The sequence below is a fragment of the Camellia sinensis genome, chromosome 4, assembly GCF_055761805.1.
Source record: "Camellia sinensis isolate YWXY chromosome 4, ASM5576180v1, whole genome shotgun sequence".
NCBI lineage: Eukaryota > Viridiplantae > Streptophyta > Magnoliopsida > Ericales > Theaceae > Camellia > Camellia sinensis.
Window position 1 is genome coordinate 165241491 of NC_138964.1, and position 72089 is coordinate 165313579.

The following is a 72089-nucleotide window of genomic DNA, read 5'->3' on the forward strand; positions in this document are numbered from 1 at the left end:
TGTAAGCCCATAGGGCATTTGCTTTTGTTGTTAACATGTAATATTGTTGTAAGAACTACTCTGATGAATAGAAATGGTTGGTTTCTTTTATATCAATGCATGTCTAAAGTGATGGGTTTTATGTATTATTTTGAGGGCGTTACAATTACTCAATAAAAATAGAATACAAATCACTTATTATCACAAACTCAAAAAATGAAAAACAATTCAATGATCAAACAAGAGTTTGTAATGCTATTTTTCAGAATTTTCAAGTTGTAGCACATAACATAATATTCATAAGAAAATGGTGTTATGCTCTTTGTTTTATTAAAAAAATGATGCAACAATCTCATTTAATCACATAACATTATCAAGAGACATTTTCATGAATTCAATCCACATACTAAAGTGTGATAAAACATTTTACTTAATGTGGAACACAACATGAATGTTATAAACAATTAATTCAACAATTTATCAATCAAAAGCATTTCATGAGATGTATGCCAATATAATCCATATTCAAAAGATATTCAATAGCATAGATGCAATGTCTCTACAAACGTATGATACTTCTTTTCATTTAGACATTGTTGATAGATTATAATCAACGAATTTCATAACTCATTCAAATATTCCAATGTAAAGCATATAAGCATGAAATTTTCATATTGAGTATATTCTTGAGATCATAAATGCACAATTCAAAATATAGATAGTATACATCTCAAAAACATGCTATGACATCAAAATTGATTCTACAAAGATATGACTCAAAATGAATTAACATATTAGTAATAAGAAAGCCTTTTTCATTTTGAATTCTACGACAGAGTTTTGTGAAAGAAGAAAAGGTTTCATGTTTGTGTGCTAAAAACATAACCCATGTAAATCTTGAATAATCATCAACAATAACAAGACAATAACGTTTACTACTTAGACTAGATGTCCTTGAAGGACCAAACAAATCCATTTGTAATAGTTGTAAAGGTCTAATTATGGAAATATGAGATTTTGATTTAAATGATGTTTTAGTTTGTTTTCCTTATTGACAAGCACTACAAAGATGATCTTTTTCAAATTTAATTTTTGGAAGTCCAATGATCAAATCCTTTCTCAAAAGTTTAGCAATTAAATCCATATGAACATGACCAAGTCTTCTATGCCATAACCTACTATTTTTATTATTAACATATAAACATTTAACATCACTAGCATAGAGATCATTAAGATAAAAAACATAAACATTATCATGACGATTACCAACGAATAAAGCTTTATGATCATTTGTGTTTTCAATTGTGCAATGTGATTTATCAAAAATAAATTAATTACCTTTATCACATAATTGACTAATACTAAGTAGGTTATGCTTAAGTCCATCAACAAGTAAAATATTTTCAATAGAAGGGTTAGGAGAAATACCGATGCTACCAAGACTGATAATTTTTTCTTTCTTGTTGTCTGCAAAAATAACAAGGCCTCCATCTTTGGATGACATTGTAATAAAGAAGGAATTATCTTCGGTCATGTGTCTGGAACATCCACTATCAAGGTACCACTTCCCTTCTGTAGCTTTGGACTTAAGGCAAACCTACAAGATGACAATCAAGTGTTGATTTTTGGTACCTATAGTTTCTTGAGTCCTTCTTGGTTAGTTTTGTTAGATCCCTTAATAATCCAAATATTTTTAATTCCCATGTTCATATTCTTTTTGAATGGACAATAAGATATATAATGGCATTTCTTTCTATAATAATGACAAGTAATATGAGGGTGTGTCATGAGAGGTGCCTTTTCAAAAATTGTATTAAGATTCTTTTGTTTCTTAATAGGGTCATATCCAATGCCCGCTTTATCGAAAACACATCTTGATTTCCAAGAAGCATGTTGAGATTATTTCTACCTTTTACAAAATTTTCAAGTGTTTTTGTTAAATCATCAACATTGTTTTTTAAAGTAATTTTCTCATTAGAGATGGCGTCAAAATCATTTTTAAAAACAATTTTTTCTTTCTTTAATTCTTCTACATTACTAGATAAAGATGCAACAGATTTTTTTAACACATTATTTTTGGCACAAACATTTCTAAATTCATCTTTAAGTTTATGGAATGCACTTTCAAGTTTTTCATAAAGAGTAGTTACCTCATCTTGAGTAGAGTCTTCATCTTCAAGAGCCATGAGACACAAGTTGGTTACTTCATTTTCAATTTCATAACTGTGAACAAGCATACCAATACGAGATTCCTTCACTTGATTTGTACCTTCATACGTTACCTCAAGTTTGTCCCAAATTTCTTTTGCTGAATCATAACTTAAAATTCTATTATACTCCTTAGAGTCTAATCTACAAACAATGGTGAGTTTGGCTTTAGTATTAGCTTGCAATACTTTATGATCTCTCTCATCACATTCATCTTTAGTTTTAGGTACACTAATATTGTCTACTAATTTGGTAGGAATTTTTGGACCTTTGGTGACAATAATCCACATAGCATAATCAGTGGCTTATAGGTATAGGGTCATCTTATCTTTCCAATGACTATAGTTGTTTCGGTTAAATAATGGTGGCCTATTGATGGCTTGTCCTTCAGTAGTGCTAGTGCTAGCTAAGGTTGCCATGGATCGAAACTCTTAGATGATTAAATCTAAAGCAAGAGTCTAGGCTCTGATACCAATTGTTACCCAAAAGACAACTTAAGAGGGGGGTGAATTAGGTTTTTACAATTAAAATTAATAATACCTTAATAAAAATTATGACTAGCACAATAGATAAATATAATTAATGAAATAAAAATAATTAAAACATGTATCTTAACAACTATGTTAGTTAATGATTTTATCACAGTAAAAATGTGAAATATAGCTATGGAAATTTAAAATAAAATAAAGAGATAAGGGAGAGGCAAACAAATTTATAGTGGTTCGGTTTCAACTCGGCCTACGTCCACTCCTCAAGCTTTACTTGAGATTTTCCACTATCTTCTAGCTTCACAAGGGTGCTAGTAACCTCTTTATAAATGGAGTAATCCTCCACGGATTTTACACAGACTTCACCAGTCCAAATCCTTGCAAATCTTAGGTGATTCACAATCACTCTTAAGATTTCAAGAACACAGTGTTTGCAACACTTTTACAAGATGAAATGATATTTTTGCTTTCAAAGAAAGTTTACAATAAGTATCTCTCAAAGATAGATATATAAAATGAAGCTTTGATTTTTCTGTAAATCTCACACAGGAAAGATGGGCTTAAAGCTATAAGGCTCAGTGTATAATTTCTGAGAATAGATGTGAGTGATCATAGATCAAAGAATATTTTCAGGTTTTTTGTAACTTATTTACATTAGAGGCTTTGGTATATATAATGAAAATTATAACTGTTTATAGCCGTTGTATTCATTTGAATTCATAGCCGTTTATAGTCGTTGTAGTCATTTGAATTTATAGTCGTTTGTAGCCGTTTATAGTCGTTGTAGTCATTTGAATTTATAGCCGTTGTACTTCCATCATTACCAATTTGAATATCTTCCACTCCATCATTACAAATTTGAATATCTTCCACTTGAACCTTTTGAATCTTTTGGCCTGCTGTTGTGCTAGGCTGTTTGAACCTTTGTTTTGTGCTGTTTGAACTCCTTATTTAATCAAATATTAAATACATTCTAACAACATTTAGGATAAAGGTTTTGGTGAGAAATAATGGAACAAAATAAATTTTGATTCTGTTTTTCTCTTTCAAATAAATCATCAAAATAAATTTTGATTAAAATATAATTAAATAAATCATCAAAATAAATTTTGGATTCTATTTCTCTCTTTCAAATAAATTAAAACATAATTAAATAAATCATCAAAATAAATAAGTCTAACAATCTACACCACCTGTCAAGATTTACCACCGTATTTACCCCAAAACCAATTCATGGAAACTTGTTTCTCAACATTCTTTTCTCAATACAAGTTTTCAAATCAACTTTCAAAGTTTAATATAATCAAATGAATTGATATGCCAATAACACAAGATGAATATAAATACTTTTATTTCAATTCATCATCCAAGGAATAACACAATTCCCTCTTCTCAAGTATTCTCAACAATTAGTTATTTCAAGACTATTTCAACGTTTTGAACAATAATTTTCAAAATGAACAACAATTCTTATATTCCCTGAAATTCATCATTTATATAAATATAAATAAGAAATTTTCTAAACATCCATTTATTTTGATACACAAAATAAATATGACAATATCATTCATGGATTTTCAATCTCTTTAAAAAAAATCCCCAAATTCTAGGTTTTCTTACAAAAATTATACAACTCAAATCTTTTGAATTTTTTTTTCCCAAAATCATCTTTTCTTCAATCAACGAAGATTAAAACTCATAAGATCATTTTAAAAGAACAAGAGACAAACCTACTTTCAAAATCGCTCAACTTCTTGAATTCACAATCAATTTTCAAAGCTATTAAAGGATGATTTCGAAAATCATCTAGATTTTGCAAAATATATATATAACTCTAAGAAAATCCCTACCTCAAGTTTTGAAGAAGAAATGAGATGAAACTCCCAAAATCAACGGTGTCCAAACTCGATCTTCACCGCACACAACGAAGCCCTCGAGGAGCTAACCAACTTTGATGAAGAACTTAGGTCCAAATCCCAAAGGATTTGAAGAAATAAAAGATCTTGTGAGGTTGTTGGTAGGAAATGTAGAGAGAAGGGAGAGGAAATGTCTTTAGAGAGAGAAAGATATACGAAAGTGATTCAACTTCAGCCCATAGAGAGAAGAAAAGGGAAAAAAATTCGGATCTCACCAACCCACCGCACCTCACTCCCGCACCTGCCTTTTTAGCAGTGTGCAAGCTGCTTTCCCCTGAAATCCGCACGTGCGGCTTACTTTCCCGCTCGAGCGGACAAGTAACGTCGAATGCATCTTGCATTTTTGTTTTGGGGTCCCCGGCCAAGGCGTTGCCCCCTGGACCCCCGCAAGCTGATCGGGCAACTCGACCTCCACCAGGGCATTGCCCTTAAACCCGCCAAGGGGCGCTGCCCCCTGGACCCCCGCGAGCTGACTGGGCAGCTCAATCCCCGACATACTCAGCGAAGTGGCAAAACTGGGATCGCCATAACAAAAGTTTATAACCAATTATTCATTAAAAAAAAAAGGCTATTAAATTTCAAACAAAAAACAAGTTAACCAATACAAAATAAGTAGCATGAGGATTTTGCCCTTGAAATTAAGAATTTTTTGTTTGCAAAGAAAAAGACATATTTGATTGTCTGTATTTAGTACGAGATTTAAAATTTGGAATCAAATATATTACAATTGAAAGATTAAATATGAAAGTGACACAAGTTTCAAAGTATAAGCATTGCTAATTTAATTTGTCATTTTTAAAATTTTATTTTTACACTCACTACATATATATAATAAATGTTCTTATGAAAAACTCTTATCCTTCAAAGTAAGTTGCATAATTACGGGTTTTATTTGGAAGCACTCAAGGCGTAGAAAAGCCTTTAAACGCGTTCATTAATTTTTTTTTGTACACTCCTATAAGTATTGTAAAACTTATTTTAAAAAAAATGTTACCAACTATGAAATGGTACTTTGAAAATTTCTCTCAAGGTGGAGTGTACAGTGTAAATTTAAAATTAGTGGAATATAAACTTTACCCACAATGAATGCTATTTTTATTTACTTTTCTGAGTAGCTTTATGAATAATTTTTCTGAATTTGTAATATTGTTAAAACTTATATCTTATGTAAAAATTCTTGTACCTTGAACAAAATGTAGAATAGAGAGAAAGGAGTAGATTTATACCCAAAGAAAGATATCGAAAAAATTGTCCAAAAACTAAAATATATACAACAATATTCATTCTAAGTGTGATCACCACTACACGAGATTTGAATTTGAATGTATTTTTTGAATGCTTTTTTAAGTACATAATTATTTTTATTATACATACGTTGAATTTAATTAGAAATTTTATGATTTAGAAATTCTCACGATTAGTTTAGCGAAGATTATAATTTGGATAAAATTGACATTCATATTATCATATATATATATATATATACATATACATATATAAGGTTTGATCTTTTTCAAAGAATAAAGCTTAAGACCCCCAGTGGGGGTGCTGGGGGCCTGTTTTCATTGGTCCAAAATTATTTTTTTTTTTTTTTTTCTTTTTCTTCTCCATTGGCAGCCCCCACGTGGAGGTGCTTCCGTACTCGGGTCCAAATCACGGCTCTTTTTCAAATTATCATCTTAGCCTAAAAAAGTGTTTTGACTTGATAGGCCGTAACTGCATGAAAAGTACACAACATTCAACTAGTGACATTTCTTCTTGCCTTTTAAAAAGTTAACATTAAAGTGATGTATTCACTCTTAAAACTCTTTAAACCAATAAAAATCAAATTTTATCTTGCATCATGAACACTATGTACGTATGTTTGCACATCGAGCACTAGGTAAAGCTTAATGATCGAAAATTAGAAAACAACCAAATAGATAACCAGGCAGCTTTTTTGAAGTTAAACCGTATTCATATAAATTTAAAGGTTGGTTAATGAAAAAATAGCAAGGTAAAACCACAATATAAGCCGGCAGCTTTTTCGAAGTTAAAAACAAGAAGATAGAAATGACAAAAACTAGGAAAATTATTGTTTGCTCCGGAGGCAAGCTGATCTGGTGCTCTAACTGGAATCTTATTAGTTGAATTAGTGAGACTAACCACTTTTCTGTCTCTTTTTAGGAGACAATAAGATACTTGTCCCTCAATGAATGGTGTGAAACAATACTTCAAGCCCAACCAATAACTTCTCCAAAAACTGAGGTCAAAATTTTCACCATCAATCAAATCAAGGCCATAATAGATAAATGAAATAAAAAGAAAAAGAAAAAGAAAAAAACTATGCATAATGGAGCTAGGCCACAGAACAAATTGAGAAGTCCAAGAACTGTATCTTTTTATTTATTGTTGACGCGAAAAAATTTATCTTTCCAAACTAAACGAGTATGCCTCAATACCTTACAAGAAAATTTCGAAAACAAGGAACTATTTGATGCCATGAAGGAGAGCCCACTAATCATACAAGTCGTTCATAGAATCATAGATGATAGCTGGTACATATAACAAGACTTCCGAGATTTTTAAAAGAGTTGTACGGAAAACATGTCTAGCAGCAACCATAAAAGGAGTTGATTGGTATGGGATGGAATGTCCAGTGTGGTTATAATAAATAGGCAAATAGAAAATGGCCATATCTAATATGGAAGAAGACCAAACTTCAAAACCAAATCTCAAACATTAAACATACATGTCGAAAGATGAAGGGAGAAATGAGAGAACCTCCCCTTGCGAGAAAGAAGTCAAATATATATATATATATATATATACATGTTAGTATGAGCGATCACCATGATATTACGTATGTATGTCGGAGGAAAATTTTATGACAAACAAGCAAATAATTTAATATCTTTAAAGACACAACCTTCATTGTTGGGGGTAACTAGATAAACTTCGAGAACAAATAACATTCATAGAAGGAAGTCACAGCTCGTGTTTGTTTCCATTAGTGACTCTTGCAAACTCTATCCAAAGCATCAAAAACACTCTGTAAAGTTATCTCCTCCACAATTACAACTTTGTCCCTTGATTTAGAACCATGACCTATAGAAACCTGCCTCCTTTTCACCCCAATAACCTGTTTATGAAGGAAATGAAAATTGTCAAGTGTCTTCATATGGAAACATTGCTATATGCCACAGAGAAAAAGATTCAATGAAGAACAAATAAATACGCAAAAAATTATCAAGTGGAGCATTGTTCAAATTTTTTCATACCACATGTTAACAATGTGAAAGTAGTATTAATTTCCTACAGAATAAAAATGGAAAAGGCCATAAAAAAATAAAAGAACATAAAGAAAAACAAATAATGTGGTTCCACACAAAATTAGCACTACATTGGTGCACAAAGACATCAAAGAAAATGGAAAAATTTTAGAAATCACACTTGCATGATTTCTCCAAAATCTATGAAAAAATAACTGATCAAGAACCTAAAAAAGAATTCCAGTCAAATTCCTGAAACCCCATAATCAGAAGCTTTACCAATCTCTCCTCATAAACTTTGCTCCTCAAGAACAAAAACTATATACTAGACCCCCAACTTACAAAGCATGATGCTCTAAGCACAGGCATGGACACGACATGTGACATGACAATAAACACAACACAGACATGATGACAAGGAAGCTTTGAAAAAATATAGAACACAACAGGTGAAGGTCACGTCAAGGACACATGCCATATAGTTTCATGTATTCATTATATGACATACATAACAATAAGCAATTATCATATGCCACATATGAATATTTAATTCAAAGATTATGACTGTGTTTGGTAGAGTTTTCTAAAATTTCCACTCTTACATTCTAATGCTATGTTTGGTTTGAGTTTTCAAATCATGATTCCAAATCAATTTCAAAATACATTTTAAAAACATGTTTAGTAAAGCAGATAATTTTTGAATTTTTTGCCTACTCGGTCATCTGCCCAGACATCTTCCCGGATATCCGGTCGGTTGATTGGAACAGTACTCTTTTTTCTTCGCCACCTGTTATTTTAAAAAAAAAAATTATATTTGTTTTTGATATTTTTAAATATAGAAATTATTTTTTTAGACCAAAATGACAAATTATTTTTTCAAATTGAATTTTAAAAAGAGTTCGGTTATGAGTTTTGAATAAAATTTTTAATAGAATTTTGAATTGTGTGTTTGGTTATGAGTTATACATTTTTCAATTAAATTTTGAAAACTCTTTTCAAAATTTATAACCAAACAACTTTTCTCATTTCACATGTCACATCAAAAATTCAAAACTCATAACCAAACAAATTTTCTTTTTTCAAATCATAATTCCAAAACTCACAAACTCAAAATACAACTCTATTCTCAAATTATAATTCTAAAACTCTACCAAACACTACCTATAATTTTTAAGTTTGAAGGACAATAACAAATATAAAATTTACATATATTTTTTCTAATCATTTGATTTTCAAGTTATTTTATTCAAACTTGTATTGTCTTTCATATTTGTCTAACAAATAGACGTGTTCCCAAGTCTCTAAAACATGTCCAATAGTGGAAATTTTTTAAAAACAAGACACGTTTGGACATGTGTCCAATAGGTGTTAAAAAGTGTTTGATGAGTGTCAATATTCAACACGTCCAACACTACAAGCCACCTTCTTAGAAGTGTATGTGCTTCTTAGATGACGCCATATTGCTGAATTAGCGAGTTAAATTTTCCAAAAAAGGCACCAAACATTACATTGTGCCCATAGATCTGCACTTTCACATGAATATACATACACATAACTAGCTCAAGTAAGTTTACTCCTAACATGTTCTAGAACCATACTTTCATTTTCTTCAATCTTACCAAAGCGGACTAGTACGGTCCCATCCAAGGTTTTAAATAACCATAGCATAACGGTGGCGGCAACCGGAACCGTGAAATTTTTAATTCTTCGCACATCTTTAGGAAAACATACCGATACGCATATTTTTATTTCATAATCACATTTGGTGAGGTTCAAAATGATTTTTAGTATTTTTGTTTAGTTTTAAACATGTTCCATTGTATATATACTAATTTTTATATTAGTTTTAAGTCACTATTTTCCTATTGTTAGATTTATTTAATTTTCTTTGCTTTACTAATTAGACTATGGATAACTTCTAATTTGTTAAGAAAAAAAAAAATGAAGTATGTTTAATATTAAAAATAATAGTCTCATAAACATAAGTTCAAAATAAAAAAAGACTTAGAAAATATGAGGAAGAAGAACTCCGAAAATATGAGGAAGAAGGAATATATTTCTGTTATATTCAAAACTTCTTATTTTACAAGACCAAATGGCACTCCTTATATAGGAGATATTACAAACATCATTATAACTCATTATATGCCACTTACATATTATATATTACCACTATCTACCACTAAGAACTCCGAAAATATGAGGAAGAAGGAATATATTTCTGTTATATTCAAAACTTCTTATTTTACAAGACCACATGACACTCCTTATATAGGAAATATTACAAACATCATTATAACCCATTATATGCCACTTACATATTATATATTACCACTATCTACCACTATCATATTATATACATGCCACTATCTACCACCAACACCACTATCATATTCTATACATGCCACTATCTACCACCAACACCACTATCATATTCTATACATGCCACTATCTACCACCAACACCACTATCATATGTCACTATCTTATTATATGCATTAACACAAATTTCCAGCACTCCCCCTCAAGCTGGTTTGAAGATATCTTCCATAGCCAGCTTGCTAGTCAGCTTATCAAATTGCTTCTTGTGTAGTCCCTTCGTAAGCACATCAGCTAATTGTTCACCTGTTGGAAGGTAGGTCATACAGATTATGCCAGCATTGATTTTCTCCTTGATGAAATGTTTATCCACTTCTATATGCTTTGTGCGATCATGTAGAACTGGATTATGAGCTATAGATATAGCTGCTTTGTTGTCACAATAGACCTTCATAGGTGTCGGGTGAGAAAGCTTTAATTCTTCAAGAATTCTTTTAATCCACATTACTTCACAGATTCCATGGGCAACAGCTCTGAACTCTGCTTCTGCACTACTTCTAGCTACCACATTCTATTTTTTACTCCGCCATGTAACTAGGTTCCCACCTACAAAGGAGCAGTATCCGGATGTTGATCTCCTATCTGTAACACTTCCTGCCCAGTCTGCATCTGTATATACTTCAACTTGAAGATGTCCATGTTTCTTGAACAGTAAGCCTCTCCCCGGAGTTCCTTTCAAATATCTTAAGATCTTATAAACGGCCTCAAAGTGCTCTGCCCCTGGTGAGTGCATGAACTGACTTACCATGTTGACTGCAAAGGCAATATCAGGCCGCGTATGAGACAAGTAAATCAATTTCCCGACAAGTCGCTGATATTGTTCCCTCTCTTTGACTTCTTCAGCCTTAGCAGCTTGTAACTTCAAGTTAGGCTCGATCGGAGTCTCTACCATCTTACAACCAAGCATACCTGTTTCTCCAAGGAGATCAAGAACATATTTTCTCTGATTAACGAATATACCTTCCTTGGATCTTGCAAATTCCATCCCGAGGAAATACTTGAGGGCTCCCAGATCCTTAATGTGAAATTCTTTTGCGAGTTTCTCTTTGAGGGCTGCTAACTCTGCTTCATCATTACCAGTTAAAATGATGTCATCAACATAAATAATCAAAATTGCAATTTTACTGTTTTTTGAATGTTTATAAAATATTGTGTGATCTGCTTGACTCTGCGAGAAGCCACAACTGATAGCTGCCTTCCCAAAGCGTTCAAACCACGCTCTTGGTGATTGTTTGAGTCCGTATAATGACTTGTTCAATCTGCATACTCTGTCGCTTCCAAGTATCTGTTCAAATCCCGGCGGTAGGCTCATGAACACCTCCTCTTCAAGATCACCATTGAGAAATGCATTTTTAATGTCAAGTTGATGTAGAGGCCAATCTGAATTTACTGCAAGAGATAACAGTACTCTGATGGAATTTATTTTAGCAACAGGAGCAAACGTCTCCTGATAGTCGATCCCATAAGTTTGAGTGAAGCCTTTAGCCACCAGTCTCGCCTTGTATCTCTCAACGTTTCCATCTGCGTTACATTTTATCGTAAACACCCATTTACACCCAACTGTTTTCTTATCTTTGGGTAGATCAACTATCTCCCAAGTACCACTTCTCCTTAAAGCATTCATCTCCTCCATGACTGCTAATTTCCAATTCGGATCATCCAATGCTTCCTGTATATTCCTTGGAACAAACAAGTGTGAAATCCTAGATGTGAAAGCTCTATGGTTTTTAGACAGTCTTTGATAGGAGAGGTAATTTGCAATAGGATGTTTAATGCAATTTCGGACACCTTTTCTTATTGCTATAGGAACATCAAGGTCGGAAATAGAAGGAATAGGATTACCTAAAATTTCGATGCCAGAACTCGGGTGGACATTCGGGTCATTAGGATGGACATTCGGGTCATTATTCCTCAGATGAAATCGCTTCCTAGTATAAACCTGAAGCTCAGGATTTAGATCATTTTGTAGTACTTCTCCCCCTAAACAAGAATCTTCTTGACTAGGCACCATAGAACTTGGTTCTCCTAAGTGATCATTATCAGACAGATGTGGTTTTTGTGTAGGATAAATGACATTGGGGAGCGGGATAGAAATATCCCAAAAACGGTCTTCTACTCCACTTGTCTCCCCCTGAAGAGAAGTGTTGGGGAAATAGGATTTTGTTTCCACAAATGACACATCCATACTCACATGAAATTTCTTGGTTTGAGGATCGAAACACTTATACCCCTTTTTGTTTGAGGAATAACCCAAAAAAACACATTTTATAGCACGGGGGTCAAGTTTTGAACGAAATTGACTAGGAACATGAACATAGGCAGTACATCCAAAAACTTTGGCGGGTAAATCAGAAAACAACCTCGTGTCAGGAAAAAAGTTTTGAGACAATCGAAAGGTGTTTTGTATGTTAACACCTTTGTAGGCATCCTGTTTATCAAATAAGAGGCTGTTAAAATTGCTTCACCCCATAAATATTTAGGAACATGCATGTAAAATATTATAGCACGTGCTACTTCAAGTAGATGTTTATTTTTTCGTTCTGCAATGCCATTTTGTTGAGGGGTATCCCGACATGTAGATTGATGAAAAATCCCCTTTTTTTCCAAAAACTCACCCAACTGCTCATTGAAATATTTTGTTCCATTATCAGAATGTAAAATACCAATTTTGGTTTGAAATTGGTTTTCAATCATATTGTAAAAATTTGTGAATAAATTTTTCACGTCAGATTTTTTATTCATCAAATAAATCCAACATAAGCGGGTATGGTCATCAATAAATGTTACAAACCATCTTTTACCAGAAAGAGTAGTGATTTTAGAAGGGCCCCAAACATCACTATGAATCAAATAAAAAGGTTTGGAAGCCTGGTAAGGTTTTGGCAAATAAGTAGAGCGATGAAATTTTGCAAAAATGCAACTTTCACAATGAAAAGAAGAACAATCAATCCCTTTAAATAATTCTGGAAATAAATGTTTCAGATAAAGAAAACTAGGATGTCCTAGCCTATAGTGCCATAGCATTATTTTTTCTCGAACAGAGATTGAACTAGTACTATTAAAGCTCTGAGCTTTTTTATTACTAACAGGTACTTCATCAAAGTAGTAAAGACCTTCAAGCATCCTAGCACGCCCAATCATCATCCCCGAGTTCTGGTCCTGAAATTCACAATGGGATTCAAAAAATGTAACACGACAATTAGAATCCTTAGATAGTTTACTGACGGACAAAAGGTTACAGGCTAAGTTGGGGACGTGAAGAACAGCATTGAGATTAATTTTCTCAGTTAGTTTAATAAATCATTTTCCTGCAATAGGTGAAAAACTACCATCGGCTATTCTGATTTTGTCATGACCAGAACAAGGGAAATAGGTATTAAATAAATGGGAAAAACTAGTCATGTGATCGGAGGCACCGGAATCTATGATCAACGGAGAGAAGTTTAGGCAAGAGAAGGCTTTAGGATTTCTACCTGTTTGTGCCAACAAAACACTAGGAGTACCGGATGAGGAGTTGGATTTTATCAGCTTTAAGAGTTGATCAATCTGCTCTTTGTTGAAGGGACCTGAATCGGCTTCATTAGCGGTAGGAAAGCCACGATTCTTCTCTCCTTGTTTGCTGCTTTTCCAGTTGACAGGTTTGCCATGGATCTTCCAACACGTTTCGCGTGTATGGCGAGGCTTGTTGCAAAAATCACACCAGACCCGTGGCTTATCATCAAACCTGCGCTGGTAATTTGCAGCCTTGTTGGCCGCAGCATCGCTAATTAAAGCAGAAATTTCAATTGATTCACCAGTACCTTTTTTCTTAAGCATGACGCTCATTCGGCTCTCTTCCCTTCTGACTTCGGCAAATACTTCGCCAATGGATGGGAGAGGAGGTCTGCCAATAATTCTTCCTCGCACTTCATCGAACTCAATGTTGAGGCCGGCAAGAAACTTGTAAATACGGCTGTCTTCCACAGTTTTCTTGTGGTGGTTGCAGTCGTCAACCGATTTCCATTCGTATGTGTTGAAGATGTCAAGATCCTGCCACAACCTTTTCAACGAATTGAAATATTTGGTGACGGAATCATCTCCTTGACGAATCTCTCCCAACTTCAAAGTTAATTCAAAAACTTGAGATTGATTTCCTAGGTCAGAATACATCTGACTAACATTATCCCACAATTCTTGTGCAGTAGGATAGCACATGTAATTAGAGCTTATATCCTCCTCCATGGAATTGACCAACCATGTCATAACCATGGAGTTTTCAGCGTCCCAACTGTCGAACAGCGGATCATTAACAGCAGGAGTCTTCTTGTCACCAGTGATGTAACCGATCTTTCCTTGCCCACGGATATACATCCGGACAGATTGTGACCAGCGGAGAAAATTATCACCATTTAGGCGGATGGTGGTAATTTGGACAGAGTGAGAGTTGGACGTTTTCACCGGAATGGTAGCGGCAAGGGTTGAAGTGGTTTCGGACGTGACTTCCGACATGGCTATGACGGTTTTAGGGCTGCTGTGTTTTTTTGTAGCTCTGATACCAACTTAGAAAATATGAGGAAGAAGAACTCCAAAAATATGAGGAAGAAGGAATATATTTCTGTTATATTCAAAACTTCTTATTTTACAAGACCAAATGACACTCCTTATATAGGAGATATTACAAACATCATTATAACCCATTATATGCCACTTACATATTATATATTACCACTATCTACCACTATCATATTATATACATGCCACTATCTACCACCAACACCACTATCATATTCTATACATGTCACTATCTACCACCAACACCACTATCATATTCTATACATGCCACTATCTACCACCAACACCACTATCATATGCCACTATCTTATTATATGCATTAACATAAATTTCCAGCAAAAAGGCCAGTTACACAACGGTCCTTGTAGTTTGAGGGTTGTGTCACTTTAGTCCCTAACCTTTCAATTGTGATATATTTGACCCTGAATTCTGAATTTTGTTTCAAATAAGGGCAGACAAAATTGTCAATTTGATAAAATATAAACTAATTTAACAAAAATAAATGTGAATTTTATTTTTGAATTTTTAAAAATTATTTCTACCCACCAAGGATAAAATTATAAATCTTTTACATTTTTATTTTTTTACCAAATTAAGTATGTTTTTGAATGATGATCATGTAATGATTGGTTGCTTTTGTTGATTTTTTTAATGATTATCATGTAATAAATGACTAACAAATTTTTTTTTTATGGTTATCATGTAATGAAGTGTTATTAGGCTTTTATGTATAATCGATATGTTTAATATATGAAATGTTTTTAATTTTGAATTTTTTGATTTAATGGATTTGTTTAATAATGATATTAAAATTGTCGCCATGTTTGATTTTTGAAAAAACAGAAACTAATTAAACGAAAATAAATATAAAAAATTGTATTCCTACCCTCCCAAAAGATAAAATTATATAAAAATAATTTGTTTTTAATTTTTTTTCAAAAGTCAAACATGGTGACAGTTTTAATGTGATTATTAAACCAATCCATTAAATCAAAAAATCTAAAATTAAAAACATTTTATATTAAACATATCGATTACATATTAAAAGACTAATAATCGTTCATTACATGATAACCATTCAAAAATATCTGTTAACAAAAAATACAACCATCTATTCATGATAACCATAAAAAAAATATTAATAAAAATAACCAACCATTACATGATCATCATCCAAACACACTAAAAATTAATTTGGTAAAAAAATAAAAATGTAAAAGATTTATCCATTTTATATAATTTTATCTTTGGTGGGTAGAAATAATTTTTAAAAGTTGAAAAATAATTTTCACATTTATTTTTGTCAAACTAGTTTATATTTTATTAAATTGACAACTTTGCCCTTGAAATAGAGCAACAATGTCTCCAATTGTTCTTATTTGGAACAAGATTCAAAATTTAATGTCAAATACATCACAATTGAAAGATCAGGAATCAAAGTGACACAAGTCCTAAACTACAGAGACCGTTAGTGTAATTCATCCAATAAAAAATGTCAACATAAAAATGTAAAATTACATAACATGAAATCTTAAGTTTGTTCAATAAATTTAACGCAACAGAAATAAATATAAGTATATTCAAATATAATTAAGTGAAAAAATAATGAAATCTTGCAAAAACATGTATAAATAAGAGCTTTACTTAAGTTTTATGTAACTAGAAAATAAAAAGAGAAAATAACATTATATACAAAATTTATTAAAAAATATAAATAAAAGCATAATTGTCGTAACGTCCATAACGGTGTTGCAGCGACAATGTAATGAACATTACGACCTTTTCATTCACCATTACAGTTGTGAATTTATGTCACTGTTATAGCAACTGTAATACGTGGTGATAACCACCACAACTATTATGTAATGGTGTTGCAAAACGAATGCTGCTACTTTTTAAAACCTTGGTCCCATCTATGTGGCACCATACCTAGGAAAACCCCGACGGTTAACCAAATAACTGAAAATCACTAAAAACTCATGAAACCTAAATAACGATCACCTATGGGTCAACTCACTACCTCAATCAATTCTAGTTCAAGGAACCCTAACATACCTCTGGTAAGACTTTGCAACTACTCTAATCTCCCCCCAAATCATAAACACTTAGGTAGCATTTGTTTCATGGGATTGGACTACATGTCCAATAGATTTACTAGTCCACCATTTGGTTAGCAAAGTGAAGGTCGGACTAATAATCAAATAAACATCATTTTCAGTCAAATAGTCTAGGGACTATTTATTCTAGCCTCTAGGACTAACAATCCATTATATTGCAATCCCCCTTATCCAATCCGTCCAAACAAACATGCCTACTCTCCTAGTATGCCTAATTATACTTATTTGAAAACAACAAACCACACATGATACCACCAGTTAATTGAACAATAAAATAATTCTAAAATTCCAACAAATCACCTTTCCTCCACAAATCCTAACTCTATCATGACTTGGGGTAAAATGCCACCTCCAACAATCATTCTTCAAATATGTCCATTCAAGTTCCCCAACTACATTACCAACTCCAATGGATTCCTTCCCACTAATAGAGATTATTAGCTAAAGATCACGTAATTGAAACCTCCTATATTGGTTCAATATCTCCAAAATTGTCTTTTCCTCCAAGCATTAAGTTTCATAGCTCCACTTCTAATTTAAACAATTTTCCAGTTCTCAAATCACCTCAAATCTCCCACTGAGTCCCATTCAGACTCTAGAGTTTCAAAAATTCTTAAATGTCCTCGCAATCCCTTAATTATCCATGTAGCATGCCGCTTGTGAAACAAGACATCACCAAAATAGCCCTTCATGCATGTCATCAAAAGGTGCCAAGTACCATGCTTCTTAAACAAAGTGGGTTCAGGTATTAACTCAACATGAAGTGAACTAACTTGCACACTATGAAGCACGAGTACCCCAAAAATGGTGTCGTACGGGTACCGGGTGCGGGTGCCGGTATGCGTACCGGTACAACGGTACACATACCGGGTATGCCCTTTTACCCATAAGTCATGGTTTGCTCTATTTTGTATCCTGTTTTAGACAATCAAAAAAAAAAAGAAAAAATTATATAACTTTTTAGACAAGTTCTTTTTTCAGTTTTGATATTGAAACTTTGATTTGTATATTAGATTTTGTTAGAATTTCACTATCACCTACTTCACCCACTTAAACCTACTCCACTAAACCTAACCCACTACACCACTACCACCTCACCTACTCCACTAAACCTAACCCACTACACCACTACCACCTCCACTTCACCTACTCTTCACCTACTACACACTCACCCTCTTCTATATATAGGAATCATGAATCATTGTAATAGATATCAAAACATCAATCAATAATACATACATTTTAACATGGTATCAGAGCAAGGTTGAGAATTTAGTGATTCCGCTTCACCGGCGGACAGCAGCCTCGCCTTGGCCGTCCGCCGGACAAACCCACAATTTCTAATTCTCTCTCTCCTTCCTCAACAAACTGATTCGTCACCCAACCCGTGAAGCAACGGTCCAGATTCATCCAAAACCCATCTCAGTCTACGTTTCAAGCCTCATCTGAAAGCCTCTGCGTCTGCACTATACTATAGCATTTGCATTTGCTCTCTCAGTCACTTCTTTCAATACAATGTCAGATCTTGAGGCCCCACTACGCCCCAAGAGGAAGAAGATTTGGGTGGACTATTTTGTCCAGTTCCGATGGATTTTGGTTATCTTTGTTGTCCTCCCTATCTCCTTCACATTGTACTTCATGACATATCTTGGGGACGCCAGATCTGAGTGCAAGTCCTTCAAGCAGCGTCAGAAGGAACATGATGAAAATGTCAAGAAAGTAGTGAAACGCCTCAAACAGAGGAATCCATCCAAGGACGGCCTTGTCTGCACAGCTCGGAAACCCTGGATTGCTGTTGGAATGCGCAATGTGGACTACAAGCGCGCTCGGCATTTTGAGGTTGATCTCTCTGCATTCCGAAATATCCTCGAAATCGATAGAGAGAGAATGATTGCCCGAGTTGAGCCTCTGGTCAACATGGGGCAGATAACCAGGGTTACTGTCCCGATGAATCTTGCCCTTGCAGTTGTTGCTGAACTTGATGATCTGACTGTTGGTGGCCTCATCAATGGCTACGGTATTGAAGGAAGTTCCCATATCTATGGCCTGTTTGCTGATACGGTTGTGGCCTATGAGATTGTTTTAGCTGATGGGCAGGTTGTTAGAGCTACAAAGGACAATGAATATTGTGATCTTTTCTATGCTATCCCGTGGTCTCAGGGAACACTGGGGCTTCTTGTTTCTGCTGAGATCAAGCTTATTCCAATTCAGAAAGAATTTGCAAGAAGGCCTAAAGCTGAAATTCCTGATGTGAATCTTCACGAGTGGTGGGCTTTCACAAGAACATGCTTTTTTCTCTCTCCCACTTTTCTTTTTCCACCACCCACACCACACCATCCCTTTCTTTTCTTTTCTTTATTCTCCACTCACAAAACATTATCATCACCTTTTGCACCTCACCCGTTGCTCCACTTTCTTTCTTTTCTTTTATTTTCTTTATTTATTTATTTATTTTATTATTAAAAAAAAAAAAAAAAAAAAAAAAAAAACACGGAGGAAGAAGACGAACTGCAAACTCATTTTATTCATATCGGGCCTCACCCCGATCACCATTTTACACAAAAAAAAAAAAAAAAAAAAAAAAATACAAACAAAACAACCACACCCACAGTGGGATTTTTCTTTTCCTTCTCTATTCTACTGCAGGTCTCTTCTTCTTACTTTTATCTTGGGCGTCCCGTGCCAGTCCGGTCTCCGTGTTTCCTTGTCCACCGAGCACGTTCATGCCCCCATACTCCTCCACTGCAGCATATGGAGGACCTCCAAATCGGAACATAACGGTGGCCTTCCGCTTCAGCTCCTTGTTTTCTGCCCTTAGCACGCTTATCTCTGCTCGCGCATCCTTATACATGCGTTGGAGCAGAGCCAGCTGGGAGTTTAACTGCTGCACCTCATTTGCCCTACTCTGCAGCCGGTTCGACAAGTTTGTGACCGCCGTCATGCTTTCCACACATGCCTTCAACGTATACTGATTGGCCTCCACATCCGACAGCACTGCCATTCTTTGCTCCACAGATCGCATCGGAAAGTTCAACGGAGCAAACTCCGGGGCACTTGGTTGAGGTTCCAGTGCCACCGCTCCAGTAATCTCTCTTGTTGACTCGTTGAGGTCGGGAAAGAGGGTGAGCAGACCGCGGGAAGACGAAGCCATTTTCTGGGCAACCAAGTGTTACAGACTATTTTCTGGGCAACAGAGTATTACAGACTATCTCTCCCCGCAAACGGAACTATCTTTCTCAGCAACACGAAGGATTTTTCAGAGGTTTCTCTCAGTTTTTCTCTGCCTCAGCCTCTGCCTTCGTCTTGGTTAAATAGCCGAGGCAGCCACGCGCATCGCGCGCCTCTTGACGCCCGACAAACTGGCACGCCTTTTCATGGCACATCCTTTGATAAAGTGGGCGCGCCTTTTGAGGGCGCGACTTTTGAGGGCTCACTATATATATCCATATATATCTATATTTGGGCAGCCTATATACACCATCATACAGTGTATTTTTTATGGGTCCGACAAGACTCTGTAAACTGTCCCGACATTGATTCCGCTGTAAACTGTCCCGACATTGATTCCGGTTAGCTCCTTTATGGGTCCGACAAGACTCTGTAAACTGTCCCGACATTGATTCCGGTTAGCTCCTTTATGGGTCCGGCAAGACTCTGTAAACTGTCCCGACATAGATTCCGGTTAGTTTCTACAAGGGTCCGACAAGACTCCGTAAACTGTCTTCTACAACGGTCCGACATGACCCCATAAACTGTCTTCTACAACGGTCCGACATGACCCCATAAACTGTCTTCTACAACGGTCCGACATGACCCCATAAACTGTCTTCTACAACGGTCCGACATGACCCCATAAACTGTCTTCTACAACGGTCCGACACCACCATCCAGTGTCCTCTACACCGTTATGACACCCCCATACAGTGTCCTCTACAACGTTATGACACCACCATCCAGTGTCTTCACCAATGGTCTGACACGACCATACAGTGTCTCCTATCCTTTATTATTTTTATGTATTTTCCTGTTTTGTTCCTCTCTCCAAACTCAAGTTGGTTAGTTTCTATCCTCCTTGAGTTTGCGGGGGGCTGTTAGAATTTCACTATCACCTACTTCACCCACTTAAACCTACTCCACTAAACCTAACCCACTACACCACTACCACCTCACCTACTCCACTAAACCTAACCCACTACACCACTACCACCTCCACTTCACCTACTCTTCACCTACTACACACTCACCCTCTTCTATATATAGGAATCATGAATCATTGTAATAGATATCAAAACATCAATCAATAATACATACATTTTAACAGATTTTTAGCTATAAATTTAATAAAAAAAAATATTCGACGTACCCCAACCGTACCCGTATTTTATTTTTTTAAGAATTTGCGAATTTGCCGTATCGGCATACACGTATTGTACCCGCACCCGCACCCCGTGCTTCAAAGCCTGCACCAAAGGTAGGACGAAAGATGCTTCTCGAACGCAAAGATCATTCCACACCCATGGAACCTCAACTTCATGAATCTCCTTCATAACTACCTTTGGAGTCTAGAAAAGAGATTAACGGTTGGGTTGCAACCACTTCTTCCATGGAAAGCAATGTAAGAGTAAAGCCAATATCACCCCCACCATCTACAAGAAAAGCACCATCATTGTCATGTACTTCATCTCCAATATCCTCTCCCCCCATCCACAAGATGTTGATTGTCATCATCATAAGAATAAAAGATTGAAACATCATCAAACCTATGAACGCCAACTCAACAAATTGGTTCCTCTTCATACCCATAATCAACTTCTTCATCAAATCGAATTCGATAATCCTTAGAACCATTTCTACCTTCAAAAAGAAGTTGCAACCATTGCACTCTCCCAATTAAGGTAGAAACTTGGTTACTCAACTCTTCAATCTCATTCATTCGATTTTGGTTTATCATTGGTTTTTCCAATTGAGGCCTCGTTTGGCAAGAGGCTATTTTAGCCAATTAGCCAAAAAGTTACTAAATTAGCCAAAAAGCCAACAACCCATACCAAAAAGTCAAAGATTCTCTTTTCTCTCTACTTTTTGCACATCTTTTCGTAATTAGCCAAAAAGTCATCCCAAGCATACAAGTTTTTTTTACCTACCTTTTTAGCCAAATAGCCAAAAAGTTACTAAATTAGCCTGTTCCCAAACGAGGCCTGAGGATTCATTTTTTTTTTTTTTTTTGACAAATAAGCGAACTTTATTAGAAAAGCATAAGGCAATGCAACGAATACAAAAAAGAAACAACCCACAAAAGGGCCAACAAAACTAACTAAGCAAATCCTCCACAAAATCTACAAAAACCAAAATATCGGGATCAACTGAACCCACAACCCAATTATGCAATACCAACAAAAGCCTACTCTCTAACCAAGGAACTAACTGACGTGCGTTGTGGAAAACACGCCTATTGCACTAAATCAACCAAATCAAACAATGGGAAGCAAGAGACCAAGCCTTTCGATGCCTCTTCCCAGCCTTGGCCCCACCCCAATTCTGAAGAATGCCCAACACATACCCTAGTTGCACCCAAACGATACCAAACAAAGCAACAATCAAGCTCCACAACCGATATGCAACCGGACAATGAACAAGCAAGCGATCAACCGTCTCCGCATCCCCACAACACAAACAACACCAATTTACCAAAATATGCCAATTGAGGATTCATATCCGCATTCTCTCCTGAATTCATAGAAAATGCTCTACCACAGCTACCTCTTCGATCTCATCCCCAATTGCCCGTAGTGCAAGAAACTAAAGCAGTAGAGGACACACATGGAATAAGGACAATAAGGAACTTGTGATGTACAGTATTTAGATCACAGCCAATTGGGACAATTGAACCAGCGGACATGATTGTGACACTATTGAAACAACGAAACCGAAGCTAACAGCATTCTACTGGACTCAAACCAGAAATCAAAGTCAGAATTCAAGAACTGAGAAGCCACTTGAAGATTGCAAAGTCGATTCAAAAGTTGTAACCAAGTTGCAAAATCAGTTCACCATTTTGTTTTCCAAACTTTGAACAAGTTATACTTACAGTTAGGGTTCGCATTGTTTTCTGACAATCATAGAATCAGATTTGAAAGCAAAATAATCGAAGCGATAGAATTGCACAACCGAATATGAAATCAGAGGTCAAATCTAGAATCAGAGACATGCGACATTGAGATCAATTCGCAATAGGCTGCGAACTATAACTTGAACTCAGATTCGCAAAGTCAGATCAACAGTCAAAAAACTCGTTGGAAGTAGAATCCAAGTTGTGGAGGAGAAGCACAAATCGCAATCGAGTCTGAAAACAGCTCGAAGTCGAATTCAGGTGTCTCAAATTGTACACTTCACATAGTGCTTTGACACATGAAAAATGAAACTTGGAGGTTCGATCCTCACTCACGTGTCACGACCCTATCTCGCTTGAAAGGCTCGTCATTTTAAGTCGATTGCTATTAGGGTGTCACATGGTTACAAAATTCCATTAGTGATGCATCCCTTGAGCCTATGGTTTCAGTGGACAACGAACATTTCGAGCCTAAGGTTGAAACATCGCTGGAGAAACAACCTATTGCAATGGTAACTATGCAAGATGATGCTCTAGTCACTGATTCTATTGTGGATGAGATTACTGGTGAGTATGAAATATCCTCTATTCCCAAGCCAGTTGATCTTGTTTCTTTGTCTTATGTGGAGACCCCCTTGATGCTAATGTTGATCATTTTGCTTCATAGTTAGTTGACTCTTTGTCTTCGCCTGATAATGAGAGTTCAACAGACATTATTGTTAATCATACATCTTTTGAGTTTGTTAATCCTATGCCTTCACTTGATTTTAACAGTTCTCTTAAGAATGTTCTAGCTTCTTTTTGTGATCATAGCATTATTGTCATTCCTGTGCATCACGATTCTTCTTCCTCCAAATAATTCACATTAACATTTAATGGAGATATTTATGCAATTCTTGAATATGGACCTAGTGCATGTTTTACTGATTTACCATTAAATTTAAATATTGGTCCAAATTTTTATGTGGAAGATATGATAATTGATCAAGGCATCCTGAAACCGCCAATCGTGCCTGTTGATTTGTTAACAGGAGCCAATTCTTTCCTACTACTAGCTTGTAGTCGCAACATTGCCCTCTTCCATGGAGCTTTTTCACTATCACCTTGTGGTGGTTGCACTTCATCAATCACATGCAATATTGGTTGAAGAACTGTTTTGCCAGCACAAGCTTCATCTCATGGAGTACCTTTATCTTCACAACTCTCCGGAGGAGAGTTTCTTATAATCGGGGAAATGATGGGGATCGAAAAGGCATTAGATGACAATAATTTGAAGAATTATTGAATTTTATCATTAACAAGAATTTTGATTTAATAAGATTTTATGGCTTTATTTCCATATTAGTTTTTGAAGCTATTTACCTATATATATGGGATTGTGTGAAGGAACTTTTACCTTTGAATGAATAATAATTGATTGAAAGAATTTTAAAACAACATTAATAATTGATTGCACCGTTTGTGTTTTTGGTTCTACACCAATGAGAGAGCTTAATCACAAATATTAGCTCCTTTAACTATATATTAATTTTACAAAGACATAAATACCCTTAACAGAATCCTTTGCAAGGTTAATATGTCAACGATTGTTAAACATATTGCATAAAATAAGTGGTTTCCAAGTTTAATTTAAAGAAGACTTTATGCTAAGGTGGACTGGAAGTTCTCTGAAGATTTGCTGGGAAGGAAAGAGTTTGGAAGTTCTTTGACCATATGTTCTTCTTTAACCGATAATATCCCATACTAAAAACTACTTGGCAGCTTATATCCTTTTTTCAAATGACCAATTACTTTCAAACGGTTTTGCCCTTGAATTTAAGGTTCAGCAATGCAAGTGGCGCAAAGCTATGAGTGGCATTTATTTTGAAACTTTAAAATATCATAAGTTTAGATCTACACATCCATGTTGAATTAAAATATTTAATAATTTTGGAACCTATTTGTAGATCTATCAAATAAGATCCATATTTAAAATGAAATTATTATGTAAAAAAAAAAATAGTAATAATAATAATAATAATAATAATAATAATAATTGAGAAATTTTCTCAATTTCGAAATTATGAAATTTCTAAGTTGAAAACAGAAAAAATTTCTCACAACGGTGATGGTCCTTGAGCCCACGCTGTAGTGCGCAATGCGCATGGGTCAGCTTTAATACCAAAGTAATAACTACAGGAACTCACCCAAAAGGGCTAGCCAAGGGATGTCATTTAAGTTCATTGTTCCTAGTTAAATACCCAAGCTCACCACTGCAAACTCCTGATGTGGGACGGGGTCATTACAAAAACTGCAAAGTTTCTCAGTTTCAAAGACGATTCAAAAAAATTCTCAATTTCAAAAAAAAGAAAAAGAAAAAAAACCTCAAAACTAGTAATTTCTTCCACTTTGTAACAGCCAAGGATGAAGAGAGAACCTGATGTGCTTAAATTTTGTATAAATTTTCTCTATAACCTATTTATGTAGTCACACTTAGGATCAACCACCATGTTGTGCTGAAACCGTCTATTTGAAAATTCCTTTTCTTCTGATTATTGCTCATCTTCTCTCTTTCTCCCCTCTATTTGAGGTGGTTCGTGAGGTTATAATTACAGAAGCCACCATGCATCATGTCAAATCGAAGATGCACGCTTGGCATGTTGGTGCTTTGGCAACAATGAGAGCTTTCTGAGGAGGAGATAACAATCCAAGAAGATAACTTTCTATAATAGATGCCCAAGACCATGGTAGTGTTTGGTTTTTCTATCCACAAAAAAATAAATAAATAATTTTTCTTGGAGGCTGTACCGTTCAGATTTGGTATATATTGTTTTTGTGTGTTTATGTATTGGGGTTGCTACAGCAGACTTTGGAAGGTGATTTTTTTTTTTTTGATAAATAATGATTTATTAAGAAAGCATCAAGGAGATGCCGAACAAATACAAAAAACGAACCCTCAAATAGGGACCTAACCAACTAAATCATTCACAAAGTCTAAAACAGCAAATAAATTAGGATCTACCCATCCCGACACTCAACTGTACAAAATACCACAAAAACGAGACTATAGCTGAACAATCGACTGAGCCCTTCCTTGGAAAACCCGACGATTCCACTCTAACCAAAGCAGCCACATCAAACACAAAGGAGCTAACGCCCAGGCTCTCCTCTGGTGCTTCCCAACTCGACTACCCCCCCAACACCGAAGCACATCCAGAACTTGCTTTGGTTGCACCCACACCATGCCAAATAAAGAAAAAACAAGCGCCCACAGACAAGAAGCAAGCGGACAGTGAATAATTAAATGATCCATTGTCTCTGCATCCGCACAATACATGCAACACCAATTCACCAAAATGTGATGCTGACGAATCAGATTATCAATAGTCAATAACCTACCAAATGCTACCGTCCACACAAACAAAGCCACTTTCGACGGAACACTAGAAACCCACACATGACGCGAAGGGAAAGACCTCCCACCATCGCCACACAAAGTCCCATAAAATGACGAGACGGAAAAAACACCTTTCGCACAAGGAGCTCGTCGAACCAAAACATCCTCCTCACGGCCAAGCCGAACCCCATACAAAAATGCCAACAAATCCACCAACTGTCCAAGCTCCCAATCCTGAGTCTGCGGACGAAGCACTACATCCCAAACCAACGCCTCACCTCCACCACCCAAATATGAAGCCACCATCACATTAGGATCCATAGCCCCACCCACCCACCTTATGGGACTTTGTGTGGCGAATATCCTCAGCCCCACCCACCTTAGGAATCAAAACAATAAAAGTCGCATTGAAACTCTCCTCAAAGTAGCCTGTCTGATAAAATTGCCCCATAACCGCCATGGCATCCCCCTTAACAACTTCCCAACAATGCTGGAAAAAGGCCATAATGAAACCATCTGGCCCCGGAACCTTATCTCCACTCATCCCCTTCAAAGCACCCACTACCTCCTCAAGCATGGTTGCTCCAACCCCTCAAGATTTGAGAGCCCACTAAACACCACTCCATCAACCCCCGGGCGCTATCCCTCTACTAGACGCCTAAACAAAAGCTCATAAAAACCAACAATCCCCTCCCGAACCTCCTCATCCGTTAGCTCCACCCCATCCACCTTAATCTTCCCAATCTGATTCACTCTCTGATGGGCATTTGCCATCCGATGAAAAAACTTGTATTGCGATCCCCTGCCTTCAACCACAAATACCTCGATTTCTGTCTAAAACTAACCTCCTCCATCTGAGCAATCCGAACATAATCAGCCCGCATGAGCTCCTTATGAACCACCTCCTCATCAGACAAACCCACATCAGTTTCCACATAATCCAATACCTACAATTGAGCCAACGCCTCCTCCTTCTGCCCATCCAAATGACCAAAAACCTCCTTATTCCATTGTTTCAAATCCGCCTTCAGCATTTTTAACTTCAGAGCCAGCCTATGGCTTGGAGATCCAAACACAACATAACTTGCCCACCATTGCCTTACCTTATTTGCAAACCCATCAAAACGAAGCCACATATTCTCAAGACGAAACGGCAAAGGGCCTCTCCAAATACCCCTACCATCCAACAGAATAGGCCAATGGTCAGGCACCAGCCTAGACAGACGCCGCTGAACTGCCCCTGAAAATCAATCCGAGAAAAAACGCGACCCCGAGACCACGTGTAATCCCCCCCTATAAAGGAAAATCCAACAAACGCAGCTCATCAATCAAATCCGAAAAAACTCGCATGATACCCGTCAAACGACCCCCTCCCGACCTTTCCGTCGGCCACCGCACCATATTGAAGTCGCCGCCCACACACCATGACAACGCCTAGCGAAAAGAAACACTCTCTAACTCCTCTAGAAACAGCCGCCGCTCCACAAATTGAGCAAGTCCATACACCCCTGTGAACACCCATTAAAAACCATCCTCCACACATCTAATTTTCTAGGGGAAGCCATACAAGTTTTTCTCTGGAAGCTAATTTTTGGAAGAGGAAATATTGTTGGTCTAGAAAATTGGAGCTCTTGATCATCCAAAGAGCTGAGGCCATTACAAATGAATAGTGCATAAATGTTGTCGAATGATTACTTATATTTGGTGATGGCAAGTAGCTGTCTTTGGCTTGGGGAAGTCCAAAGGGTTTTTTTTAGTCTTTCTCATGTCTACATTTATGAGGTGTGTTGTAGCTTTGGGAGAGCAAAAAGCAATGCATGGTGTATCTATACAAGGGATGTGATGTGGTTTAGTGTGTAAGATAGTGAAGTGATATACAGAGAGTGATATACATGGGTTAAAGGGAATACACAGAGTGGGCTTTGTACGGGAGGTAAAAAATAGTGTGTATTGTGTGATAAGAGTGGGTATCCTTTGTAACCCCAAGGAGTTGGCCTGGTGCCAAGGCCTTAGGTCTTGGGGGTGTGCTCCCTCCAAGATTCAGGGTTTGAAACTTCTTGGATGCTAACAATTCCTTGAGGCCATCAGACTAGGGGACAACCCTTGAATTAACCGTGGTGCACTTGCAAGAAACTCCTTGTCGAGGGCCTGTGTACCCCTGGGGATTAGTCAGGCTTTGATCTGGACACCCGAGTGCCAATCAAAAAAAAAAAAAACAGTGGGTATCCTTTGTGGGAGTGAGGCTGAGAGCAATAACAGTGAGGGAGGTGTGGGAAAAAACCAAGGTGTCTCACCATTGTAATTTTCTACTATTAGTGGATTGCTTTTCACTCACCGTGAACATAGGCATTTTGTCGAACCATGTAAAATCTATGTTCTTATTTTCTTGTGACTATTTTATTTGCTTCCATTGCTTGGGTGAAATTTATTCCTAAGAACTTATATCAAGGCGAGGTTATGAGGGAAAATATGATGGAGAAGTGGCAAGCGAAAAAGGGCCAATAGAACCAACTAATTATATTTGAGGAATAACACACGTAGGGAGGTTATCACCAAAAGTGATCCGGCGGAGCTTTGGCCGAAGTTGAAGAGTAGGTACCAGTCAAAGTCACTTACAAATCGGTTATTCTTGAAAAAAACAACTGTACGCCCTTCAAATGAGGGAAGGTGCGAATTTTATAAAGCATCTTGATGAGTTCAACTAAACTTTGACAAAGTTGGATATTATCAGTGCAAAAATCCAAGAAGAGGATTAGGCAATTCTCTGGTTGGTATCTTTCCATCATCAAATGAGCATTTGAGCACCACGTTGATGTACAGGAAGGACAATCTTGAGCTTGATGAGGTGGTCATGGCTCTCATATCCCATGAGACTGATGAAGAGAGAAAGCGAGAAAAGTTCAAGTGAAAGGGTTTTGGTGTCATCAGATGATGGTCCGGCTAGAGGGAGAACAATGGAAAAGCATGGTGGAGCCAAGCAGTCATGGAGACGTTCACAATCAAGGGGCCGCTCACAATCAAGGGGTTACATGAAAAGTACTATTATTGTGACAAGGAGGGTCATGTGGTCAAGTTTCTTGGAAACTCAAGGAGGAAAAGGAGAAGGAAAAGTCTTTGAACTCTACCGCAGTGGTGGATTCCAACCAAAATGAAGATGAGTTGTATGCGGTTTTCCCAAATTCAAGTACGAAAAATTCAGATTGGATACTTGATTCTGGATGTCCTTTTCATGTGTGCAACCCAAAAGTTTTTACTTCTTATCAAGCATGCAATGCTAACACTACTAGGATGGCTAACAATACATTGAACAAGGTTGTTATTGGCACGGTTCAATTTCGCTTGCTTGATGTAAGAGTTGTGACCTTAACCGAGGTTAGGCATGTGCCCGGTTTAAGAAAACATTTAATATCTCTCAGTATATTGGATTCTAATGGTTGCAAGTTTTCATCAAGAGTTGGAGCCCTTGGTATTTGTAAGGAAGTAGAACGGTGTTGGAAGGAAAAAATGTTTGGAAATCTTTATTTTCTTGAAGGGGTTGTTATGACACAAGGTATTACCATCAAGGTTGTTAAAATCGGGGTTCTATGTAGGATCGTTGGAAGGGACCTATGGCTTGGATCGTAGAATCAGATTGAAGATCGTAAGATTCTCTTTTAATGTAAAATAAAATGACAAATTATCTACAATGGCAATGTATGTTAAATAATTGTAAAATCATTAAAGAAAAATGATTAATTTCATATAATACATCTTCTATGTTATCATAAATTAGAAGAGATGCTTGTAAAAAGAATTTATAGTCAAATTTCTTATATAGATATACATAAATACATACATATATAAGAAATAAATGATAGGATTTTTTTTTGGTAAGATCGGGGTCATAGTAAAATCAGGATCGTAGTGCGATTCTACACGATTTTATGACTAGGATCGTAGTCACTTTTAAGATCCTACTAAATTTAAAATCCTAGTTTGATCTGAATCGTTTAGCCCAACTAGAGTCGTAGATCCGGATTGGGATTTTGATAATCATGACTGCCGTCAAACACCAAGCAAACAAGCAAGTTATACAAAGGCGGATGGGTATACAAGTGTGAAGTCAAGAAAACTACAAAAATGGTAGGAAGCAACCAATTATTCACAAGGAATTTTCGGGCAAAAAATAGGAAAATTTGAGGAAGTGTCCATCAAGAAAATGGTCTCATTTGCAAAGAACTTGGTTACTGTTTTTGAATTAGCACCCGAATGAGGTGGTGCAAACACAATAATTTTTCTCATGGACAGAAGGGGTGATTGTTGGGTTGTTCTATCCATAGAAAAATAAATAAATAGTTTTTCTTGGAGGTTTGTACAGTTCAAATTTGGTATATATTGTTTTTGTGTGTGTGTATTGGGCCGGCTACAGCAGACTTCGGAAGGTGAATTGTATACATATTTTTCTTAGGAAAGCCATACATGTTTTTCTCTGGAAGCTAATTTTTGGAAGAAGAAATATTGTTAGTCTTGAAAATTGGAGCACTTGATCATCCAAAGAGCTGAGAACATGAAAAGTGAACAGTGCATAAATACGTGTCAAATGATTACCTATATTTGGTGAGGACAAGTAGCTGTCTTTGGCTTGGGGAAGTTGGTCTATCTCATGTCTAGATTTATGAGGTGTGTTGTAGCTTTGGGAGATCAAAAAGCAGTGTATGGTGTATCTATAAAAGGGATGTGATGTGGCTTAGTATGTAAGAGAGTGAAGTGATACACAGAGAGTAATATATACTGGTCAAAGGGAATACACAATGGGTTTCATACATGAGGAACAAAATAGTGTGTATTGTGTGATGACAATGTGTATCCTTTGTGGTGGTGTGAGGTTGAGAGCAATAACCCGAGAGGGGGGGGGGGGGACACCAAGGAGTTGTATTTGTCTCACCATTGTAATTTTCTACTATTAGTGGATTGCTTCTCACTCACCGTGATCGTAGGTAATTTGCTTAACCACGTAAAATCTTTGTTCTTATTTTCTTGTGACCATTTTATATTTTATTTGCTTCCATTGTTTGGATGGGATTTATTCTCGACAACAGGTAGAACACCTTCATGCTACAGGGAGTCTCGTATGACTCTGATTTTTAGTGATAGGTATTTAAAGTTTTTTGACTCGGTGTGAGATTTCACGCATTAAAAAACATTAAGCGGGGCTTAATGTCATATAAGTACATAAAATGGACCTCCAACGAAAGATAATAAGAAGTATTGTCTAGTACATGCTAATCGTAATCCTAACTTAAGGTGAAGTAGTCTCTATTATAAGTCATTTTTGTCTTGTTAACCTCCCCACCACTGGATTCCAAAAATTCTAGACCCCCTGGGTTTCCCGAGATAGTTTTCTAGAGGCTAAGCAATAAGACTACAACTCGTACAATTACAGCATGCCCATATCTATGTTTGGTACAATAGATAAGATCAAAACGAAATTTCTTAGCACCCATTGGTGAGGATAGGAAACAACAGCTAAGCCAATTGGGATGATGTGTGTTCCTAGACAAAATGTTGTGTGCCCTATGATCTTAATAAAGTCCCGTTTGTAGCAAAAGAGTTTAGATCTTGTTCGGTCTGAATGAAAAGAGGACACTCTAGTCTCCCTAAAAAACGTAAAATAACCCACCCTTCCTTCCACCTCTGACGCTATATCAGAGCATACACAAAGAAATGTATCAAGTATTTCCATATTCCAATGTACAAGCAAAATGTTCCAATAAAACAATTTTCTGACATTTACTTAATTCGCACTTCCTAACAAGACTGAAACAGATTATATGAACATCAAATCAAACCATTAATATGCACAGAGACTGGACGTTCCAATACCCAATCAAACACGGGTAACTCTGCTTCAATTTCTCCAAGCCCAATTGTTTAGTTAGATAGCATTTAGAAATCTCTAATTTACCTATAGATAAAAACACATATATGTATGCATACAGGTAATATAGAATTGATATATATATATATATATACATTATATATAGATAGAGAGAGAGAGAGAGAGAGAGAGAGAGAGAGAGAGAGACTTACAGAGCTAATGTAGTCAATAAGAGCGGCGTTAGCTTCACCATCCTTTGGAGGGGCGTCAATTTGCACTCCTAATGCCTCGTCGCTGAAATCTGAATTTATAGGAAACCTTCAAAAACCTTATTTTGTATTTATATGTACATTATACATATGGAGAGAGAGAGTGAGAGAGAGAGAGAGAGAACCAGTGATGGTGGCGAGTTTGGAGCCGGGCTTGGCGTGGATGGTGATGGCGACGGAAGAAGGAGGAAGAAAACGAAGGCATGACGGGATTTTGGGGTTTACAGAGGCGGCATGCTGATGAGACTGAGTCGTCTCGGCCGGGTTACACTTAGCTTTGCCTTTCTTTGTCGGAGCCATACGTTTCTTCTCCTCCTGTCATTAACCCAAGGACTAAAAACGGGCTCTACAAACACCTCAAGCTCCAAATCCCAGAGATCCGAATTGCCTTAATTTTTATTTTTTATTTTTTATTTTTTTAATTATAAAATAAACAAAAATCTAAAAACATATAGACTCATTACGTGGATCGAGTTGGTGGAAAAGCATATCATCCGCAATTCGTTTAAATTTAGGTAGATTGTAAAATGGGGAATTTTTTTCAAGTTCCTTGGTATTAAGATTTTATAGCATAAAGGACCCTCAATATTTTCATGATGTCTAAGGTCCCTTAACATCAATCCAGAGAAAATTCAATCCAGAGAAAATTCGATCCAGAGAATTTCTCTGGACAAATCACAGAGAAAATTCCAAATTTCTCTGGACCATCATAGAGAAAATTCTAAATTTCTCTGGACCATCACAGAGAAAATTTCAAATTTCTCTAGACAACAATGAGGACTAGTGCTCTGCTTCAGAGAAAATTGGGTTGGTCCAGAGAAATTCTCTGATTTCCAAAGCAATTGATTCAGAGCATTCTCACGAGCCTTCTTCGGATTCTGAACTTGTTAAGCACCTCAAAGGCATCATCAAGGTCTACAATTATATATATATATATATATATTTTTAACCTTGCTTCCACTTTGTCCTCGTCTGGTTTTGGATTTGCTGTTGCTGTCGTAATGTCGATTCAGTGTTTGCGGAAATATATGTGTATGTGTGTCCATGAAAGCGAGTGTTTTGCTTTAGATTTTAATATGCACGTCTTTGTTTATAGAAATTTTAAGAAAAGAGAATGGCCAATTCAATTTCCATAAAAGTCCCAAAATGTTTAAATAGTTTCTTGTTGCAACTTATATATTTATTTTTTTATTTTGAATAAGCTGGGAAGTTGAAGTCATGATTGGCAGTGGTATATGCTTAGTTTTGTGGTGGGCCAATCTCGGTTGCTGAGTGCATGGAGGAAGTTTTGACAAATCCTTTCTGTATCACCACCATTGAAGCTATATATATATATATATATTTGTGTATGTATTCTAGAGAGAGAGAGAGAGAAAAGTGGGAAGTTGAGGTTTGATTTCAGTCAAATTTCTCTGTGATATATGGGTGTGGGAGTTGAGGGACCTTAGACATCATAAAATAATATTGTGGATCTCTTCCATTATGAAAAGTGGGAGAGGGACCCTAGACCAATTTTCCCTTGAAAAAAATTAATTCGTATCCATCTATTGATTTGACAGATTTGGATTGAATAGATCATGCAAGTTGATAGATGGATACAATTGGTTCGGTGATTTAGACTTTACAAATTTTAGGTATTTTTAAATTATAATTTATAACTTTTACAATCTCCAATAACTACTTATCTAAAAATATATGTATTATTTGTCTATAATAAATCATGACACTACACATGCATTTTTTAAGGTATTATTTTTTAATTTTTTATAAAAGTATATATTTTATTATAGGTTGTTACTTGACAGCAATTTCTTAATTTTTTTTTAAAATTTTATCTACGGACAGATTGGATTCATACGAGTATGAGGTAGTTGATCCACCATTCAAATTGTTTAAATAAATTTTAAAATATTTCATTTGTGTCTATCCTCAAAAGATATGCATTCACTCAAAATCAATCGGATTAAGGGTTGGTTTGGGATGTTCTAAAAAAGTGCACTTTTTGACTTATTGGCTTATATGGGTTGGGTTTGGGTTGGGTTTGATGTGATGTGTTAGACAGGTGATGTGATTTAAATAAGATGATGTGACTTAAATAGGATAATAGCTTTTTGACATTTTGTATTATTTAGGTCATGCCAAACTTGGCTTAAATCTATATGGTCGGATTAGGCAGGCTGATTGAACACATGATCACCCTGAGGACTCAGCTCTTACATCAACTTTAGTTTATATATTGTTTATATGCCTCGCCGACTCTATAACTGTCGCTTTGGCCGAGTGGTTAAGGCGTGTGCCTGCTAAGTACATGGGGTTTCCCCGCGAGAGTTCGAATCTCTCAGGCGACGTTGTTTTTGTCTATCTTTAGTCACTGAAGCTGGTGTGGGGCTTACTAAAAGCGCTAGAAGGCAAGTAGAATATACATAGACATTTTTTTTACATCTTATGAAATAAACAAAATTATTTAAAAAATGATAATCATTTTATTTTTAATTTTTAATTTATATTTATAAAATTTTAAAAAATTGTCATAAAAACTTGTATAATAATTTTTTTTTTTTATAAATGGTTATATCAGTTTATAAATTTGAGAAAAAAATATAAACTCAAAAAATGAGTTTACGTTGATTTTTAAACAAAAATTTAAAATTTTGACTAACAATTTTTTTTTTCAATTAATTTTTTTCCAATTAATTTTTTAATTACTTTTTTTTTTCAATTATAATGTGTGTGATTCCATTGTCATAAATAATAAAATATAAATATAAATACTTTAGGCATGAACAAACATATTTTTTAATTTATGTTTTTAAAATTTTTCAAACATTTTGTTTAAATTAAACACGTTTGTAGTTTATATTTTTTTAAAAATAAATAAAAACTAGTTTATAAAATTTTTGTAAATATAAATAAATAAAAAAAAATGTAAACGTTATTAAACACTACCTAAGAAACAAACTGATTTATTGCCAAACTTATAAGATAATTTATTGTTAGCCACATGAAAAATTAGTTATTGTTGTTGGACCAAATTCATGTGGTACTCTAAACTAATAATTATTTATTTAAGTCAAACAATCATCATGTTTGTGTTAGAATTTTATGAAAGACAGATGGTTGTTGTTCGGACATGTGGGACTCATCATAATTTTAATTATTTATTTTAAATTAATCTGATAATTATAACATATTTAATTTATTATGTTTCTCTCTAAAAAAAAAAAGATTGTCTATTTTTAAAAATGCCCTTATTCTCTATTTTTTTAAAGATAAATACAATAAATTGAGCAATTCAAATTATAAAAATAGAACCTGTGATGAACCACATATTGCCCGACAATATCCAACTCTTTATGAAACAATGTGTTAAATGTCAATCTTGTTTTTCATATTGAAAAAATAAAAATAAAATATGTTAAATGTTAGTCAGTAAATAAATGGAAGGGTCCAACTACAACATATCAAAAAATTTATAATTTCAATACACTTTTCATATATTTCAAAAAAATTTACACAATTAGACTCGATTAGACTAAAAATTAAAATAATTTTCAAACCTAGTGATGTGACAATCAATTAGGATATTAATACTCTCTCTTATATCTTCTCTAATCATCAATCAATCATATCACTTATATATCATTATATCTATAAAATTATTTTAAAACGTGGACTTATATATCAATTTCTTTTTTTTAATACTAACAGCAGTCGCTCTTAAAGCTAATTTTAGCATTTTCTTAAAATGAAATATTACTTTTTAAAATGTAAAATAATTTGGGAAGAATTACTATTTAATGGTATATTAAAAAATAGGAATTTTTTTCTAAAATCCCTGGTATTAAGATTTTATAAAATAAAAGACATACAATATTTTTATAATAGGTGGGGTCCCTCAATATTTTTTAAAGAAATTTCGATCTAAAGAAATTTCAAAATGAAATTTTTGTATTTTGAAATTTCTCTGGTTTGCTCAAGTTCTTTGATTTTTCTGTGTTTTGAAATTTTCTCTATTTTTTAAAATTTCTTTGGGTCGAAATTTCTCTAGTTTGCTCACAATTTTCTCTATGTTTTGACTAATTTTCTCTCAATTTTATCTAATTTACCCATAATTTTCTTTATATTTTGACCAAACCAGATAAAATTATGTTTTGAATCAATTAATACAAAAAGGAATAATACATATAATAAACAAATTGACAAAAGCATACAACATATTTACCGCCAGTTTATACAAAAGCACATAATCACAAGAAAATTCATCCCAAACGCTAGCACCCACCCTTTACAATCAGTTTATACCAAACTAGAGAAATTTCCATGATCAATTTTCTCTCATTCTTCTTAACAAACTCCTCTGCAACCTTCTCTAGCCTCCTCAAATTTTGATCTAGGGAAATTTTGATTTAGAAAAATTTCAAAACATAAAGAAATTTTAGATAAAATTCTGTGTTTTCTGATTTACTGTGTTTTCAAATTTTTTTCAGCTTGAAATTTCTCTTATTTGATAGTAGGTTGGTCTGTTAAGTTCATAAACAAAGCTAGAAGAAGCCCAAACAATTGAAGGTTATGGATCAGCAGATTTACATACTTCAAGTAAACTAACTAAACCTTCAGCAAGGTTGCTATGAACATAAGAGTTAGGTTTTCCCACCAGCTTGAGCAGCCAAATGCATTACATGAGTAAAAGTAACTACCTCAAAAAGCTTCTTCAAAAGAGCAATGTCATTGATATCTCCTTAAACAATTAACACACCAGTGTGTTCAAGAAAAGCTTGTCGAGCTCGTTTCAATGAAGGGTCATAGTAATCATTGAAGTTGTCGAGTTCGAGGATGTTGTCCCCACGGCATTTCAGGGCGGCAAAGACATGGGTTCCGACGAAATTGGCAGTGCCGGTGAACACTATGGTGACTACTGAGTACACTAACTAGAAAACCTCGCAAATTTTTGTCGAAGTTGCCATTGACAGAGTGGAGTTTCAAAGGGGGGAGAGAGAGAGAGAGTGGGTGTGGCTGAGATGTAGACTCATAAATAGGTGAAGGATCTTAGGATATAAAAAAATATATATTACACATCTCTCCCATTATTAAAAATTGGAGAGGAATGTTAAACTAAATATTCTTAAAAAATATTTATAAACACATAAAAAAAATTAAAATTTAAATTATTAATGATATATAGTTTTCCTTATTTTGGCAAGTGGGTAAAAATCAATTTTTTTGACTTTTTGATTTTTTTAGGTCATATTATCTTTCTAATTTTTTTTACGTTACTTCAAAAAAAATTCAAAAAAAACTAATTTCTAACTTACTTCTCAAAAAAGTCTTGTCACTGATGTATATTGTTTTTATTAAAAACTAGGAGTTGACCTGTGCAATGCACATGTTATTTTTTTTTTGGGTAAACTATAACTTAACCCCTTGTGGTTTATCCAAAAAACACGGAGCCCCCCTATAGTTTCATTTGTAACACTTAAACCCCTATACTTCATATCAAAGTGTAATTTTGGACAGATGTAACAAAAATTGTAAGAAGTCTAAATTACCCTTATTTATTTCTCTAATTTTCTTCTTAATGCCATTATAAACCACCAATCAACAAATTGTACAATCCGTTTGGTCTTGATAGTGGTGAAACCAAGCATTGATAAGTTAACATGTGTACCTGAGGAGAAGTAAGGGGATATATTTTCTGAGTCCCAACACATGGCCAAGGTGACGCCGACGTGTCAGCCGAGGTGCCATGTGTCCAAGTTATGACATCGAGGTGATCTCGGTTAGGCCGAGGTTATCTCCGAAGATATCGGAATCTGAGATAAGCGAATAAAGGACAAGAGTCCTAGAATGAGGAAAGATTATAGCATGGATAAGGATAACACTCTTAGGGAGATTATCTTTATCTCTTGGAGAGTTCAGGATAAGCACTGAGCAGAAGTCCATTGAAGCTAGGCTTCTATGGGGACTAGGATTAAGTTAACTTGTCACGACCCAAACCCGGCCCTATGGGTTTAGCACCGTAACCGGCCAGTAATCCGAGATTACCGAAGGCCTGCTTAACAGTAATACAGTAAAACAGAATACAGGGCCTGGCGGAAGCCAATACAGTAATTAAACAATGTCCAATGAGCTGTGACAGTCTGTATGCCAAAAAGATTTTTCATGCATTCATACATATACAAACAGTACAGTCTATACAAAATTTACAGTCACACAGTACAGGGACCTAATCCCTTGATAACAGTACAGTAACACTCGGTCTATACAGAACGGTAAAACAGTACAGAAGGGGGAATTGTAAAAGACCCCTAAGCCTTAACAGGTAGGCTCGGAACCTCGCAGTGAGGCACATAGGCTGGCTTGACAAAACTGGAGTCTAACCCACGCTTCTAGCTCCGATCTGGTGGCTGAGCACCTACATATATATATAAACAGTGAGCTAAAGCCCAGTGAATAACATAAAGCGTAAAGGGGTTTAGAATGAATGTCCTTACAATAGTGAAAACAGTTCAATTCAATCAGTATTTCAGTTATTCAGTACAGTATACAGTCATATGTGGTACATCCATTAGCATAACAGTGACAGTAGGTCTTAAAAGACCGAACAGTAATGATGGCCATCAGTCAGTAAACAGTAGTGGTTCCACGAGGGAACCGACAGAGATCTCTGTAACAGTAACAGTAACAGTAAACAGTAAACAGTAGGTACTAAGGATGCCACAGTACAGTTCAGAAATAAAGGACATACATTCATCCAGTAATACCAGTTCAGTAAACAGTTCAGTTCAGTATTCAAAAGATATCAGTTGAACATATCTTTACACAATTGTTACTCACAGAGTTCTGGGCTACAGTATGCTAGAGCGTGTCTCCCCAGTTGCCAACCCTACACAGTTCACAGGTTGAACACACACTAAGCTACACAGTTGGGAAATATCATAACTTAATCCCTAATTTGCCTTGGTGTGTTCTACAACAATATCCTCATCTAAATGTCTTAAACTAGGCCTAAAAATGCCTAGGATGGGATGAGGATGCAAAAATACACTTAGAAAACATTTTGCAAACTTTGCTGAAAATAGGGGCCTCGCTCGAGCGAGACTTTCTTCGCTCGAGCGGAAGTCCAAAATCAAAGGCTTCGCTCGAGCGAGGAATCCTTCGCTCAAGCGGTCTGCAAAATAGTAAAAATACTGGATGCTGAGATTTTACGCGCGATGGTCGCTCGATGGTCGCTCGAGCGGAACCCTGGACAAAGGTGCTCGCTCGAGCGGGGAACCCTTCGCTCGAGCGAGGAAGCCAAATCTGGAATTTCCAGATTTGCCTCCCAAGCTCAAACCAAGCATTCAACCACTCCAAACTCGACCTCTTGGGCCCAAATTCTGGAAAACATAACTAAATTCAATGTATAACAAGTTTCAAAGCTCAATTTATGAATTCAAGCCCCAAAGGTGAGTCAATTAAAACCATATTCAAACCCATTTTCAAGAACAACATTCAAACATGCAAGGATGAGTTTTAAACCAAATTAAAGCTCCAAAGCTTGCTCAAATGAGCTCATTTCTTTTCAAAACCAGATGAAAACATGGTCTATAACAACAATATGAGCATGCATGTACTAATGTCCATATAATCAACCTCAAAATGCAACAATACTAACATGCATGCAAGAGATAAGCTTCAATCCACCATTAATGAACCAAATCATGACTTAGCTCTACAAATTAACATGAACCATGCATGAATCAACTTAAAGACAAAATCAAAAGATGAAATTCATACCTAGGTTCCTCGAATGCAAGTCTAGAGGTTCAATATAGCAATCTACACTTCAATTCCAAGCAATTCAAGCCAAATCAACAAGAACAATTCTCTCTCTCTCTAACTCTCCTCTCATAGTCGGCTAAGCTCAGGAGAAATGGCTGATGGAAATGTTTTGAGTCAAGGATGCAAGGCTCTAGCATCACTAGGTAGTGTGCCACTAAGGGTGGCAATATGGTAAATAAACCAAACTCTTTAATTAGCTTATTTTAATCTAATTTAATCATGCCTAATCAGTTTTCAGATAATTATACTATAAAATCACATAAATTATGCTGATCATTAAACATCAATCAATTTTGGATTCGGCCGCCGATAAGGCCTTCCATTAGCAGTTTAAACATATAAGCATGAACAGATAATCATACAGTCAAACAGATAGAATGTAACTTAACTAACATATACTCAATTAATTCGGTTTCCAATTTCAGTCAGTCAGTTCAGTACTTTTAATCAGTTCAATTATCAGTCAGTTATCAGTCATTATCAGTTCCGTTTAGCAGTAATCGGTGATTATCGGTAATCAATCAGTCATTAATCAGTAAACAGTATGGGGGTTGTTACATAACTATAAAAGAAAGGCACCCTCAATGGGTCTAAGGTACGCAATTTATATTCTGAACAGTGAGTTTAGCACTGTTGATTATCTTTGAGAGATATACTGACTTGATCGTCGGAGTGCCTCCGGGTGGATGAACCACCGTTGGAATCTTCTCTTTCTGTTGCAGGTCAACCAGGTGTCATCTATTCTGCCAGTGCTCTCCAGCTAAATACTGAGTTGGCAGTGTGGTCGGAAATTGACACACGCAATTTGGCGCCGTCTGTGGAAAAGAAAGGAGAATAGATGGTCAGCGACGGACAGAAGGATAAGGTTGGGGACGAAATCCCTGCTGGGAGTGAAAAACACGTAGACCCAAACATGGAGAAAGATGGTCACAATGAAGAGACTCAGAACCAGAATCATAGCAAGAAAGACGTCGGCCAAAATGGCGACGTGCCAAAGAAACCAGATAAAAGCGTATACTACAACGAGGACGACCTCCAGGTATGGAAGGATAGATGCCTGCAGAGGGACGAAGAAGTGAAAAAGATGGCAAACAAGTTGGTAGACCTGCAATTGGTCGTCAATTTTATGATGCAAAATAATGTCATGCAGCCACCATTCCCGCTGTAGGACACGCCGATTCCAGCGGCCAATGCCCAGAAGGGAGGGCAGAAACCAATCCTAATAGCCCCACAGCACACCAGGAGTGAAGGGATGGCAGAAACCAATCCCAATAGCCCCACAGCACACCAGGAGTGAAAGACACTCTCACCGACCTTCAAAGGAGGTCGGGCGAGGAGAGTCGAGGAAAGAAGAGTCACGAAGGACACATCGAACTAAAGAAGCAGACCCCGAAGAACATCGGCATGTTCAAAGGTAGGAACTGTGCTTTGACACAACTCATGGAGAAAGGTCGAAAAGGGTCCACAACGAAACTGAGAGTAGTATGCTGAAAAGACTGAAGTCGGGAGCTAGCCGAGCTCCTAGGCGGAGCAAGGAAGACCTAAGAGATTACCTCAAGAGGAAACAACATAATGCCGATGCCAAAGTAACTTTACCTGTTAAGCCGAGAACACCCTTCCCGGTAGAATTGGACAAATTTGAGGCGCCGAAGAGATTCAGTATGCCGAGGTTCCAAATATACGATGGTAAGTCAGACCCTAACTTCCACGTTGGATTATACTTGAACTCAATGGCATTGTATAGTGGGAACAAACCATTAATCTGCAAAGTGTTCCCCTCATCCTTCGGGGAGATTGCATCAGATTGGTTTCACAAACTACCAAAGGGAAGTGTGAAGACCTGGGAAGGCCTGGCCGAAATGTTTGTGGCCAGGTTTGTGACAAACAAGCTGCAGCCATTAAGGGTGGACGCATTGATGGCTCTGAAGATCAGTAAAGATGAAGGCCTTAGGGCCTATGCAAAAAGGTACTATGAGGTGTTCAACCGAATACCAGAGTGCAATCAAGAGGTGGTGGTCATATCTTTCAAGAACGGCCTAAAAGACGACTGTCCACTATGAAAATCTTTGGCAAAGACATTGCCAAAAAGTATGGAAGAGCTCATGGCTAGAATCGAGAGGTATGCCAGAGCTGAGGAAGATACATTGGGGACTACGGAGACAAAGCAAGAAAAAGGAAACAACTCGCCGAAGCGAGGCCGAGGTAACAATGGATCTAGCAAGCAAGAGGTAGGACTAGGGGCTACACAAACAGTTACAACTGTGTTCCGAACCCCGATTCACAAAGTCCTGGATAAGATTCAGAACCAACCCTATTTCAGAGCGCCAACGAAGGCACCAGGAGAGTTTATGGGAAGAAACCTTGGCAGACATTGTGCTTACCACAATGAAGATGGGCACATGACTCAAGGTTGTAGAGCCCCGAAAACACACTTAGAAGACCTGGTGAGGCAAGACTATCTGAGAGACCTTGTCGATGAGGCCAGGACAAGGGAAGAACAGGCAAGATTGCCTCAGGCGATAACAACTCCACCTCCCCCAACACAGTAACCTTAAGCAGGAGGACCTCGGGTAATTAATGTAATTCACTCGAAGGTCAACGAAAACGAGATTTGGGGGGAAGACCCAGAAGGTAAAACACCTACAGCATGTCTACCAAGTCGGGGAGAAGAGACATCGGACAGAAAAGTGCCAAGGACCAATAGTGTCCTTTACTGAAGCCGACCTTGAGATGGTGCAGCATCCACACAACGATGCCTTGGTGGTATCCCTCCAAGTTGGGGAATGCCAAGTGAAGCGCATCTTAATCGACCAAGGCAGCTCTTATGACATCATGTACGTCAGATGTTACAAGGAACTTGGGGCCTTCATCCAAATGATATGGAGCAATCCAATAGCCCAATGGTTGGGTTCAACAGAACGCCGACATGGCCACTGGGAACGACGAGCTTGGAGATGCAGGCTGACACCAAGAAGATAAAGACAGAGTTCATCGTAATCGACACACCCTCCCCTTACAATATCATCTTGGGAAGGCCATGGTTGCATGCAATGGGGGCTGTTCCCTCAACACTGCATCAACTATTGTGGTTCCTAACAGAACGTGGGATAGAGGAGATTAGAGGAGATCAACTGCAGGCAAAAAATTGCTCCATGGTAGCAATGAAATCCACCTGCAGCATACGAGAACCAGAGATCGAAGGCGAAGACGTGGAGGTCCTAGAGAATATCGGCAAAGAGCCAGCCAAGAAAAGTGAAGAAGCACTAAAGAAAATCCTTGTCTAGAAGGGGGATGAAGAACGCTTCTTTCAAGCCAGGCTCGGGCTTAGCCGACAAAGAGGAAAAAAAGTTGGAGGCGTTCCTGAGAACAAATATTGAGGTGTTTGCCGAAGTAAATAAATAAAGTTTTAGCTCGATTTATTCATTTATACACTTGTGACTGATAAAGATACATAGTGTTGTTTCTGAAATACATGTATAATGAGAACCCAAGTGGAACTAAGGTTCACATTAAGGGGCAGAGAGAAGAAAAATGGTTTTAACACTTGTTGAAACTTGTGAAAAGTTTACAAGTTGAAGTTAAACCGAGATGATGTTTAACATTTGTTGAAACTTGAGAAAAGTTTACAAGTTGAAGTTAAACCGAGATGATGTTTAACACTTGTTGAAACTTGTGAAAAGTTTACAAGTTGAAGTTAAACCGAGATGATGTTTAACACTTGTTGAAACTTGAGAAAAGTTTACAAATTGAAGTTAAACCGAGATGATGTTTAACACTTGTTGAAACTTGTGAAAAGTTTACAAGTTGAAGTTAAACCGAGATGATGTTTAACACTTGTTGATACTTGTGAAAAGTTTACAAGTTGAAGTTAAACCGAAATTATGTTTAACACTTGTTGAAACTTAAAAAGTTTACAAGTTGAAGTTAAACCGAAATTATATTTAACACTTGTTGAAACTTAAAAGTTTACAAGATAAAGTTAAACCGAGATTATGCTTAACACTTGTTGAAACTTAACAAGTTTACAAGTCGAAGTTAGACTAAGGTTAAACACTTGTTGAATTTTTTTGAAAAAATTTACAAGTTGAAACCAAGGTAGCGCCAAAAAAGGTACTTGGGTACTTGCCGAGGTAAATCATCAGTTTGTATAACCGAGGTGTGTCACCCTGAGAAGATTACACAAGATTGAAGTGTATATTAAAGATATGCAAAATATTCTAAGTATGGAATCATACAAGAGTAATAAAGGAAAGACAAACATGCAAGCACCCAAGAAAGAAGAAAGTTGTATTCATAAGAAGGTACATCGGCCATATGAAGAGTTTACACTGTCCCAAAAACAAAGAAGTACAAAGGGCAAAAAACAAAGGGAAAAGACGCCAAAATTAAGATTCTTCAGCATCATTAGCAGGCTGGGTCTGGATCTCGGAAGACTGCTGGGAGGACATCTCGGCCACCTTCTCGACCGCAAGCTCATCATCAATTTCTTGAACGGTTAGATCGAGGCTCTTGTCGGCAAGGGGCACGTCCGATGACGCCTTCTTAGGAGTAGCATCCTTGGGGGCTTCCTCACCCTCCTCATCTTAAGTCAAGTCCAGGACTTGCTCGTTCAGAGAAAGGGACTTGGTCTCAGTAGCCTCCTTTGATTTCCTCACCAAGGTCTTCTCCTCGGACTCAGATTCGTCGTCGGATTGAGTTGGAATTGGAGGGAATAGAAGTGGAATGACGTCGGCGTTCCTGAGGGGTGAGTCCTCGGGGACTTCAAGCTTTTTTAGAAGAGACATCCAACCCAGGGTGAAACCCTTGTTGCATGCCTGCTTCACTTGCTTTTCATAGTCTGATGTGACATCGGCCACCCCTTCGTTATAGCCCTTCTCATCGGCTGCCTTGAGCTCAGCGTCTTTGGTGGCCAAGGCATCCTGAAGTTCTTTTTGGGCTTGGGCCATCTTTTCCTCAAACTCTTTCCTCTGGGCCTCAAGAACCTTGTTAATGGCCTCAGCAGCACCTGCTTTTTCATCGGCATCGTCCTTAACTTTGATGGCAACCTCGGCCTGGTCTTCCAGTTTCTTCATTTTTGATTGCAAGCTTTTATTGGCCCTTTGCAGACTGGTAACTTCTCTCTTCTTATCGACCAGTTCTTTCCGGTTCTCAAAGGATTGTATTGAGAATGAATGAGCATGCTGGATGGCCTGAAAGTGAACAAGACAAAAGTTATTAGAAAATTTTCTAAGTACAATAAAGAAAGAAAGAAAAATGACCAAATAAAGACAATCACTTGGACAGAGCGCTGGAGCATCAGAGCATAGTTTTCATATTCGCTCAGCTCGGTATTCCGGTCGAGATCGCCAAGAAGGAGCAGAGCGGTACTAAGGGTAACGCCGACGTTTATGTCATCGGCACTATCGCTAGCCTTAACTGGCTTATCCTCCAGTGTGATTTGGGGGGCCCAAGGGGCATCGTGCTTCAGAGACCCCGAGGTGGTTGTAGCAAATGACCTTGGCCTCTTTGATTTTGGGGATTCAGATTGTTGGGCCTCGGCTGGCCTCTTCTCGGCAGCAGATGTAGTTTTCTCGCTCAAAGCTAATTTCGAGATCGGCAAAGTATCTTCGGTGTCAATTTGAGTCACATTTGCCTTTGGCTGAGCCTTCTTGATCCTTTTTGTCTTCGATTTTGGCTGGGTTGGCGCTGATTGGACATCAACTGAATCAGGAATATCAGCCAACAGATCCTTAGCAATTACTTTTTAGTGGCCCATTTCAACAGTAAAAATAGTTCGTCGCCGACGTTGGCGCTGGGATATTGGGATTAGATAAGGAGCCGAGGTTGGCGGCTGCTTGGCTGGATCAGAATTCGATCCTTGATCTTGCCGAGATGTGAAGGCAGTCTGAGGAGTTGTGGTAGAAGGAGGAGATAGACTCTTTTTCTTCTTCTTCTTGAGGACATCGGGGAAGAGCTGACTTGTACGTAGGAATGAAATTAAGTAGAAGAGGGGCCTTCTGTTTGTGGACTGGAAAATCCAACAGTTTCCTCAAGCCTTTGCTGGGAAAGAAAGACTAACGGAAACCCTTTGATGGCTGAGGAAGAGCTGCAAGAAAAGCAGACATTAGAAACAAATAAAGTATTGAAGACTTTAAAACAAACAAGTTAATATGGACACAGGGCTCTTACCATTGTCCTCTACAAAAACTATTCGAGGAAGAGGATAAAGATGGAGGTCCTCATCTGGAGCGAACTCCTAGTTCCCCGAGGTAATGAAGTAATCGTCTCCAGCTCCCTTGTTGGAGTCTGGGAGGTTGGCTATGATTTTATATTCTGTGGATCTCGGCTTGAGGTAGTAAATGTAGCCCATGTCTTTTTTGAGGCCACACATGGTGTAACAATACTGGATATCGGCTAAGGTAACCCTAACGTTTTCTTGTTTGGCTAAGGCTATGATGCCATTAATGACTCGGTAGGAATTGATAGCAAGCTGCATTGGGTTCAACTTATAATAATGGATGATCTCACGAAAAAGGATATTGAGTGGAAGCCGAAGTCCACACTCGATGAAAGCTACAACAAGAAAGGGAATGGAATCAACTGTGGGCATGATAGAGTCTTCCTCCCCAGCCAACCTCAGATGGACGTCGGCAGGGATGTCAAACTCACGCCTAAAATGATCTAACTTGGTCGGGGTGTCTACCCTATGTTTCCACATACCCATGATATCGGCCTAACTAGGAGGAACTGGGTTTCAGAATGAAGGTGTTTTAAAAGGGTTATTGAGACCTCGACAAAAACCTAAAAATTTGCTAGTTAAGAATTTGAGGAAATAGTTTCAGTTTTTCCTAATAATCGTGGATTCTACAAGCAAATCCCAAACCTAGATCTATGGAAACGAAGATTGAAGGCGCAAAATCTAAAAAACAGAAAAAACAAGAATGCGCTTCAGAATCAAGAACAAAGATAGACTATCAAGAACATTGTAAGTACGAAGGGTATAAGGTCAAGAACAGTGGCAAAAGTGCAGAAAAGTTGTGAGCAGTGCGAGTATTCAAGACATGGGCAAAGAACAAAATCGTGAAATAAATATGCTCAGATGCATGATTCATGAATCAAATATTTGAGTAAAACAGCAATGGCGACTAAATGATGAAGCAAAATTTCTTGGAGCACAACAAGAACTAAAACCAGGAGGAATGGTAACTTACCAGAGAAAAGAAGCCGATGTTGAGATCGCCGAAGTCAGAAGAACGGCGGCAGTGGAATAGATTGGCAAGAACCTCGCCAGAGGAAATGGACGGAGCAAGTTGCAGAGCTTTGGAAGCTTGAGCAATGGAGGATCTTGAAGGGAAAAGTTAGAAAGAGAAAAAAGCTTCAGATGCGAAAGTGAAAAGTGAAGAGACGAAGAGAGAGGATACTGATTTTGTCAAAAACGCGAAAAGATGGCAGAAGGGAATTGATAACCCTAGAAATATGGATTTGTCAGACGGCGCACGCAGGCGTGAGACGACTTACAAGCGCGTACGGAGTACGATCCAGTTAAAGGAAGACGCGGGCTGAAACAGTGGAGTTATTTTGCATGACAGCTCATACGCGTGAAAGAGATCTTGGAAAATTTAAACCTTAAAGAGACATGTCGGCCTATATAATGATCTTGGCTGAGAGACTTTAAACCGATGTATTGGCAGGAAGTTCTGGTATAGGTTCCATCACCTCAGAATGCCGAGGTAATAGAACCTAGGGGGCAGTTATGGGGATGTATTTTCTGAGTCCCAACACGTGGCCAAGGTGACGCCAACGTGTCAGCCGAGGTACCACGTGTCCAGGTTATGACGCCGAGGTGATCTCAGTTAGGCCGAGGTTATCTCCGAAGATATCGAAATCTGAGATAAGCGGATAAGGGACAAGAGTCCTAGAATGAGGAAGGACTTTAGCATGGATAAGGATAACACTCTTAGGGAGTTTATCTTTATCTCTTGGAGAGTCCAAGATAAGCACTGAGCAGAAGTCTATTGAAGCTTGGCTTCTATGGGAACTAGGATTAAGTTAACTATAAAAGAAAGGCACTCCCGATGGGTCTAAGGTACGCAATTTATATTCTGAACAGTGAGTTTAGCACTATTGATTATCTTTGAGAGATATACTGACTTGATCGTCGGAGTGCCCCCGGGTGGATGAACCACCGCTGGAATCTTCTCTTTCTGTTGCAGGTCAGCCAGGTGCCATTTATTCTACCAGTGCTCTCCAGCTGAATACTGAGTTGGCAGTGTGGTCGGAAATTGACTTCTCTTTCTTTCTCTCTCTCTCTCTATATGTATATATATATATCTTCTCTCTCACCGTGACAACCATCATCACCACCATTGCCCAGTTTCGTCAAAACCAAGAACCACCCTTTACAAAGTGCTATAGATGAAGCAAGAGAAGAGAGTGGATGATGAAAAAGAAAGAAATAGATTTGGAGATATTTTTTTGAAACGTTTGAAGTTTTCGGACAACTTTCGGTATGCCGAAACCACCCATTTCAGGAAGAAGTGAAAAAATGAGGTAGCGTAGTATGAAGTATAAAGCAAGGTGAGGAGATTGGTGAAAGAACGGGATAAAATCGTTAAGAATCGGGAAAGTTATGGAGTCCGAAAGATGGGCCAAAGAAATATCGAAAACAGGAAGAAAAAGTGGGTTTGGTTGGTATGAATCCCATCAATGCTATTTCAAAAATCTAAATGTTTACACATATTAATTGTTTGATTTTATGGGTTGGGTTTGTCACTAATTTGAATTATAAGAAGAAAAGTGGGTTTGGATAATTTTTAGAGAGAGAAGTTGTGGTGATGATTTTGAGTGGTGGTTTTGCATGGAATATGATGGTAGTGATGTTGGTTGGTTGTGATTTTGCATGGAAGGTGATGGTGATGAGATGAGAGGGGAAACAAAAGGTGATGGTAGTGGTTTTGCATGGAAGATTATGGTGTTGTATATTTATATAATGAGAGAGAGAGAAAACTTGAGGTAAATGAAACAAACCAAAGGAAATTAATGCTTGAGGTAAATGAAACCCATGCTCAAACACTAAATTTCGTTTGGGGATAAAGATGTTAATGTTTTGCCAAGAGTGTGATACATGCTTTATTGCACTACACCATTTTGTATATACATATATATGGCAATAAGGGTATCTTGGTCATTTGCCATATGTTTTTGGGTGGGAAAAATTGTTCCACTCTCCATTCATGGTCGTGCAGCACACGTTCTGTTTAAACAAACAGTTCCGTCGAAAATTGCACTAGTATGAAGTATAGGGGGTTTAAGTGTTACAAATGAAACTATAGAGGAGCTCCGTGTTTTTTAGGCAAACCACAGGGGGTTAAATTATAATTTACCCTTTTTTTTTCAAAAAAATATTTGATGGTACAATATGTGTTATAAAAAAATAATTAAAGTATGATTTTAATTATTTATTTTGATAATATTGACGTTATCATTCTATAAAATTGTTACTTGAATACTTTTATATATATATATATATATATATATTAATTTTACTTAAATTATTTGTATATTTTGATAATTTAGTTCTATCGTATTATAAAAGTATAATTATCATATAATAATTTTGCATGATATATAAATTATAAAATAAAAAAAAATACTCATTTTAATAATAAAAATAATAGTTTAATTAGAAGAATAATTAGTAAAGTAAAATTAAAAGTAATTCTAATTATTTAATTTTCTTTTGTATTCATATGGAAAATAAAAATATGTAAAAGTAGAAATTATATAAAATTTATTAAAAAAATTAAATATGAATATATTATAGTTGGATTATCATATAATGATTTTATATCTCTCACACACACACACACACATATATATATATATATATTAAATTATAGTATTGTAAAATGAACACTTTTAATTAAATTAAAATATCAACTATATAAAAAATTCAACAACAACTAACCAAAAAGAATCACATAACAACATCTAAACCCAAAAAGAAAAAATAATGAAAACATTCAAACGATAGATATACTTGAATGTGTGAAGTAATTAATCATCTGTAATATGATATTAACACATAAAAGAATTTACTACTCAACAATTGAAAAGGTAACTCAAATAGTAAATTCAAACTTTCTCGAGAGTATCATTGTGGTGTAGGTTTTTCCACATGTGAGTTGTGATTATTCAAAATAATATAGGCAATGAAGTATAATTTCATATATTGAATCATTATAAAATTTAACGATAAATCCATAATATAGAATAATATAGAATTTGTATTGGGTATAGAATAATGCACGGGAAAATAAGACGGAAAAAAAGAATGCAATTTAGCATTAAAAAAAAATTCTAATACCCTTGAAAGAATTAAAAAGAAAAATGTGAAAAGCAAATTTGGTATTGAGTTTGTGGATTATCTCAATTTATCATGAAAAATATAAATATTTATGAAATAAAGTCCATATAAAATAGGTAAAGTTAGTATAATTTAAATAAGGTTGGGTTTGTGTAGAACTCTATATATAATTAAGAAAATACGTATTGACGTGAAAGTAAGTCCTTATAATGTGTCATTTAAACATGAAAAAAAATATTACTTTTAATAAATATATATATATATATATATATATATTTATATAATAAAACAGGATGATTTTTGAAAATATATCAAAATGTCTAAGAGATACATTATGTTTTAATGGTTCAAATTGTTCCATCCAAAATTCAATGGCTGAGATGCATTCATTTCCCATCCAAATGTTCTCTCTCTCCTCTCACAACTTTTATCCTCTTTCATCATTCCACTACTCTCTAATCTCCCTCTCCCTCTTCTTCTCTCTCTCTGCTCCCCACTCCTCTCTCTCTCTTTCTCTTTTTCTCCCTCCCTCTCCCTCTTCTCCTCGGAAAGTATAGTGACTCTTTTTATCTCTCCCTCTTCTCCCCTCTAGTGAAGACCTACTATCACGACCCAAACCCGTTACCAAAAGGTTCGGCGTCGCAACAAAATAAAATAAAATAATTCTAAAATTTTTGCAATGGTAGCGCAACGGATAAATTAAATAAATTAAAATAAAATAATTAGATACCAAAAGGTTATTAAAAGAAACAAAAAAAGTCATTTGGGGTTTTATTTTATTACAAGAGTCCAATCGAAATATAGATAGTACGAAAGAAAAGCAAAAAAAAAGCAAAAAAAATACTGCGATTTATCTCCCATCTTGATTTGGTTAAATCCCGTCACCTGAAAGGAGTAACAGCTATAAGCACGTAGCAGAGTGAGAAATATTATACTGTGAGTGTAGGGGTACAAAAATAGCCATGGATAGTTATTTAGGTTAAACCATTAACATAATTTAAGTTGAATAAACAAATTAATTAAGTGGCAGAAACTGAAATAAATTACGTAAATAATTATAGCAACGACACAGTACAGAACAGAACAGAACAGGGGTCATTGAAGTGACAATCAAAACAGAGGTCAATGGATCCATGACGAACCGAGGACCACAGAGTGACCAAAGAAGGGCCAATGGTTATTTAAGTCCCCCAAGATGTGGGACTTCTGTGGTGGTACTTATAGACAATAATTGTTTGCAAGATCATTGTCAAATATTTTCTAAAATTTAAACAAACATATCCATGGGTTTCAATTTAAGCAAATAGAGTTCAACAAATAATCCACGTAATTGAAACATTAACATAACCATAAAATATAAATTATATAAAATAAATTGTGGTAACTAAAAACATTCGTAAAATATATTATGGTAACCCAAGATATAATATAACTCACCTTAATATTGACCTTTAACCTTTATTTTCTAACTCCGATCAACTCCTGGCTACTTGGTGCTACCTCTTAGTTATTGATTTGTATGCTACCTCTTTATATACTTTTCCTTTGTTTTTTTTTTTGTTGAAGCTCAGTCAATCACTTCCCTATTTATAGGCAGTGAACGTGTATCAACCATCAACATATGGCTTGCTAGGTTCGGCCACCTGTCCAACAGGTATCAACTTGCCCTTCCCCACGTGACCTTCTAAATTGATGATCTACCAAAGCTATGCGGTCTAGCTAGTGATTCACCAAAGCTATTCCTAAACATTTTGATAATCCCATAGTGTTTTGATTTGGCCCCTAAAAGGGAGATTTATAATCCGGCTTTGGGCCGTGGAAGGAGCTAGACTGAAGATGGCTGAGTATGTTTGGGCCGAGCTAACTTGGGCCTGATCAGAGTGGGATTTGCTCGGTCGAGGCTCGCCCCTGTTTAGGGCGAGCTAACTGGGGCTTCCTTTGAGATGATCTTGTTCAGTCCAGGCCTAGGTCTGAGGTCCAGGTCCCATGTTTGGACCGAGCTTCCCCGGATTTGGACTTGCTCGGCCAAGGCCTATCCCCGAGGTCTACTTAGCCGAGATGAGCGTCTGCTACCGGGTTTTGTGGAAGCACGATTAGCTCGGTGGAAAAAGTCTTCTGAATGCCAGTGTAACCTGTCTAGAACTCAGTCCTACCGGGGTGCTACCGAGTTCGTCTGTTATGGAGCTCGGCGAGTGGAGCACTCGGGCACATTACGCAGTACGGTCGTGGAAGGCCGAGGCGATTCCGCCGGGCTGCCGAGTTCCCGCTAATGTAGCCTGATGGTTAGGTTAGGTGGTGATTGCTGGATTTATGCTGACAGATGGGAGAGCAGCACCACGTGTCAAGAGACTAATGGGTGCAGAGTTGAGCGCAGAAAGTATATAAGCGTGACTACGTCCCCATGTTGGGGATGGAACATGATTTGGTAAAACACTCATTTTGATATATCTCTCTCTTCCTCTCTCTCTCTCTCTCTGAGTGTGTGTGCTAACTTGACCGTCGGAGGAGTTTTCCGGCCACACACCGCCGGGTAGCTCACCGCCGTTGTGCTTGCAGGTCGATCGGATAGACAAGGAGCTTGGACGAAAGAAGTACGGGCTCCGCGGAATATTTACTCCCCCGTACAGCTCCCAAACAATATATTAACAACATTGGTATATTTAGGTAACAACAATGCCTCTAAATTTAGTATGTATAGCTATAAAATTAAATATTTTATTTTATCTTATCACATTTATTTATTTTTATTATTTTTTTATTATATATATTTAATAATAATAAGGAATTCTATTTATTGCAATATTACATTTAAAAAAAAAATCGGGTATCACATTTCTTCTCTCCTTAAAAGAAGTTTGTCATCAAACTTGACATACCTTGGTTTTTGAAGAGGTGTGGGTATTTAGTTCACATTTGGCTTTCAGTTTCCCATGTCACTTCTTCGACACGATGGTTTCTCCATAAGACTTTTACAAGAGGTATAGTCTTATTTCGAAGAACCTGATCACGATGATCGAGAATCTGTACAGGTTGTTCTTCATAAGAGAGGTCTTCTTGAACTTTCAGGTTCTCATAATCGACAATATGCTCTGGATCCCAAAGATATCGACGAAGCATCGAAATGTGAAACACGTTGTGGACATTGAACAGTTCGGGTGGAAGCGCAAGGCGATATGCCACAAGACCAATCCTTCTAGTATCTCGAATGGCCCGATATAGCGTGGGTTTAACTTTCCTCGTTTTCCAAATTGGATAACCCCTCTTGTTGGTGAGATCTTTAGGAACATATGGTCGCCTATTTGAAATTCTAAGTCTCGACTCCGTGTATCTGCATAGCTTTTCTGGTGGCTCTGGGCCGTGCGGATTCGCTGCTAGATGAGTTGGATTTTATCGCTCGTTATTTGCATGATCTCGAGGCCTAACAGTTTTCTATCTCTGACTTCAGTCCAACACAGAGGCGATTGACATTTTTTTCCGTATAGTGCCTCGTATGGTGCCATTCCAATGCTTGCATGGTAACTATTATTATAAACGAATTCCACCAAGGGTAGGTGATTGTCCCAATTACCTTTGAGGTCTAGCACACGCACACGTAACATATCTTCCAAAGTCTGGATTGTTCTTTTGGATTGCCCATCAGTTTGCGAGTGATAAGCCATACTAAACTTCAGAGTGGTTCCCAAAGCTTCTTATAATTTGTTCTAGAAATGAGACACAAAGCGGGGGTCTCTATCGGATACAATTGAAGCTGGGATGCCATGCAAACGAATAATTTCCTTAATGTACAAAGTGGCGAACTTAGTAAGGGAGAACGTGATTCTGATTGGTACAAAATGTGTCGACTTTGTCAATCGATCCACAATAACCCATATTGCATCCTTCTTCGAGACTGATTGCGGTAGTCGGGCCATGAAATCCATAGTAATGTGCTCCTATTTCTATTCAGGAATAGGGAGTGGTTACAACATTCTTGCAGGTCTCTGATGTTCTGCTTTATCCCGTTAATAATGCAGGCATATGGAGACGTGGCTTGCTATGTCTTTCTTCATTTCTGTCCACCAGTAGTGTGCCTTCAGATTGTGATACATCTTCGTATTGCCAGGATAGATCTCAAACCGAGCTTCTACCAATATTTTTTTCTTAAGTTCTGGAAGTGTAACAACCCCACTACGTATAATTATTAGTACTTAGTTAATTAAGGAAATTTGAAACTTAATTGTCAATTATTCTAATTTAATCTTGGATTTAAGAAAAATTATGAAAGCTGGTTCGTATGTGATTCTACTAAGGATTTATTTTAGAATTAGAAATTGAAAACCTAAATGGCTGAAGATAGTACACATGGTGAATTAAATTATTTAATTTCGAGTATCAGACCGTATGAGAGTTTAATTAAATATTCGATTCGGATTTAGTAAAATTAGGATTTGATTAATTGGGTCCGAATTGAAGTTAATTAAATTAATTAAGTTATGAGGATTGAGAATTACGATTAGTTTGAATTAAATTTACTTATGAGGTGCCCAATACGCAATTTATTGGCAGCGATTTTGAATTTAATATGAAATTGAAGACCTTAATGATTCAAGAAACCAAAATCGAGGATGAAAATAAATTTAATTTGATATTTGGAGCCTTTTGAAAGTTTGATTAAAAATTTGATTCGGATTGATAAATTTAAATATATTTAATCAGGCTCTAATGGAAGTCAATTAGACTAATTAAATTATGTGGGATTTGAGATTAGTTATAATTAACTAATTTTGTGTTAATCAAAATTTATTAAGATTAAGTGTTGCTCAATTAAATTAAGCAAAAATATAAATTGGATTATGGAAGAATTTAGGATTGGGGGTGTATGTGGTTGTGTGTACTAAGCAAATATGTGTATGGGTGTGCATGTGAGTGATGTGTTGGAATCCAAGAATGAGTGCACGTGTGTAGTGTGAAGAATGGAGTGTGTGTGTATATGAGGAGAGAGAGTAGGCAACTCCTTTTATTATTATTATTATTATTATTACTTGCTGGAACTATGGTTATGCTAAAGGGAAATTGGGAGCAAGAAAAAAAAAAGTGTTACTTCACATTGTTTTGGGCAACCCGTGAGAGTGAGAAAGAGAGAGAGAGAGTTCAGAGCTTGGAACTCTTGTGCTGGAAATGGTGAAGAAAGGCTAAGGAAAAGCTTGGGAAAGTGAAGGATTGAAGAGGAGTTCAAGATATTGTCAATGATTCATTAATTGAAGATTTTAGGTAAGAAATTAAAACTCAAACCTTGTAGATAAATCATCTAGAAGCTGAAATCAAGAGGTAATTGGAATCAATATCTTGTAATTAAAAAGAATTAGCAAGAAGATGATGAAAAATTGAGTTTAGTATAAGATTATGGAAATAAATTTAGAGAGTAATTAGGCCTCGTTTGGCAACAGACCGGTTTAGTCAAAAAGTTAAAAAGTTACTAAAAAAGCCAAAAAACCAACAACCCATACCAAAAAGTGAAAGATTCTCTTTTCTCTTTACTTTTGCACATCTTTTCGTATAAAGCCAAAAAGTCATCCCAAACATACTAGTTTTGTCACGCCCCAAAATTCGGACAATTAAATATTAAATTAGGACTAAACCCCAATTAATATTCCATCATCCAAATCCTAGGGGTGAAACAAAAAAAAACTAAAACGCCAACCCAAACCATCCACCATAAATTCATAACTAACAAATACCTCAACATTAAGGTAGCAACAACTAGTCAAAACAACTTAAATAAAGTACGGTTACAAACCATGACAAATTATTCTAATACTAAAGTCATAAAAAAAAATAATAATAATAATAAATACATAAACTACTAACAAGCCTAAGCTCAAAAAAAAAAAAAAAAAGAAATCCAAGAGATATGCCCAAAAACTTTAGTTACTTCTCGTCACCACCGTAGCCTCAACTAATCCTGCAAAGGAAGCTCAGCTGCGCTCAACAGAACGCACCCGAGTTGCCAAGAGATAAAACGGGTCAGTATACAGGTATACAGGTATGAGTACAAGATTCAACACCCACGTGTCCGCCAGACACAAACAAAAATTCGTTAAATTCTTATTACAGGATAAGACAAGTAGTTCCAACCGCACCGAGACGAATGTGTAGTTTCTCGAGACACGGTGGCATTTAGTTTCTTGTCCGTACACAACGAAATATAAATTTATTATAAAATAAACAAAATAGAAATAGAAATATGGTGGGTCAGCCCTGCATAAAAAATTAGTAAGACCCACCATCCTGCAAAACAAATAAAGTTAGTATAATTTAATCATAAGTAACTTGTTGAAACAAATATAAAATTACACCGTTTCATACTTAAATAATTCGAATTGATCAAAACTCAAAGAACGAAAGTTGTACATAATCAAATTTCCTAAAAGATAACGTGAACGAATTTAACAGAAACTGAACAGGTTAAGAGAAAAGCTTGATCTAAATATCTAGACGGAATTCAATCGAAAAATATGAAGCTGAAAACGAACAAAAACTGCCATAAGATGATTTTTTCCGAAAAAGTTCAAAACATGAAAAGTGTGCAGAATAATGTTTTACTTCAGTTTACGCGAAACCAATAAAAATGAACTCGTTTCGTGGTTAAAACAGCCTATAAAAATCTACATTACCAGAGTGAATCAAACCGACAATAGCCAAGGTCATCCGATTATAAGTTCTAATCGATTTTTTAATAAAAAGCTACAACACAAAAGTTGTCCAAAATCACGAATACATGCTTCTGCTCAAATTTCATAATTTATCAAGATCGTTTACTATTTTTTTATCATGCACATAACAATACCATAACTATACTAATAAATTCATAATTAAATTCTTTGTTCCTTAACTCCACCACTTCGGCTCTCCCCTTCCGGCCTACACATATATCCCATGTGCCTCCCGTATACCTAACACCGATCCGAAGCCAAACTTGCACGGGGATATCGTCCCGAGTTTGACTCACACTCTCCGGATGGTTAGCATATACGTACGCGCGCAAATCAAAGCACTCGTCTACTCATGAGAACGAGGCAACAATATATATATACACAACATCTCACACATGAGAATAAACATAACAATGCCGAGCCTAAGGCATTCAAATAAATCTCATAATCCTCACTTTTTTTTTATACACTCTTTCTCCCCATCATTCAAATAAAACAACAATCTATGGAGTCATGGTGATGTATAAGGAATTTATCTATAGGTTCATAATTAATTTTAATTTCATATGACCATGAGTGTAATTACAACCATAAAATAAATCCATATAAAAATCATAAACATGCCATACACAACTAATCCAAATAAGTAAAATCAATCCTTCATTTACATGCAAATACAAAATCAATCCAATATCAAATAAAAATAAATAAATAAAAATAACGAATCAATCCATCCTCTAACCAATATCTATGGATTCTAAGTTTATTTTAATTTTATATAATCATGAGTGTGATTACAATCATAAAATCAATCCATATAAAAAAACCTAAACCTTGCATGCACTAATCAAAATAATTAAAATCAATCAATCATCTAAAAACCCTAAACCTTACATAAACAACCAATCAAAATAATTAAAATCAATCAATCATCTATAAACCCTAAACCTTACTTACACAACTAAACAAAATAATTAAAATTAATCAATCATCTAAAAACCCTAAACTTTACCTACACAACTAATCAAAGTAATTAAAATCAATCAATTATCTAAGAACCCTAAACTTTACGTACACCACTAGTCAAAATAATTAAAATCAATCTATCATCTTTGTGTGAATACAAAATCAAACTAATATCAAATAAATAAATAAAAACAAAGAATTAAATATAAATCAAGGCAAGTGGATTTTGTACTCACAATTATTTTTGAAGATCAAAGAATCACTCAAAGAATTAATAAAGTCACCCAAAATAAAACCCTAAACCTTGCATACCCAACTAATGCAAATAATTAAAATCAATCAATCATCCAAAAACTCTAAACCTTACATACACGTCGAATCAAAATAATTAAAAATTAGTCAATCATTTAAAAATTCTAAACCTTACATATCCAACTAATTAAAATAATAACAATCAATTAATTATCTAAAATCTTAGACCTTACATATACATCTAATCAACATAATTAAAATTAATCAATCATCTAAAAATCCTAAACCTTACATATACATCTAATCAACATAATTAAAATTAATCAATCATCTAAAAAATCCCAAACCTTACATACCCAACTAATTAAAATTATTACAATCTATTAATCATCTAAAAATCCTAAACCTTACATATACGTCTAATCAACATAATTAAAATTAATCAATCATCTAAAAAAATTCCAAACCTTACATACCCAACTAATTAAAATTATTACAATCAATTAATCATCTAAAAATCTTAAACCTTACATATACATCTAAAAAAATTCCATACCTTACATACCCAACTAATTAAAATTATTACAATCAATTAATCATCTAAAAATCTTAAACCTTACATATACATCTAATCAACATAATTAAAATTAATCAATCATCTAAAAAATCCCAAACCTTACTTACCCAATTAATTAAAATTATTACAATCAATTAATCATCTAAAAATCTTAAACCTTACATATACGTCTAATTAACATAATTAAAATTAATCAATCATCTAAAAAAATCCCAAACCTTACATACCCAACTAATTAAAATTATTACAATCAATTAATCATCTAAAAATCCTAAACCTTACATATACGTCTAATCAACATAATTAAAATTAATCAATCATCTAAAAAATCCCAAACCTTACTTACCCAACTAATTAAAATTATTACAATCAATTAATCATCTAAAAATCTTAAACCTTACATATACGTCTAATCAACATAATTAAAATTAATCAATCATCTAAAAACAATTCCAAACCTTACATACCCAACTAATTAAAATTATTACAATCAATTAATCATCTAAAAATCCTAAACCTTACATATACGTCTAATCAACATAATTAAAATTAATCAATCATCTAAAAATCCTAAACTTTACATATACATCTAATCAACATAATTAAAATTAATCAATCATCTAAAAAAATCATAAACCTTACATACCCAATTAATCAAAACAATTAAAATCAATCTACCATCTTCATATCAATACAAAAATCAAATCAATATTAAATAAATACAAATAAATAAATATAACGAATCAAATATAAACAAAGAAAAGTGAATTTTGTACTCACAATATTTTATTAAAGATTAAAGAATATATGAAAACTAATAGAGCCACCAAAACAAAACCCTAATATTTCTTTTTCTTTCCTCTCCTCTTTCTTCCTCTCTTTCCCGTCAGTCCCCTCTCTCTCGGCAGCATCTCTATTTTGTGATTAATCTCTCTCTCTCTCTCTCTCTCTCTCTCTCCCGTAGCTGCTGCCTCTACTTCTCTTTTTCCTTAAGTTTATAACCTAAACATTTATTATATAACCTAAACACTTGTGATAAATCCTAATAGTTATTATATTATATAATACAAATACAATATAAATAAAACCTAAATAAATATGATATATATATATTTTATGTTATCAAATAACTACCACATATATAAATATATTTTATAAAAACAATACATATAACACCCTCTTTTTTTTTTGTATTTATGAATACATAAATATAAATATTCTTATTAATTATATACAATTAAATACCACATTAAATTAATTAAATATCACATTAAATTAACTAAACAACACATTAAATTCTCATGTAACGATACAATTAATAAAGCCAAAAATAAAATAAGATAATAATAACCATAATAATAAAACAAAATAATGACTTAAGAAAATTAGGGTCGCTACAAGTTTTTTTTAGCTCCTATTTTAGTCAAATAGCCAAAAAGTTACTAAATTAATCTGTTCCCAAATAAGGCTTTAGTTGAGTATGATTCTTGTTATTCTTCATGAAGTTGAAACTCATCCTTACATGCATGTTGGAATTTCAATGTTTTAGACTCAAATTCATGTGTGAAAGACTTATGAGTTTAAATCTGGAGGGATCTCCATCTTTAGAAGCTTGTCTTGTAAGCTTTACAAGACAAGAAGCTCAATAAGAGGAGCCTTCTCTCCCTTGTTGAGGGTGAGATTTTTTTAGACATTTTAGAGATAGAAAACACAGAGGAGAGCTCTGGTTTTAAGGTTAGGGTTTGATACATATTCTCTATTTCCCTTTCTTGAGTGTTCTAGGTGCACTTGTTCTTACTATTGCACACAAACACCTAGTGTTTCACCTTCCTTTGGCTACTGAGGTTCTAAGGGGCTGGTTTTGGTGTTTTGAAGCTGGATTCAAGCCAAGGAGGGCTGTTGGAGCACCATTGTTGAAGGGGGCTTCAAGGGTAAGAAACTAGTCCCTTTATTCCCCATTTTTGCATTGTATTTTTACCCATCTTTGAACTGTTTTTGTGCTTAGTGTATAATACAAAAAAGTTCTGTTTTTTAGCCCTCTTGATTGTTTATTAAGAGTGTTTTGTGGTTTGGGTTTGTTTGACCCCTCCTAAGCCTTGTAAGGCTCCTTTTTGTGCTATTTTTGTGTAAGCTCCGGGACTTTGGTGTTTGGGCCTCCTCACCACTGAAATCTTGAGGGGTTTCAGAGGTGAGGATGGTGCCTTGAAGTCCCAAGAAGGAGAGGGCCACCCCCTCTCCTTGTTGTCCTTAAAAGGGACCCTTTTTGGCCTCTTGAGGGAGCATCATGTTAGAGTGTGTATTGATCATGTCTTGGTTGTTTTCCATGCTTATTATGCCATGATATAACCTTGTTGTGTGTTGGTTTTGGTACACCATGCATACTTAGCATACCTACCTTGTAATGCCATGTTTAGGCCTTAGCATGCCTTAGGTTGTAAACCCTTATTCTAGCATGTTTTAGGCTTAGTCTTGTGAAGATTTTGTGCATATTTTGCCATGTTTAAGGTCTGTCCATAGTTGTTTGGGTCGGCTTTGGCATGCTTAGTATAACCCCTTTGCATTCCGGCTTGTTGGCCTTAAGTATTTGAGTGTATAGCATGCCATTCTTGCATTGATTTAGTGGTTTGGGACTACCCACCATGTCATTTCAGTCCACTAAGCATGCTTATATGCTTGTATTTTCATGACCCTTTTGATGTTTCAAGAGTTGATGTTTCATGCTTCATATTTATGCCATTGTGTATGCCTCTAGGATTAGGTCATTTGGATGCCATTTAAGTGGTTCTTGAGGCTTGTTTTTGCATGATTTGGAACTGTTTTGATTCAATTTGGTCATTTACTTCATGAGTCATATGATCATGTTTTAGGTCCTTGGGTCTCGTTGCATGCATAGCTTGCATTGGTAGGTTAATTTGGCATCATTTCCTACATGTTTTCAAGGCTTGTAATGCATGTCATATGTCCATGATTATTCCCTTTTAAATGTGCTTAGAAGTAGCCCTTTGACGCTTAAGCATTTAGGCCTTAAAATGTGCATGCGTGTATGTGTGTTTGGTTCCATTTTCTTAAGCTTTTGGCCACTGTTTTGGCCCTTTTTAGAGCTGCTCAAATCATGTTTAAGTCCAATCTTTACATGTTGTTACATGTCTTACACTTCGCATGCTTTGATTGCACCGTGTCTTGCATGACCACTAGCTTGTATGCTTGTTCATTGCTTGCTTGCTTGCATTGCCATGATGCATCCCTAGCTAACATGCCTAGGTTGCATTGAACATGCATATCTTGTCCCTTGATTTAGTGATAGGGATTGGACCCCTTTGGTTTGTTGGTTTGCATTACACTTAACATCAAAATGTGCATACTTGGTCACTTGGACCATCACGCATGGAAATGCGCGATTGATGGTCCGAGAACCAAGGAGCATGTCCCTTTGAGTCACAAACATGATAGGGGACATGATTGGTGCATACATTGCCTGAATTGTATTGCCATGCAAGTTCTGTCCTCTGCTGTTGTGAGTTGCAGGTTCTGCAGGCATTCTTTGCCAACCGGCAGTATACATTGCCGACCGGCAGTAAATCACCAGCCGATGGATTCATTTTGTGCCCGTGACCACAATTCGTTGCCGGTGGCAATTCTACTCAGCCGGTGGTGATTTCCAGTATCCAAAGAGGCATCCTTGAGACTTTGGCAGTCTTCAGAGAGGCAGAGCAGGGAAAACAAAGGCAGACTATGCATGGCGGTGCACTTCCGAGCAGGACCTGAGCATGCGCTGCATCTAGCTCTCCTCCCGAGGCGGTTTACTTCTTTTCCTAGTTTAAATTAGTTTGTCGACTGATTAGGCAATTTGTAATATTTAATTAGCTTGCATAGTTAATTAATTTGTATTATTTATTTGGTCCCTCCGAGTGAGGGCAAATCTGTAATAAGTGTGCGTGAGTGGTGTGTATGTCTTCCAATCCCCACTTCTTTCTTCCCTTTTATTTACCTGCTTTGATGGTTAGTATTAGGGCACGTTTAAAATTAGCATACCTTATGTTGTGCATGCGTGCATTCATGCATTTGTATTGCATGCATCAGGCTCGGTACATCACGCTAACTGCATTTGTACTTCAATTCCAAATTGAATACGTGCATCAATTGGTTGCATTTCACATGCCATGTTTAGATTAGCCGAGCCTGTCTAGATTGCATTTTTGCATGCGATACATTAGCCATTTTTAACATGAACTAGGATCATGCATGTTTGCTAACTAGCTTACTGTTTTGGCACGGAGTACGATGTAAGTATTTTCGCTTTAGCATGTTGCATGCGTGCGAATGTTGCCATGACAGCATGCTTACCATGTGGCTAGATGCTTATGTGAGATAAACTGTTTGAATGCCTGTGGGTGAAGGTTGGATTGTTTGAGTTGGAAAAACTCGTTGAAATCCGTGTTTTAGCCTACTTGCGAGTAGCAAATTCCAAAACATTTTTCCAAAACAAACGGATATGCAATGCTTATTTCCAAATTAGGCAATCTAGTATATACTTGTTTGCTGCGCGCATAACATAGTAACTCTAGGCTAATAACCGGAATAAGAACACATAACGTTTTCAAAATCATATATCATGGTTAGTAGAGGCCGGTCTTTGGACCGGGCGAAAGGGGGTGCTCATAGCTGACCTTCCTCGATCGTACCCAAGCTCCCGACCCGAGGCAACTTTGGCAACGACGGACACGTGGCCTTCGGCACCGAGTCAGGGTTTCCTAAATTTCCCCATTAAAAAATATTTAGGTGGCGACTCTGTATCTGGCAAAGCAGTCCATGTTTGGCACTTCTTTCAAAAATCTGTTTTTCTCAAAACGATTTGCCGGATTTGGACTCTTTGGTTCAAATTAGGAACCGTGACGATTTGAGAGTCCGAGCTGTAGTAACCCCAAATGAACGGAACGGGACTCATCCTCCCGGGGCGTTCGGGGACGTCTACACCAACCTATGTGCCTCCCGTGGAGGTTCCGAATATGTCAAGTGACTATGGCTATGTGATGCAAAGTTTAGGTTTTGTTTCCTTGATTGGTTAAACAAGTCTTGTGTATTTTGTAAATAGGGCTAAGTCCCTTTTTGTCTAATCTGTGTATATATAATGACGTAAGGATGATGTGTATATATGTTTATAAAGTTTTAAAATTTTTCTATCTCATATAAGTCTGCACAGCTCAATGAATGTTGTTTAATTGCTATTTGCTTCCGCAGCCCCTAATTATATGTTATTCTGTTAAGAGACCTTTGGTAATCCAAGGATTACTGGCCAGTTACGACGCTAAACCTATAGGGGCGGGCGGGTTTGGGTCGTGACAGGAAGGTCGGGTACACAAATTTGATTTCAAAATTTTAGCATCCCATTACTCATCGTAAAGTCAGGATCAGGCGTGCCTTTTTGCTCCTCGTACTTTTTCTTCAAAAGTTTGTCTTCATATTGGTGGACTTTGATTTCTTTAATCAACTCGAGTTCCATGATTATGTTGGCGAGCAGCCCATTGATCTTGCAGGGAACGAGGGTACATGCCAACCTTTTGGTCATCTTTCGACTCAATGCGTCTACTACTACGTTAGCTTTGCCGAGGTGGTGATGGATTTCCATATCGTAGTCCTTCATAAATTTTAGCCATCGTCGTTGCCTCATATTCAATTCTTTTTGTGTAAACAGATATTTGAGACTCTTGTGATCTGTGTAAATTTCGTAGGTTACTCCGTAGAGATAATGACGTCAGATTTTGAGGGCAAAGATTACTGCGCCTAATTCCAAATCGTGGGTCGGGTAGTTCTTCTCATGGGTCTTTAGTTGACGTGAGACATATGCAATGACCTTCTTATTTTGCATAAGAACGCAACACAAACCATTATATGAGCCATCGCTATAGATTACGAACGCTTCTGTTTCTACGGAGAGTGCTAGTATAGGAGCCGTCACGAGTCTGTTCTTCAATTCTTGGAAGTAACGTTCATGTTTGTCTGTCCACTCAAAGGGTGTGTTTTTCTGAGTTAGCTGGGTCAAGGGTGATGCTATCTTCGAGAAATCTTGCACGAAGCGTCGGTAATAGCTGGCTAAACTTAAGAAACTTCGAATCTCGAACAAGTTAGTAGGTCGTGCCAATCCATGATCGCTACAACCTTTTGGGGGTCAACTCAGATATCGTCTTTGTTGATGACGTGACTGACAAAGTGTACACTGGTGATCCAAAATTCACATTTCTTCAACTTGGCATAGAGTTTTTGATCACGTAGTGTCTGTAGAACTCTTTGCAAGTAGTGTTCATGATCTTCTGGTGATTTGGAGTATAAGAATTGTTATCCCAGATAGGCAACCCAAGAGGGGGGGTGAATTGGGTTATTAAAAAATTTCACAATATTAAAAATAACACAATATTCAGAATTTTAATAAATAAAAAAAACAGAATAATAATTATCAATATAAAAGTAGAAGAGATAGAGAGAGAAAATCAAACACTGCGATTTATAGTGGTTCGGCACGCCAGGCCTACGTCCACTCCCCAAGGAACCTCCTTGAGAATTTCTTTACTATCAATTGAATAAATACACCACCAAGCTTGTGGATTTGGCACAGGACTTACTCTTATCTATTGAGCCTCACTCAACAATAAATGCCTTACCCTTACAAAATCTCTCACAAAAATAAGGAATAAGAATAAGTGGTAATTGAACCCACTTTTACAATAATTCTCTCACAAAGAGTAGATATGAAAGTGTAAGAACAAAAACTAGACTTAGATCTGAAAGTGAAAGAGCAGAATACTCAGAATTTTGGAGCTCACAGAAATATTTTCTCTTCAAGTTCTTGATTTTTTCTCCACATCCAACACCTCTATTTATACACAAAAATATACCCGTTGGACACTCCTTGCTGACGTCATGGCTTACATAAGCACGCTCCTGACGTCATCGCTTACATAAGCACGCTCCTGATGTCATCGCTTACATAAGCAGACTCTTGATGTCATTGCTTACATAAGCACACTCCTTAAATTTAAATAGTCAGCAAATGATAAGAATTAAAAAGATAAAAATAAGATTGATTTTTTCTTCTTGTTTTTTTCAAACATGGAGCCACCGTTTTTGTAGACAATTTAATACAAAGTTCACAACTTTCAAACAAACAAATAATTTTCTCCATCTAGTTTATAATATATATATATATATATATATACATATATACATAACTCCATCTTGTTCTTCTTGTTTAATTATAATATGATATAATTAATGTAGTGTAAAAAATTTAATAGCGCACGTGATGTATTCTGCATATAATGTTATATAAGTTCTGATCAAAATTTTGCATACAGAAAAATCTCTATAAATAATATTTATGATGGATCTGAAAATATATGTCATCTTTAAAATATTGTATATGTTGTAAAGATTTTAAACTAAATGTATTTTACCACTCCATATTAATTTTGTCAAAATAAGACAACCCATAAATATCAAATTTGTCAAAATAATACAACCAATCAATCATTTTTGTCAAAATAATATAATTAATCGATTTGTCAAAAGATGAATAGTAATTAACCCTATTTTTCAAAAAGTGAATAGTAAAGTTTTTGAAAATATTTAAAATAATCATTTTTGTCAAAATAATATAATTAATCGATTTGTCAAAAGATGAATAGTAATTAACCCTATTTTTCAAAAAGTGAATAGTAAAGTTTTTGAAAATATTTAAAATAATCATTTTTGTCAAAATAATATAATTAATCGATTTGTCAAAAGATGAATAGTAATTAACCCTATTTTTCAAAAAGTGAATAGTAAAGTTTTTGAAAATATTTAAAATAATATTTAACATATATATTTTAAAAAGATAATATTATTTTATTTAAATAATATTTAACAAATATATATATTTTAAAAAGATAATAATTTGTGTCAAATAATATGTATATTAACTAATATATTTTAGACATCATCAAAATTAAATAATATGATTAACAAGAATGTCGTCAATGAAGACAATAACGAATTCGTCAAGATAGGGTTTGAACACTCTATTTATGAGATCTATAAAGGCCGTTGGAGCATTGGTGACGCCAAATGGCATAATGAGAAACTCATAGTGCCCGTAACGAGTTCTAAAGGCAGTCTTTTCGATGCTTTCTGTTTTGACTTTTAGTTTATAGTAGCTAGAACGCAAGTCAATTTTTGAAAACACTTGGGCGCCTTACAGTTGATCAAATAAGTCATCGATTCGTGGCAGAGGGTACCCATTTTTTATGGTGACTTTGTTTAGTTCATGGAAATCGATGCATAACCTCATCGTACCATCTTTTTTTTTTACGAATAGTACTGGAGCTCCCCACAGTGAGGTACTTGGTCGAATGAAACCTTTGTCCAAAAATTCTTGGAGTTAAGTCTTTAGCTCTTTTAATTCTGTCATGGACATGCGGTAAGGGGCTTTTGAGATTGATTGTGTACCAAGTTGGGTTTTAATAGTGAATTCGATTTCTCGGTCAACCAGGGTGCTAGGTAGGTCTTCAGGAAATACATCCGGAAATTCTCAAACCACGGGGATTGCATCAAGTGTAGGGGCCTCTTATTGAGTATTGATCACATAATAGATATAATTACACAACCTTTTCTTAGAAGTCGTTGGGCTGTCATGAAGGATATAACACACGGAGGGGGAGAGACTCCAGTTCCTTCGAAGACAAGCTCAAGTTGGTTTGGTGATCGGAGGAAGACCTTTTTGGCTTCATAATCAATAGAGACATGGTTGGCTGCTAACCAATCCATTCCTAAGATCACATCAAAGGTACTAATACAGAGGGGAATCAAGTCTACGTGTAAAGTTTTTCGTTTTAAGGATACAGCACAAGATTTGTATACATTAGCACTAAGGGCGGGGTTTCTAGAAGGAAAAGACACTGATAGTATGTATCCTAAGGGTTCGGGTGTTGATGCTAACTTGGTAGCAAAGTGTGGTGTAACAAAAAAATGAGTTAAACCAGAGTCAAAGAGAACATGGGGTAAGTGACCACAAACAAAAAATGTACCTGACACAACATTCTCAGTAACTTCCGGGTTTTCAGGCACCAGGGCAAAGGCTCTTCCTTGGCCTTTTTGGTCCGTCCTCACTCCTCCAGATATCGCGGGTTTTCGGACTAGTTCAAAGGGGCTGGGTATAGGACTGGCAAGCTTGGGACAATCTCTCAGCAAGTGGCCAACTTGGACGCATCTAAAGCATGCTCCCGTGTCTCGACAGCATTGTCCCCAATGAGTCCTTCCATAGGTAGAGCAAGTTGGAATGGCGCCACCTCTGGGATTCGTAGGACCTTGATTGCTTGAACTGGTTAAACTGGTTGTGCCCGTATTTACCATTTTGGGAGGCGTGACACCGGGTCTTTTGTTATCTCTTTCCCAAAATTGCTTCCTCTGGCTTGGTTCCCCAGAGCACGAGGCTTTAATCCTTTTTTCCACAATGTATGCTCGATCCACCACCTCTGAATAGGTTGGTAGTTTCAAAACCTCCAGTCTGTCCTTGATTTCAACATCCAATCCTACTTCGAATTTCCTGGCTTTTCGAGTTTCGCTGGAGATGACGTATGTCTCAAATCGAGCCAGTTGCTCTTGTATTCGGCCACTGTCATGGTTCCTTGCCTTAGATGTATGAATTCCGACGCCTTTTGTTTTCGTAGCGAATCTGAAAAGTATTTTTCATAGAATACCTCCAAGAATCTGGCCCAAGTCACAATATCTTATTTCTCCAAGGTAAGTAGCCACCATTCTTGTACATTGTCTTTGAAGGTGAATGTGACGAAAGTCACATTCTGCCTTTCTGTGCAAGGTATTGCGCGAAAAATTTTCTCCATATTTCTGACCCAAGCTTCTGCCACTAGTGGGTTTGTACTGCCGGTGAATATGGTAGGTTTCAAGTCTTGGAACTGTTTTATAGCAGCTGGCTCTTCTCGTCATTTAGGCAATCCGTTATTAATGTTGGTTTGTAAGGCTCACAAAAAACTAGTAACTGCTCTTTCCATGATTTCCTCCATTGGATCAGTACCACTGACCGATAATCCAGTTCCATTTCCATCATTAGCCATTACTATAAGGTGAAAACGGTTAGTGAACTCCCCCCTCCTTTTTTTTGAACCACTTAGTATACATCTAATTATCTATGATACACAAGATACTATAACAGTACATATCGCGATATCTTATCTATGATTCACAAGATACTATAACAGTACATATCACGATATCTTATCTATGATTCACAAGATACTATAACAGTACATATATCATTTTTACTTATGCAAAAGAAAACATATTCGTACAACGTACTTAAAATACAGTCAAAAGTTAGTGTCTAATCCTATTAATACAAAAATAGAAGGATTAGACTAATCATTGTCAGCTCCAAAAAAAAAAGATTTGCGACATCTCTCAGTCATGTTCCTAGAATAGGTCACTGAGCCTCCACGAAAACTGGCTCTGGAAGACTGGGCCGTGGAACAGCCATTGGAACTTCTACTGCACGAGGGACTCAAACTCCCATCCATTGAGCTCAATCCCAAAACAGTGCCAAACTACCTGGGCCATGTAGACGGGTACACCATGGTCATATCCCCAAAACTGCCGCCCAGTGAGCCGCACAGATATCTCTAAGTATGTGATACTGTCAGTGTAGTCCACAGTTAGGGTCTGGACAATATGTTGTGGAGGAGGTGTAGTAATGTGAATGTGGCTGCTAGGGTATATATTCCCTCTCCTCTCGGCAAAGCCTAGAGGTAAGGGAGCAACCAAGAAATGCGGATGTACCAATCTGACGACGTGCGTCGGCCTAATGTATCTCTCTCGGGTGCTAGCCCGGCTAAGTCTCCAAAATAGGTAGTCCTCATTAGGGTCAGCCTGCAAATACACTGGCCTCTCCATGAGTCGGTCAAGGTCGAGGTAGGTCTATCCGATAGTGCTTTCTGAGTCCCCACCTCCCTCCAATAAGTTAGAGGCCAGATGCACTCCCTGGGCTCGAACCAAATCAACTCTTCTTGGTATGCCATGTCCTACAACATAGGAAAACTTAGCCTACCCAATATTTATTTAAATCATGTTGGACACAATATTTTATTTATTTATTTTATATTATGACAATATGTATATATATATAATTAAACAATTATGATGTTGGACAAAATATAGTATTTATTTATTTTTATTTTATGACAATATATTTTTATTAATAGACGCTCAGGTTTTTTTTTTTTTTTTTTTTGGTAAAAACTCTGACACCACTTTTGTCATGACCCAAACCCGATACCCAAAGGTTCGGCGTCGCAACAAGATAAAATAAAATAATTCTAAAATTTTTGTAGTGGTAGTGCAACAGATAAATTAAATAGATTAAAATAAAATAATTGGGTACCAAAAGTTTATTAAAAGAAACAAAAAAGTCATTTGGGCTTTTATTTTATTACAAGAGTCCAATCAAAATACAGATAGTACGAAAGAAAAACAAAAAAAAGAAAAGAAAACACTGCGATTTATCTCCCATCTTGATCTCGTTAAATCCCGTCACCTGAAAGGAGTAACAGCTATAAGCACGTAGCAGAGTGAGAAATATTATACTGTGAGTGTAGGGGTACAAAAATAGCCACAGATAGTTATTTAGGTTAAACCATTAACATAATTTAAGTTGAATAAACAAATTAATTAAGTGGCAGAAACCGAAATAAATTACGTAAATAATTATAGTCACGGCACAGAACAGAACAGAATAGGGGTCACTAGAGTGACAATCAGAACGAGAGTCAATGGATCCATGACGAACCGAGGACCACAGAGTGACCAAAGAAAGGCCAATGGTTATTTAAGTCTCCCAAGACGTGAGACTTCCGTGGTGGTACTTATAGACAATAATTGTTTGCAAAATCATTGTCAAATATTTTCTAAAATTTAAACAAACATATCCATGGGTTTCAATTTAAGCAAATAGAGTTCAAAAAATAATCCACGTAATTGAAACATTAACATAACCATAAAACATAAATTATATAAAATAAATTGTGGTAACTAAAAATATTCGTAAAATATATTATGGTAACTCAAGATATAATATAACTCACCTTAATATTGACCCTTAACCTTTATTTTCTTACTCCGATCAACTCCCGACTACTTGGTGCTACCTCTTAGTTATTGATTTGTATGCTACCTCTTTATATACTTTTCCTTTGTTTTTTTGTTGAAGCTCAGTCAATCACTTCCCTATTTATAGGCAGTGAACGTGTATCAACCATCAACATATGGCTTGCTAGGTTCGGTCACCTGTCCAACAGGTGTCAACTTGCTCTTCCCCACGCAACCCTCTAAATTGATGATCTACCAAAGCTATGCGGTCTAGCTAGTGATTCACCAAAGCTATTCCTAAACATTTTGATAATCCCATAGTGTTTTGATTTGGCCCCCAAATGATATATTAACAACATTGGTATATTTAGGTAACAACAATGCCTCTAAATTTAGTACGTATAGATATAAAATTAAATATTTTATTTTATTTTATCTTATCACATTTATTTATTTATTTATTATTATTATTTTTATTATATATATATATATATATATATTAATAATAATAAGGAATTCTATTTATTGTAGTATTACATTTTAAAAAAAAAATTCGGGTATCACACCTACCTCCACAACACAAAAGCCCACCTTTGCGACTACAACAAATGCAGCCCCCTCTCTCTCTGTTTCTCTCTCTCTCTGTGTGTGTGTGTGTGTGTGTGTGTGTGTGTGTGTGTGCACATCTCACCCTTTGTGTTTTTGTTTTAGTCCTATACTCTTTCATTCTATCGGAGCCCAACCCACTTGACGATGGTTTTTTGGTCCTGCCCTCGCCAGGTCGCCGCTTAGGCGCCCTTCCCCGAAGTTG

The 72089-nt window shown here is 36.3% G+C and overlaps 1 protein-coding gene, 1 non-coding gene and 1 pseudogene across 4 annotated transcripts; 2 read left to right on the top strand and 1 right to left on the bottom strand.

Moving 5' to 3' along the window:
• Window positions 1-7360: 7360 nt before the first annotated feature.
• On the bottom strand, window positions 7361-32999 carry LOC114268470 (uncharacterized). 2 transcript variants are annotated; one of them, XM_028209653.2, is made up of 3 exons: window positions 32622-32999; window positions 32440-32528; window positions 7361-7712 (listed from the first exon to the last, which is right to left on the bottom strand). In XM_028209653.2, the coding sequence occupies exons 1-3, from the start codon at window positions 32794-32796 to the stop codon at window positions 7581-7583; spliced, it is 396 nt and encodes a 131-aa protein (XP_028065454.1). In that variant the 5' UTR covers window positions 32797-32999; the 3' UTR covers window positions 7361-7580. The 2 variants fall into 2 exon arrangements, with proteins under 2 accessions (XP_028065454.1, XP_082778696.1); XM_082922570.1 differs by lacking the exon at window positions 7361-7712 and adding an exon at window positions 12458-13379 and having other exon boundaries at window positions 32622-32909.
• On the top strand, window positions 17911-20103 carry LOC145823178 (delta(24)-sterol reductase pseudogene; annotated as a pseudogene). Its single transcript, XR_014365424.1, has one exon. The product of XR_014365424.1 is annotated as a delta(24)-sterol reductase pseudogene (transcript).
• A 1763-nt stretch (window positions 33000-34762) lies between the features above and the next one.
• Window positions 34763-34844, top strand: TRNAS-GCU (transfer RNA serine (anticodon GCU)). Its single transcript has one exon. It is a non-coding gene; the product is annotated as a tRNA-Ser (tRNA).
• The last annotated feature ends 37245 nt before the right edge of the window (window positions 34845-72089 follow it).

What these genes read in the sequence shown, in the direction of transcription:
- LOC114268470 (XM_082922570.1), bottom strand. Translation starts at nt 32,796, where the DNA reads ATGGCTCCGACAAAGAAAGGCAAAGCTAAGTGTAACCCGGCCGAGACG. An exon ending in CAAACTCGCCACCATCACTG is followed by an intron (nt 32,529 to 32,621) that starts GTTCTCTCTCTC and finishes CTATAAATTCAG; the next exon opens with ATTTCAGCGACGAGGCATTA. An exon ending in TTATTGACTACATTAGCTCT is followed by an intron (nt 13,380 to 32,439) that starts GTAAGTCTCTCT and finishes TGTGAATTTCAG; the next exon opens with GACCAGAACTCGGGGATGAT.